General features: G+C 39.7%; 4 protein-coding genes and 1 long non-coding RNA gene across 6 annotated transcripts; 2 read left to right on the top strand and 3 right to left on the bottom strand.

The window, feature by feature from the left end:
• Positions 1–34,090: 34,090 nt before the first annotated feature.
• Positions 34,091–37,148, bottom strand: LOC134291434 (uncharacterized). The gene is made up of 2 exons (XM_062859166.1): positions 36,815–37,148; positions 34,091–36,584 (listed from the first exon to the last, which is right to left on the bottom strand). The coding sequence occupies exons 1-2, from the start codon at positions 37,143–37,145 to the stop codon at positions 35,890–35,892; spliced, it is 1,026 nt and encodes a 341-aa protein (XP_062715150.1). The 5' UTR covers positions 37,146–37,148; the 3' UTR covers positions 34,091–35,889.
• A 5,337-nt stretch (positions 37,149–42,485) lies between these two features.
• LOC134289734 (uncharacterized) lies at positions 42,486–45,191 on the top strand. Its single transcript, XM_062856152.1, has 2 exons — positions 42,486–42,618; positions 42,675–45,191. Exons 1-2 carry the CDS (start codon positions 42,538–42,540, stop codon positions 45,189–45,191), a joined length of 2,598 nt encoding a protein of 865 aa, XP_062712136.1. The 5' UTR covers positions 42,486–42,537.
• LOC109397381 (uncharacterized) lies at positions 45,059–50,298 on the top strand. 2 transcript variants are annotated; one of them, XM_062856153.1, is made up of 8 exons: positions 45,059–45,197; positions 45,266–45,522; positions 46,217–46,362; positions 46,423–46,513; positions 48,109–48,300; positions 49,106–49,267; positions 49,337–49,582; positions 49,941–50,298. In XM_062856153.1, the coding sequence occupies exons 2-8, from the start codon at positions 45,286–45,288 to the stop codon at positions 50,211–50,213; spliced, it is 1,347 nt and encodes a 448-aa protein (XP_062712137.1). In that variant the 5' UTR covers positions 45,059–45,197; positions 45,266–45,285; the 3' UTR covers positions 50,214–50,298. The 2 variants fall into 2 exon arrangements, with proteins under 2 accessions (XP_062712137.1, XP_062712138.1); XM_062856154.1 differs by having other exon boundaries at positions 45,089–45,191.
• On the bottom strand, positions 45,996–47,760 carry LOC109401964 (uncharacterized). Its single transcript, XR_003892434.2, has 2 exons — positions 46,980–47,760; positions 45,996–46,895 (listed from the first exon to the last, which is right to left on the bottom strand). It is a non-coding gene; the product is annotated as an uncharacterized LOC109401964 (long non-coding RNA).
• Positions 50,299–62,565: 12,267 nt separating the features above from the next.
• LOC115259248 (uncharacterized protein K02A2.6-like) lies at positions 62,566–65,592 on the bottom strand. The gene is made up of 2 exons (XM_062859101.1): positions 63,738–65,592; positions 62,566–63,671 (listed from the first exon to the last, which is right to left on the bottom strand). The coding sequence occupies exons 1-2, from the start codon at positions 65,590–65,592 to the stop codon at positions 62,566–62,568; spliced, it is 2,961 nt and encodes a 986-aa protein (XP_062715085.1).
• Positions 65,593–72,089: the final 6,497 nt, after the last annotated feature.

Below are 72,089 nucleotides of genomic sequence, written 5' to 3'. Positions count from 1 at the left end.
TAAAGAGAATCTCCTTCCAACAGTATGATCCAACAGGGTGAATAATGAAATTTACATTACTTGTCAAGCTTTCTACGGGATGGTTTGTCACAAGAAGGGCGCGTCATATCCATTGCAACTGTTGGGATAGAAGAACCCATCTACAAGGATGTTATAGTTACTTCTCACCACACTCCGGCTGGCAATCCACTCCGTCGTACAGTTACAACTTCAATGATACCCTGATGCTCCCTCCCGACCCCATACAGTCATAAAGTTACAAAGTTAATAGTTATACAGTATTAAAATTATATAGTTATATAGTCATATAGTTATATATTCATATAATAATATAGTTATGTAGTATAATTCAACATGATGAAATATAATGATGCAATGTTATTCACTCAATAAAAATAATAATGAAATATATTGTGTTGAAATGTAGATAATTTGGATGGGTACTACATATTTACTGACGATTCTTTCCATGACCTAGATGACAGGGTAGAGCTAATTTTATAATAATAAAATGTTATCGAGTTAGATGATATATAATTAATAAAAGAATATAATATAGTAGAATATAGTATAACGCATTAAAAGGCACTATAATATGCATAATGAAGTAAAATATAGTGTAGTAGAATGTAAAGGTAGGTGATTATAAGAAATATTATTTACCAACGAATAGTATTACTGCGTTTGACCTTCAAGAAATGTAGTCAGTAGTCGCCATTAGGAGTGCAAAATAAAATAGATATGAAATGACAGCCAACAGATCTATCTACAAGGATATTATAGTGTTCTCTCCCATTCCTCTGGCTGGCAATCCCTCCATCGTCCAAATGTTTCTTCAGTGAGCCCTGTTGTCCTCTCCCAACTCCATATAGTAATCTAGTTAATCATTTAATTTTATATGACGAAATACAATGCAAAATAATTGAATGGCATTTTTAATGTATTATATTTTAACTGCTCTACGTTTGTAGATAGCAGCCCTAGGATGGTGAGTCTTGTTCTGCATGCAGTTCCACTAAACAGTAAAGATTATTTGTATTACAACTCTGAATTTAACATACCGCTGTATGAAGGGCCACATGGGAGTGTGGTGGGCCCGTAAGTAGAGACACTTACGCGATATCCGCGGTATTTAGAAAATTTTTCGAAAGTATAATCCAACAAGGTGAATAATGAAATTTAATTACTTATCAAGCTTGCTACGAGATGGTTTTTTACAAGAAGGACGCGTCAAATCCATTGCAACTGTTGGGATAGAAGAGCCCATCTACAAGAATGTTACAGTTACTTCTCACCTCACTTCGGCTGACGACCACTCCGTTGTACAGTTACAACTTCAATGCTGCCCTGATGCATCCTCCCAACTCCATAGTTATTTTGTCAGTAATGTAACTTATGATGAAATATAATATATGGTACAATCAATACCAAATGAAAAATGAAATATATTATAATTTAATGTAAATGTGGTAACCTAAACTAAAATATCAAATGAGAGATAATTTAGCTGAGAATTATTTGTTGATGAGCAATTTCACAAGGTTGAACATTATTATAATAATGAAATATCAAAGTGATAGATGATGGACAATAAATCACAAGTGTGATGTAGTAAGGCATGTAACACAATGGAAGAAGTAATAATATATTAAATGATAATTAACACATTTCTCCACATTTTTGTTTGTATCCTTGCTGTAAAATACAATAGCCAAGATGCTAAACCAGTATCATTAATAGAGTTTGCTACCAGTAATATCCATCAGGACAAATAGTAAAATCCAGCACTCGATATGATTGAAGAAATTGTCATTGGCATAATAATCACTGTTAAAAACTTGAAAGCAGCTTTGTCATTCAAGGCTGAAAACTCCACAGCAAAAATTGACTCTCTCGTGCAGATGTAGCTTCTATGATGCCCTGATGCATCATTCCAGCCCTGTTTAGCTAAAACGCCCATAATATAAATGTTCATGATGAAATATAATATTCAATAATGTAATAGAATATGATGTAGCGGAATAAAAAATTAAAATAAAATAAATTAAAACATAAATCTCAATTTTTCCATATTTTTGTTTCATGAATCTGTTTGGTTTAAAATTGATGAAACAAATCAAAGACGAAATAAATAGGTTCTTCCCCTGTATAGATTTGAATGAGTATGAAGTTAAAACAAACTTATAATAATAATATGTCCAGCCATCAATGTTTCGGCCATTGCTTCAATGTACCTGCGATAAGAATATAATAATGTTGTTAAAAAAAGTTCTGCAACATCTCATTTCCTACGTTTTAATTTCGATTTTGAATCATGTCATGAAGACTTTTGTGCCATTATTTGCTTCTCGCGGAAAGCAAACAATGGATCATCCACGTCAGATGATTGGTCATTTTTTTTTTTCCAAAACGTAATCTAGACTGCACAAAAAAAAGTCAGCGCCCGTTACTTGAAGTGACGGAATACACAAAGCGTGCTTTAGAGAATACAAAAAAGAGTCTACGACTGTCTTAGTCATGTTATTTTACAACGAACATTCACAATAAAATAATAGCATGAAACGAGCTCACCCATTTATGTGTCTCCATCGCTGGTTGTCTGTGTATCTCGACGTCGAACAAAGCACAAAAACAAGCACGCATTAATTTAGATCATTGGCTGCAAAGCTACCGCACGAATCCGATCTTTGGCTTCCACCACCCCAACGGAACGGAACGAAAAGCAACACTGAAATCGCACTGAACTGACCCGGCATTAACGGGGAACGACGACGCACATAACACAGACCGACGACACGATGCCGAACCGAAAGAAGCGACATTTTTCTGCTGACTGGAATCGCCACCTCGAACGCACTGAAATGACCCGCCGTACACGAGGAACGATGACGCACATAACACAGACCGACAACACGATGCCGAACCGAAAGAAGCGGCATTTTTCTGCTGACTGGAATCGCCACCTCAAACGCACTGAACTTATCCCGGCGCACACGAGGAACGATGACGCACATAACACAGACCGACAACACGATGCCGAACCGAAAGAAGCGGCATTTTTCTGCTGACTGGAATCGCCACCTCAAACGCACTGAACTTATCCCGGCGCACACGATGAACGATGACGCACATAACACAGACCGACGACACGATGCCGAACCGAAAGAAGCGGCATTTTTCTGCTGACTGGAATCGCCACCTCGAACGCACTGAACTTATCCCGGCGCACACGAGGAACGATGACGCACATAACACAGACCGACGACACGATGCCGAACCGAAAGAAGCGGCATTTTTCTGGGTTACTATGATGGTCCCTCCAAAATGCTTACCAAAGGATTCCTATTCCACTACTCGATATTTCCATGAGTCGATGGTCCCTTCAATATCGGCTCATGGAGGTTTTACTGTAACATGATAAACGGTTAGCCAGCAAATAATCACAGAACATATTTGGGAGAACTGGTAGTGTTCCAGAACTGGTGATGGGACGAGTAACTCGCCGGAAGTGGTAAAATATAGAGGGAAACCAAACCAGAGCGACGTTTTTGATAATCTGATGAACGGTCAACAGGAAAATAGTCTCAGGTCACATCTAGAACTAGTAATAGTATTTCGAAATTGGTTACGGATGTTCAATTGGAAGTGATCAAATAGAAGTGAACTAAAATCATGCATGCAACACATCAAATCGTGTTTTTTTTCAAAAATTTGCCAAACGGTTAGCAAGAAAATTGTCTCGGATAACTTTAATACAGTCGAGACTCTTATAAGATCACTGGTCGGGGGGCGCAATAGGAATCCGCTTAATAGGAAACTAAGAGCTTATGGGATTTCGGCATTTTGGGGGTGTGGCCTATTATCTCGGGTGTGTTAAGAGTTAACGCAATACTTTCTTCGGCAAAGTTTTAGGGCTTGATAAGATCAACCATTTAGAACTTTGGTTCATATGATTAGTTGGCAATTTGGCCGCTAGAGGGACCATCAACAATTTGATGCTAAATTGCACTACAGGAACCATATCAGGTTGTCAAGCAAACGTTACGATATGCGACAGCTCAAGACCCTGATAATTTGGAAGGATAGTGTCTTCGGGAAAGTTGTTGGGTACGCCAATAACTTACTGACGATGAGTTGCGAAGTTCGAAATTCCTCCACTGGGCGGCGCTAGTGAGCAAGTAAATTTTCAAAACCTCATATCTCAGAATCCCGATAACTTAGGAAGTTGGTGTCTTCGGCATAGTTGATCAGTATGGCATAAACTTACATAAAAATAAACACTTGTTTCGCAATTCTGCCACTAGGCGGCGCTAGTGAACATGCAAATTTTAGAAATCTCATAGCTCAGAATTCTGATAACTTAGGAAGTTGGTGTCTTCGGCAAAGTTGATCAGTATGACATAAACTTACATAAAAATAAACATTTGTTTCGCAGTTCTGCCACTAGGCGGCGTTTACCGGGTTTTTTCGTCTTTTTTCGACTTTTTTGGTGGTATTTCGGCTTGGCAAAACTAGTGTTGCTCCCCCCGATAACTTAGAAAGTTGGTGTCTTTGGAAAAGTTGATCGGAGTGACATAAACTTACATAAAAATAAACACTTGTTTCGCAATTCTGCCACTAGGCGGCGCTAGTGAACATGCAAATTTTAGAAATCTCATAGCTCAGAATCCTGATAACTTAGAAAGTTGTTGTCTTCGGCAAAGTTGACCAGTATGACATAGACTTGCACAAAATGGGACACTTGTGTCATAATCCTGCCTCTAGGTGACACCAGTAATCACGCAAATTTTGAAAATCTCATGGCTCAGAATTCTGCATTCTTGGAGAGACTGTATTCTTCATTGATGAGATACTTGGTTTGAAATTCTGCCCCGGGGCAGCATGCATATTTTATTAGTTGTATAACTTGATCTCAGTCGGACTCGAAAGGAATCCTCCGTGGAATTTTTAAGAGTATGCTTGTAGTTTCACTAGACGAATTATAAGAATTAAAAAATTAAAGAATTACGAAACAATTGTTTATTTTTATGTAAGTTTATGTCATTCTGATCAACTTTGCCAAAGACACCATCTTTCTAAGTTATCGGGGAGAGCGACACTAGTTTTGCTGAGCCGAAAACCCCCCAAAAAAGTCGAAAAAATACGAAAAATAACAGTAAACGCCGCATAGTGGCAGAATTTTGAAACAAATGTTTATTTTTATGTAAGTTTATGTCATACTGATCAACTATGCCGAAAACACCAACTTCCTAAGTTATCAGGATTCTGAGCTATGAGATTTCTAAAATTTTCAAGTTCACTAGCGCCTCCTGGTGGCAGAATTTTGAACCAAGTGTTTATTTTTATGAAAGTTTATGTCATACTGATCAACTTTGCCGAAAACACCAACTTCCTAAGTTATCAGGATTCTGAGCTATGAGATTTCTAAAATTTGCAAGTTTACTAGCGCCTCCTAGTGGCAAAATTTTGAAACAAGTGTTTATTTTTATTTAAGTTCATGTCGTTCTGATCAACTTCGCCGAAGACACCAACTTTCTAAGTTATCAGGATTCTGAGCTATGAGATTTCTAAAATTTGCATGTTCACTAGCACCGCCTAGTGGCAGAATTGCGAAACAAGTGTTTATTTTTATGTAAGTTTATGTCCCTCTGATCAACTTTTCCAAAGACTCCAACTTTCTAAGTTATCGGGGGGAGCGACACTAGTTTTGCCAAGCCGAAAAACCGCCAAAGAAGTCGAAAAAAGACGAAAAAATCCGGTAAACGCCACCTAGTGGCAGAATTGCGAAACAAATGTTTATTTTTATGTAAGTCTATGTCATACTGATCAACTTTGCTGAAGACACCAACTTTCAAAGTTATCAGGATTCTGAGCTATGAGATTTCTAAAATTTGCATGTTCACTAGCGCCGCCTAGTGGCAGAATTGCGAAACAAGTGTTTATTTTTATGTAAGTTTATGTCACTCCGATCAACTTTTCCAAAGACACCAACTTTCTAAGTTATCGGGGGGAGCGACACTAGTTTTGCCAAGCCGAAATACCACCAAAAAAGTCGAAAAAAGACGAAAAAACCCGGTAAACGCCGCCTAGTGGCAGAATTGCGAAACAAATGTTTATTTTTATGTAAGTTCATGTCATACTGATCAACTTTGCCGAAGACACCAACTTCCAAAGTTATCAGAATTCTGAGCTATGAGATTTCTAAAATTTGCATGTTCACTAGCGCCTCCTAGTGGCAGAATTTTTATGTAAGTTTATGTCATACTGATCAACCTTGCCGAAGACACGAACTTTCTAAGTTATCAGGATTCTGAGCTATGAGATTTCTAAAATTTGCATGTGCACTAGCGCCGCCTAGTGGCAGAATTGCGAAACAAGTGTTAATTTTTATGTAAGTTTATGTCATACTGATCAACTTTGCCGAAGACACCAACTTCCTAAGTTATCGGGATTCTGAGATATGAGGTTTTGAAAATTTACTTGCTCACTAGCGCCGCCCAGTGGAGGAATTTCGAACTTCGTAACTCATCGTCAGTAAGTTATTGGCGTACCCAACAACTTTCCCGAAGACACTATCCTTCCAAATGATCAGGGTCTTGAGCTGTCGCATATCGTAACGTTTGCTTGACAACCTGATATGGTTCCTGTAGTGCAATTTAGCATCAAATTGTTGATGGTCCCTCTAGCGGCCAAATTGCCAACTAATCATATGAACCAAAGTTCTAAATGGTAGATCTTATCAAGCCCTAAAACTTTGCCGAAGAAAGTATTGCGTTAACTCTTAACACACCCGAGATAATAGGCCACACCCCCAAAATGCCGAAATCCCATAAGCTCTTAGTCTCCTATAACGCTCACCCCTGTCTAGTAGGAGTTCGTTTAATAGGAGTCCGTTTAATAGGAATTCGTTTAATAAGAGACTCGACTGTATTCGGCTTTTTAGGTAACTCGATGAACAGTTGACAAGAACATAGTCTCAGACCATATTTGAGATAACCGGAATCGGACCCGCCAATGATAATACATAAAATATAGCCTAAAGTGTGCTAAAATAAACTTTGTCGAAGATCACAAAGTGATCTGTGATTGTAAATGAAGTCAACCTTCTTCATGCATTAGCTGACGCTCACCCCGCTGCCGTAGTGAATAGTATGGGGTCGCAATGATCCCAATCAAGATCCCAATGCATTTTGCAATATTTTTTAGCTCTGTTTTGCTGTTGAACATAACATCGGAATATGTACCAACAATAAGTTTTCCAAATCGATGTTGGCTTTGTTAAAATTGTTGCTTTTCTATATGAAGGACTCAGGAACATTTTGGCTAACGTCGACGGAAAGATCATGAGTATTTATTCGACGAGAAAGGCACTATCACCACAAGGTGGATTAATCCGGGTTTTTGTTTTCATACGTGCTCACTTCTACCTAAAATAAAATAAATAAGAAAAAATACAAACAGCGCTTTACTTCTTCCTTCAATGAAATCGGTGCGTTATGTTAAATAAGGAAACCGATTCCCCACATAATTTTTGTTCCCTCAGCATCTGATTGTTTTCATGCCCCAACCAGAAACCCAAAACCATACATAATATAAATTTTCAAACAGCAACATCTGAGCATGATAATCTAAGTGCTCCGTAGCAATCCATGAAAATTTTGGTTTGTTTTTCTTTTGTTTTGAATGGTTCTGTTTCTAAAAGTGTTTTACAGTTCTTTTTGCGAACTGAGCGATATTTTCTGTTTACAACGATGGAAGCTTTAGTAAAGGCATATATGAAGTAATAAATGCTTGCATTATTGATTGCTATAAAGCTTTTAACATGGTAATGCAATGAAGTATTTAACAGCGGCTCTATAGAACTATACAGAACTGTAAAATCTCGTAATGCTTCAATGCTTTCATAATGTAGATTAAACGCTTCATTACTTGACAGATGTAAAATAAAAGTAATGTTGCATTAGCTAACCTATAATACGATTGAATTAATGTTATGATATAATGCTTGTGGTTACTTGGGTAGTGTCGCTCCCCCCGCATTTACTTGACATCTTAGAGCATTAAACAATTTTAGACAATATTTCAATCATTCAAACTTGGACCGTGCATCGATTTATTGGTTGATTCGAATATATTATGGGCAGTAGTATGGGTTTGTCATGATAATTCTCAAAACTGAAGAAGTCTTTTTGACAACAAGCCATTAGTTAGAAAAAATGATGAATTGATCTTACAATTCAGCGTTTTTTTATTAATTAATGTCAAAACTTACTTTAACGGTAATGATCGATCCTCGAGCGTACCGCGCTGTCTCATAACGAGCTCGGTATCAATCTTTGCTAACCATTGCTAAACATTATTATCGTTGGAATTGTGTTGCTTCTTAGAACAGGAAGAGCTTGGTTTGAAGCAACAATGTTTTATCAGCGCGTTAAGAAGTTGTAAGCATGGTAAACTCATGGTTTTAATTTGCTACCCGTACTAGTTAGTACATGTGTGTTCCTCTCATCTATGGTATATATCGTTTAAAGTTCTAAAGTTTTAAATAAGTTACGGGTATTTTCGGCTTTCAGTCTTCGCGTAATCATAAACGAATTTATGCTCTACACCTGACGTTTCGGCTACATGTATTGAGCCTTTTTCGAAGGATAGATAATCACTCCGTTCAATCGTGAGTTATAATGTGTTGAACATAGTCGCGCGTCATCCATTCAGTGGTTGAATTCGATCATTGGCGCACTTTTCAAATCTACCGGTTCACTTATATTGGGTTTTGTTTTACCTCCTACACTTGTCGGTCACTTTCGCGCCAATTTCGGATTCCCAATATAAGTGAACCGGTAGATTTGAAAAGTGCGCCAACGATCGAACTCAACCACTGAATGGATGACGTGCGACTATGTTCAACACATTATAACTCACGATTGAACGGAGTGATTATCTATCCCTTGAAAAAGACTCAATACATGTAGCCGAAACGTCAGGTGTAGAGCATAAATCCGTTTATGATTACGCGAAGACTGAAAGCCGAAAATACCCGTAACATAACCACAATCACAGTCGATCCCCATACATCGTTTTAAATAAGTTTTAAATAAGTGTTTCCTCTGAAGCACATTATATAAACACATTATGCACAGACCATGCTATTTACTAAATATTGAGTGGAAAATGGTCTCTTTATGGTGTATAGGGTAGAAGCTGCAGTGTTGGCCAGCCCGGAGTTTTGGCCATAGTGCGGTATTCAGCCTGTTACGATCTAAATCAGCATACATTTATTTTTCACTAGCAGATTCTAATATAATATGATGATTACAGCTGTGAAAACCATACATTTTGATTAAAAACTGGAAGAAAAAAATATATTTCCTTAAAAAATCAGCTCCCACATATCCATTTTGGCCAGGGTGCTTCTAATTTGGCCACTTCCATAAGAAATACACGTGATTGGCCAAAATAGAAACCAAACTTGAGAATATGGCCAAAACTGCGGCAGGGCTTCTATTTTGGCCATTGCCACTTTTAATTCAAAAATCAAGTATTGGTTTGATTTCTGCATTTTTCCTTCAAAATATAGATTGAAACCTTTCATTTGACACATTGGTTGTTTTCATGGGATTATTGGTTATTTTTTTAAAAATGATTTCCCTTAGACTGGCCAAAACTGGTGCCCTAGAAAAATCTACATACCATTGAAATTTTAAGCAACAATAACACTTTAAGAACAAAACAAAGCCTTACATGTGTAAAGAGACCTACACACTAAGATTTTTTCGCCGAATCTCGGCAAACCGATTGCCGAGATTGGCACCGCCGAGTGCTCGGCAACCAGCTCAGCAAAAAATCACTTTACTGAGATCTCGGCAATCACAAATATGACAGCTCTCCATACTTTTGCCGAGCATATCAGTAAATCAAATTGCTGAATGCTCAGTAAAACCACTCACAGCACAAATGAGTTTGCTGAATCTCGGCATTTTCTTTTGTTTATAGTTGCCACAAGAAAGGAAAAAAAGTAAAAAAGATGAGCTGAAACTTCGGACCCACATAAAACGCACTGTATAATCATTTTCAGTTGATTTATTGGCTTGAATATGACCAAATTAGTACACGTTATGGAATTTGACGCCGGTTGGGATGAAACTGAGTTTGAGTGTTCTTTTTTCAACACCCTGCAAAGTGGACTCAGGCTCATACTGAAGGAATTTGGACGTGCCGCTATGGACACAAATCTCCACTGGAATTTCTAAAATGAATGAGGAAATTTATTAACACAGTTTACTTACAAAATTAGCCACACATTCTTACACACTCACGTTATTTTGCGGTTGAATTATTAACTTTTACAGCCAGTTAAACGAAAAAGTAAAAAGAACTGTTTTTCCACTACCAAGGAATAGCGAATACTAAAGTGACAGCTGTGTTTTGCAAATTTCGGCAATACATAATACAAATGCTGACATCTCGGCAATCTTTTATGCTGACTTCGGCTTAATTTGTGTTTGCAGATGTGCTCAGCAAATAATGCTGTCAAATTTCAGAACTTTAAAACGATTTGCTGATATTTCGGCAATTGATTGTGGTAAAACTCAGCAAACGCATTTTGTTTGCTGAAATATCGGCAAATTTTGAAGTTGCCGATGGAAATCAGCATTTTATTCTGCCGAGCTCGAGAATCTGTTTTAAGTGTGTAATAGTTACCTGATATCCACTCATCTCTAACGGTTTGCATATGATTGATTTGATTGAAAAAAATATGTTGATATATGCGTTTGCTTGTTGTAAACATGTTATTTGCAATTAATTTCAAAATTTGAAAAGTTGTTGCATTTCAAGGGCACTCAACTGCCACATACAGGGGATAGACAAAATGATCGGGACAGGCAAAATTTTCACTTTTCAAAAAATGTTCAACTAGCTGTAACTTTTCGATATGTGCATCACATATTCTCAAATTTTCACTGTAAGTTCATCAACTAATTGTGTATCAGTGGTCTAAATTTGGAAAAGATTGGGCCATTCTCCACGAAGTTATAAATATTCTTGAAAAAGGTAAAATTATTCGATAGCCAACTTTGAGCTGTTATATCTCCGGATTCAATGAAGCAAATGCAATGAAATTTTGACCATTTATGACTTATATAATGAGCTATGAAAAACCGTTGACTTAACTTTAAATTCTTAACACGGAAGAAAATTATAACGATTAGATTAGTTTTCTAATAAAACTCCAAATTATCCAAAACTTCAACATCGATTCAAAATTCAAGATGCAAATTATAGTTCAATTAATTTCCCTCTAAATGACTAATATATAAATATGTTTTGAAGGAAAGTAACAACATAGCCGCCAACAAATTGAAAAAGTAATGGAATACATATTAAAAATAGTCCAATTTGCTAAAAAATCGTGAAAAAAATAAATCGCTATAAGTTTTTCTCATGTTGAAAAGTTCAAGTGAAGTCAAACGTTTTCTAGAGTTCATAATATAAGTCATGAATGGTCAAAATTTCATTGGAATCGGTTCATTAAATCCGGAGATATTACAGCTCAAAGTTGGCTATCGGATAATTTTACCTTTTACAAGAATCCTTATAACTTCGTGGAAAATGGCCCAATCTTTCCAAAATTTGGACCACTGGTACATAAGTAGTTGATGAACTTACGGTAAAAATTTGAGAATATTCGATGCACTTTTTGAAAAGTTACAGCTAGTTAAACATTTTATGAGAAGCGAAAATTTTGCCTGTCCCGATCATTTTGTCTATCCCCTGTATGTGCTGTCAGTGCACTCCGCTGCACGTTAGTGCCACAGTTACGTTACAAATAGCGTATGTCATTTGCTCGTTGCAAAGCAAATATGTTGCAACAGGTGAACGGCCGCTGTTGTAGACGGCTTCCTATGAAAACATCGCAACTTGCCGTTGGTTTTTCAGCTATATCTCTAAAACGATAAGAGATTCCATTTTGGCGTCAAAGAACGAAAGGAAGAACATTAGTTTTTGCGCTAGGAATTTTTTTGTTAAAAATAATCTATGATACAGACGGTACTTTTATCAGCATTTTTAGACGTTTTTTTCTCTATGGTGAAAAATTTTCTGAGAAACTTTTTTCTCATTGTATTTTTATTTGGTTGCTGAGGTAATTTGGCGTCGTATTTCACTAAAAAAAAGTTTGTTCTACGATGTATAGTTTTTGAGATATGATTTTTTGAAATTTTGGGTATTTTAGAAAATTTTGGAAAATTGTGAAATTTTATCTAGCGTTTTTCGGGAAAATAGTCCACTATGATTTTTTTTGAACTCCATATATGATCATATATCCACGACCTTTAGCTCTGGTGAAGTTTTCATTGAAATCGAAGACCCTTCGGTCCAAATCTGTTCGGTAATAAAACAAATCCCCCAAAATCTTATATAATATTGAAAAATGGGGGGGGGGGGGGCAGGCTTGCTTAGAAGGGAGGGGAGTGTTACTTCTACCTCCACCTCTCCTATTTTATCTTATGCATGACAATCTTAATCTAGTTTTGATTTGCATTTGAACTGCTCCAAAAATTAAAAACAAACGTTTAAGTTTATTATTCAGGAATAAGTAGCTCCCAACTGGGTTACCCAAGTAACCAAGGCGCTGAAGCCTTATTGCATGCAGATATACGGTGTATTTAGAGCAATCAATACTTTACATGCAAACTTAAGGTTAAAGTGGAAATGGGCAATAGAATCAAATTAAGATTATACTGGTATAATCTTAATTCAGTCGCATAATTGCCATTTCCACTTTAAATAAACCTTAAGTGTTCATGTAAAGTAATGATTGCTCTAAATACACATTATATCTGCATGCAATCAAAGACCGCCAGCTAAGAGTTGTGTGCTTAGCTGGTAGTGCAGCCTGAGCACTGTTGTCCTTCTGACTTCAGCTAGATTGAGGAGGTACGATCCGAGTGTCTGTTCACCAAGGAGGTGCGGCTCAAACAGCGTCTGTTCTGGCATCCAGCGGCTGAGTAAGAAACGCTGCACCACGCCCAGCTAGATCCAAGGTGGTAGCCCCATCAGCGTGGTCGTCCCAGTGTTGGTTGGGACGTTAAACAGAACTGGCACGATGGCCCTCCGACGAGACAGGAGTGTTGGCGTAGGCCGAATAAGCCACCCGTAAAAATCCCCATTGCGAATAACATAGGAGAAAATACGACTCGATACAATCGGCAAAGACCCACGCGACGAAATAAGGACTACGATTGGAAACTTGGAACATGGAATTGCAAGTCACTAGGTTTCGCAGGATGTGGCAGGATAATCTACGACGAACTACATCCCCGCAACTTCGACATCGTGGCAACTTTGTTGGACTGGACAGAAAGTGTGGAAAAGCGGGCATCGAGCGGCTACCTTCTACCAAAGCTGTGGCACCACCAATGAACTGGGAACAGGATTTATAGTGTTGGGCAAGATGCGACAACGTGTGATCGGGTGGCAGCCGATCAACGCAAGGATGTGCATGTTGAGAGTTAAGGGCCGTTTCTTCAACTACAGCATCATCAACGTCCACTGCCCACACGAAGGGAACCCGATGACGAGAAAGAAGCGTTCTACGCGCAGTTAGAGCAAACATACGATGGTTGCTCGCCGCGTGACGTGAAAATCGTTGTCGGCGACATGAACGCGCAAGTAGGAAGGGAGGAAATGTACAGACCGGTAATCGGGCGAAACAGCCTGCACGCCGTATCGAATGATAACGGCCAGCGATGCGTAAACTTTGCAGCCTCCCGTGGTATGGTAATCCGAAGCACCTTCTTCCCCCGCAAAGATATCCACAAAGCCACCTGGAGATCACCCGACCATCAAACAGAAAACCAAATCGACCACGTTCTAATCGACGGTAAATTCTTCTCAGATATAACCAACGTCCGCACATACCGCAGTGCGAATATAGATTCGGATCACTACTTAGTCGCTGTATGCATGCGCTCAAAACTTTCGACAGTTATCACCACGCGTCGAAGTCGAACGCCGCGGCTCAACATCGAGCAACTTCGTAACGTAGAAGTGGCTCAAGACTACGCGCAGCAGTTAGCAGTGGCCCTACCAACGGGAGAGCAGCTTGGCGCAGCTACACTTGAAGATGGCTGGAGGGACATCCGATCCGCCATAGGTAGTACCTCGGCTACAGCACTAGGCTTCGCGACTCCGAATCACAGAAACGACTGGTACGACGGCGAATGTGAACAGTTGAAAAACGAGAAGAATGCAGCATGGGCGAGAATGCTGCAACACCGTACGAGAGCGAATGAGGCACGTTACAAACAGGCGCGGAACAGGCAGAACTCAGTCTTCCGGATGAAGAAGCGCCAGCAGGAAGAACGAGATCGCGAAGCGATGGAAGAGCTGTACCGCGCTAAGGACACACGAAAGTTCTACGAGAAGCTGAACCGCTCGCGCAGAGACTTTGTGCCACAAGCCGACATGTGCCGAGATAATCACGGGAATATTCTCACGAGCGAGCGTGAGGTGGTCGAGAGGTGGCGGCAGCATTACAATGAGCACCTCAATGGCGACGTTGCAAGTACCGAAGGTGGCGTGGTAACTGATCTAGGAGTATGTGCACAGGACGAAAGACTTCCGGCCCCTGACCTTCAAGAGATTGAGGAGGAGGTTGGCCGGTTGAAAAACAACAAAGCCGCTGGAGCAGATCAACTACCAAGCGAGCTTCTAAAATACGGTGGAGAAGCACTGGTGAGAGCACTACACTGGGTCATTACCAAGATTTGGGAGAAGGAAGTATTACCGGAGGAATGGATGGAAGGTATCGTGTGTCCCATCTATAAAAAGGGCGACAAGTTGGATTGCGGGAACTACCGCGCGATCACACTACTGAGCGCTGCCTACAAGATACTCTCTCAAATTTTATGCCGCCGTCTATCACCGATTGCAAGAGAGTTCGTGGGGCAATATCAGGCTGGATTTATGGGTGAACGCGCTACAACGGACCAGATGTTCGCCATCCGCCAGGTGTTGCAGAAATGCCGCAAATACAACGTGCCCACACATCACTTGTTCATCGATTTCAAATCGGCGTATGATACAATCGATCGAGAAGAGCTATGGCAGATTATGCACGAATACGGATTCCCGGATAAACTGATACGGTTGATCAAGGCGACGATGGATCGAGTGATGTGCGTAGTGCGAGTATCAGGGACACTCTCGAGTCCCTTCGAATCTCGCAGAGGGTTACGGCAAGGTGATGGTCTTTCGTGCTTGCTATTCAACATTGCTTTGGAGGGTGTAATAAGAAGAGCGGGGATAAACACGAGTGGGACGATTTTCACGAAGTCCGTTCAGCTGCTTGGTTTCGCCGATGATATTGATATTATTGCTCGTAAATTTGAGACGATGGCGGAAACGTACATCCGACTAAAGAGTGAAGCCAGGCGAATCGGATTAGTCATTAATGTGTCGAAGACAAAGTACATGATGGCAAAGGGCTCCAGGGAGGAATAACCGCGCCCGCCACCCCGAATTTATATCGACGGTGATGAAATCGAGGCGGTTGAAGAATTCGTGTACTTGGGCTCACTGGTGACCGACGACAACGACACCAGCAGAGAAATTCAGAGGCGCATTGTGGCAGGAAATCGTGCCTACTTTGGACTCCGCAGAACTCTACGATCGAATAAAGTTCGCCGTAACACGAAGTTAACCATCTACAAAACGTTGATTAGACCGGTCGTCCTCTATGGGCACGAAACATGGACCCTACGTGCAGAGGACCAACGCGCCCTTGGAGTTTTCGAACGGAAGGTGTTGCGTACTATCTACGGCGGAGTGCAGATGGAAGACGGGACTTGGAGAAGGCGAATGAACCACGAGCTGCATCAGCTGCTGAGAGAACCAACCATCGTCCATACCGCGAAAATCGGGAGGCTACGGTGGGCGGGTCACGTCATCAGGATGTCGGATAGCAACCCGATCAAAATGGTTCTCGAGAGTCATCCGACCGGAACAAGAAGACGTGGAGCGCAGCGAGCTAGGTCAGTCGACCAAGTGGAGGACGATCTGCGGACCCTACGCAGAGTGCGAAACTGGAGGCAAACAGCCATGGACCGAGTGGAATGGAGGCGGCTACTACAGGGGATGGCCAAAATGTTTGGGATAGGCAACTTTTTTTCTCCCACAAAAAAACTCAACATGCTGTAACTTTTCATAGAGTGCATCAAAAAATCTTAAATTTGACTGTTTGTCACCCTATTATATGTGCATCATTGGTAAAAATTTGGGCTCGATTGATTAATTTTTCACGAAGTTAGAACCGTTCGGATAAAACACTATTTTTTAGACAACTAATTTTTGAACTGTCATATCTCGGAAACCAGTGAACCAAATTGAATGATTTTTTTAACGTTTATCAACAATATATTGATACTTGATACGACGTTATAAGATGTAATGTTTTCTCACGACGAATTAAGTGATACCGGGTTTAAATTTTTACCCACATAGAGGAAAATAAGTCAAATTTATAATACCACACAAAAATTATTAAATGTGTTCTTCCTTCAATCTAAATAGCCTCTGATATATCTGATTAGAGATAATTACATAACAGAAGTGGAAAATCTTTGGATATCAGCACGAAAACTTATTGACATTGATGTAAAAAAATACTTTTTTTCGAGAAAAATCCAAAAAGTGTCAATCCATGATAAGTTTGTTCAACGTTTGAAAAGTACCTATGTTTTAAAAGTTTGTGAAGCATTTACATATTGTTAGTGTACGTTCAAAATTTCATTCAATTCGATTTACTGGTTTCCGAGATATGGCAGCTCAAAAATGAGTTGCCTTAAAAATAGTGTTTTACCCGAACGGTTCTAACTTTGCGAAATATTAATCAATCGAGCCCAAATTTGTACCAACGATGCACATATAGTAGGTTGACAAACAGTCAAAATTTGAGATTTTTTGATGCACTCTATGAAAAGTTATAGCATGTTGAACTTTTTTGTGAGAGAAACATTGGCGTATCTAGGATTTTTTCCTAGGGGGTGCCTGGGGGGTGCCAGTTTAAGTGGCTTCCAGGTTGTTTTGCTTTTTTTTTGTAAAAAGAAACACCGATCCACCCTCAATTTCTTAGTTCAATGATAAAATGCGTCGCGGGACAAATTAGCCCGAAAATTTAAACGCGATGTTTTGTTAATGCGTTTTAAAATTCTCCAACTACTCTTTAGGCAGTTCCTTTGGGAGCTCTTTTAGTGAAGCATTTGGTAATTCATTCGACATTGACTCTGGGAAATTCTTCACATTTTTTTGGAAATGTCTTCCGCAAACCATTATACTTTTTCCGGATTTTCGTCGGTTTTTGGGCTTCCATTATCTATGCTATTAAGTATTTCTTCATAAATTCCTTCGGAAGTTCTTTTATAAATCGCTTCCCTAATTTAAATAGAATTTCTTCAGATAATTTCTTTTAGACTTCTTCAGTAATTATGTAGGGAATCTCTGCAGTAGATGATTTTGGAACACTTTCGGCACTTCCGATGTTAATTGCATTGAACATTTATTTGGGAGTTTTATCAGCAAATCCTTTGGAAATCTTGGAAACTTCTATTATTATTTTAGGAACTTCTTCGGTAATTCCTGTGGAAATTTATTCGGAAATTTTCTTAGAGGTTTCCTTTGGCAATTTCTTTGAAAAAATCTCTGGTGGTTCTTTAAAAATTCTGTTACTGCAATTACTTTTGGATTTTTTTCTCAATTTTCTTCAGAAATTCCTTTGATGATTTCAGAAAATTCTTTGAGAATTTCTTCGAAACTTTTTTGTGAATGTTTGTGGAAATTTTTATAGAATATATTTTGGCAATTTATTGTGAGATTGGATTCGGCCAATTGCTTAAAAAAGCCTTACTATTTTCATTAGGAATTCCTCTGGTAGTTCTTATATGAACTCTTTTGGCAACTACTTTGAAAGCTCTAAGGTAATTTTGATGGAATTTTTCCAGCAATTTATTTGGGAATTTGTCAGGAAATTTTTCGTGAATTTCATAGAATTTTCTTTGAGCAAATCCATTTGAGAATTTTTGAATTACCAGTTCAGCAATTTTTCGGAAGCAATGAATTTGAATACAATAAAATCATTAAGAAGTACAAAGGTTATCACGATAAAATTGCCTGAGAAATTTGCAAAATAACTGAAAAAGAAATTGCTTAAATAATTACGGATTCATAGCCATTGAAATATGAAAAAAAAATCAAAGAAATTGTTGATTGCATTCCCAAGAAACGTAACTAGCTGAATATCAGTTACTTAAACTAAAGGTTGCTTAATAGTGGTTTGTTCCTCTCCTATAATGCTAAAATGTTTGTTGGGTTCCAATGAAACCACCGTAGAAGTTTTCAAAAAAAAAAAATCATGCCTAAGGGACCCTCAAAAAAATATCTATAACTGCGGTTTTGCAAATACGGAGCCGTGTGTTCTCGAATCCCAACAGAACGCGATTTTTTCCACAAATTCATCTCTCATTTTGTCAATTAGCAGCATTCTGTGCCTTCTAATTAGTTACAAGTTTATCCCGTACATTCCACTAGAGATTTCTCTAGTAATACCCCCTAGGATTTCTCTGGAAATTCCAACTTTTCCCGAAATTTGTTTAGGGATTTCTCTACAGATTTATAATGGGATTCCTTCAGCTAGAATTCCTTGAAGAAGGCCAATAGGAGCTGCAGGTGTAATACCATGATTAGTTTCTAGAGTAATCCATGAATTCCTGGATGAGTCTTTAGAAAAATCCCTGGAAGAATCAATGGCATTTTCAAGTAGGCCGCCATGTGTTTAGTAATTGAGTTATGGCAGAATAAAGAAAGTTGGAGTCTGCACCGAACGCATTTCAATTATGCTCCCTACAATTTATGGAAGTATCCTTGGTTAACTACCTAGAAGAATCGCGGCAAAAATTCCAGGAGAAATCTCTAGAGGGATATTTTCCTCCGGAAAATGCCAGGACACCAACATATGAAATGTTTTTCAATACTGCAGAAAATATTATTAGTGGCTTACCCCCCGGAAGTAAAAGTACACATTTATGGCGATTTTAATCAGCGTAACATTGACTTTATTGCAGATATTGACAATGAGAGCATTTTGCTCCCAATTGTTGGTGAAAACGAAACGCTGCAGCTCATTTGTGATAAATCAGCAAGCCTTGGACTTAATCATATAAATCATGTGAGAAATCAGCAAGATTGTTTTTTAGATTTATTAATGACAAATATTGATGAAGATTTTTGTGTGGCAGAATCACTGACCCTATTATGGAAAAATGAAGTTTTCCACACAGCTCTTGAATTTTCTATATTCGTATATGCCAACAACAGACCTGATGATTGTGAATTTGAAGAAGTTTTTGACTATCGTTCTGTTAACTATGAATGCTTGAGGAAAAAACTTACAGATATTGATTGGCAAACGCTATTAAGAAATGAAGAAAATATCGATGTTGCAGTTGACATATTCTACGAGAAAATGTTTGAGATAATACAGACTGAAGTACCATTCATAAATAGAGACGAACCAGCCAAGGGCTGAAAGTCTCTCAAATAAAGCCAAATCAATCAATCAACCATTCATAAAAAAAGACGTCATGGCAACTCAAAACATCCTGTATGGATCAATAAATAAATAAAAAATTTAAAAAATCGTAAGCAGAAAGCTCACAAAATTTATAAGAAAAATAGCAACAATGAAAATTTATCAAACTACTTAAATATATGCGATCAATTAAATCTGGCCATTAATTTTGCGTTCGAAGAATACAATACAAAAACGGAGCTCGAAATAAAGTCATGTCCAAAAAAATTTTATCATCTCGTGAATACCAAACTAAAATCAGACAACTTGACGAAAAAACAGATGACAACTCGGAAAAAATCTGCAAACTTTTGCAACTTTTTTCCAAGAAGTTTATACTACTTTTTCGGAAGAAGATCGAGAGCGTGAATACTTTTAAATTCATTCCAGAATATTCAAGAGACATACGCGTTGATCAAGTTAAAGTACATGAAATTACAGATGCTCTCAACAATTTAGATGCCTCTAAAGGACCTGGACCTGACGGGATCCCACCTTTATTTTTGAAATCTCTATCAATGGAAATGACGGCGCCATTGTTTTGGCTTTTCAACACTTCAATTAAAACAGGTAATTTTCCATCAACATGGAAAAAATCTTTCTTAAGGCGAAACTGGATCCATTTCCTCCCTTTTTGGTTATTGATTTTTAATAAAATAACGAAGCAATATTTTCAAAAGAGGTTTTCGTACACATGTAGAGTATGGATCAGGTATCTCCTGAATTTTTCCCTGGTGGAAAAAGTTTTTCTTTTTTGCAGAAACCATTTTTGAATGAAATTGCACAAAAAATGGTTTCTGCAAAAACGAAAAACTTTTTCCACCAGGGAAAAATTCAGGAGATACATTGACCCATACTCTACATGTGTACGAATACCTATTTTGAAAATATTGCTTCGTTATTATATAAAAAATCAAAAACCAAAAAAATGTGGAAATGCTTCCAGTTTCGCCTTAATACCCATATTCAAAAGCGGCAAGAAATCTGACGTGCGTAACTACCGAGGTATTGCTATTATTTCATGCATTCCCAAATTGTTCGAAGCAATAATTAATGGAAATTTATTTCAGCAAGTCAAAAACAGGATAACTCATAAACAACATGGCTTCTTTAAAGGGCGTTCCACCAGTATAAATCTGGTGGAATTCAACTACTTATTGAATGCCAGGATAATGGGAACTACGTAGAGGCTATCTATACAGATTTCAGTAAAGCTTTTGACCGTATCGATATACCCATGCTACTCTTTAAATTGAAAAAAAAAATAGGGTTCGAACCAGGTCTTCTTAAATGGGTTGAATCATACCTCACGAATCGTCAACAAATAGTTAAATTCAAAAGTGCTAAATCAAGTTCAATACATGTAACTTCAGGAGTTCCTCAAGGATCTCATTTAGGCCCACTTTTGTTTATCTTGTATGTCAATAATGTTTCTTTTATACTTAGTAAGACTAATATTCTCATATATGCTGACGACATGAAACTGTACTTCGAAATAAGAAACAATGAAGATTTTATGTTATTCCAAAATGAAATAAATGAATTTTACACATGGTGTCAGAAAAGCCCATTGAAACTTAATGTAAAAAAATGTAACTCCATTTCTATTAGCAGGAAGTTAAACATGCCAAACACAACAGTTTTGTTGGGAGGTCAACCAGTACAAAAATGTGAAAGAATAAGAGACCTTGGTGTATTAGTAGATTCTAAAGTGACATTTATAGATCATTATAATACAATCATTAACAAGGCCAATAAGATGCTTGGGTTCATAAAACGTTTTAGTTACAATTTCCACGACCCATACACAATAAAAACATTATATATTTCCTATGTTCGTTCAATACTAGAATATTGTTGTATAGTATGGTCGCCATTTTCAGATAATCACGTCAGCCGAATAGAATCTGTTCAAAAACAGTTTTTATTTCAACACGAATGTTGTTTTTCGGATAACCAACCGAAATGGTATGTTAGACATACGTAATGCCTGAAGTTCATAGGCACAATATGTGTTGAAAAATGGACAAATTGAGTGGAAAAATTGCGAAAAAATCCACATAGTTCTGGTGGGATTTGAACCCACGTCTCCCCAAGTTCGCTAGACAGGGCGCGTTAACCAACTCCGCCACAGAACAAGGTAACGATTCTGTGAAGTAGAAAGCCAACCTGAACCCAAAGCCCACCTCACCCCACGTTCTTTCCTCGCAATTCACCATCTCCTTCGGTTCTTAGATGTCCACTTCCAACACTCTCTGAGCGTGCCTACGAACAACAGTGAGAGCAAGTTATTTTTAGTGTCGAGACTTTTGCCTATCCACAGCACATGCTCATCCACAACTTGCGAATGAGACCGTCAGTGTGTGTCGGGCGTTCGACTCGGGTCGGGCGTTTTTATTATTCGCTCTTCGCAAACTGGGTTGGAGAAGCGGGCAGCCTCTGCCACCTTATGAAGCACGGTGCAAGCTGTTAGATATCCAAACATTAAATGAACGTCGAAAATTCGCCATGATTTCATTTATAAATAACATCGTATCCAACCGAGTTGATTCACAGGAAATTTTATCAATATTGAATTTTTATGCACGTACTCGTCAATTACGAAATCGCAGCATTTTTTCTACTAATCACTATCGTACTAATTATGCCATGTTTGGACCTATAAATCAAATGATGAGGATATATAATGAACAATGTGAGTCCATTGACTTCGGTATGTCGAAAGCTAAGCTTAAGAGACAACTGAATGTAATTCGTTACCAAAAAAATAATGTGTGTAATATTGGGTTTCTTATTAATGTTTAGACTACTGTGATAATTTGAGAATCCACTGAATCATCATTTCCCAGCGAAATTTCACATTAATCAAGCTTATTTTGTTTACCTGTTGGGCATCCGACGCCCCTATCTTGAACTCAACCGAACTTGTGCATGCCAGCCGCTGCGAAGTCGTGTGCGAAATTCGACTGTGATGATAATGAATTTCGGCCGAGTCTAAATGGGTGCAAATGTCGCAATAACATAAATGTAACAAATGGTCTACATATGATTGACGACGAATAAATAAATTCCTGCAGGTATCACAGTAAAAATTTCTGGAGGAGACCTAGGATGTATTCCTGAAACATTAGAAGCAGCAGGCATCGCTTATGGAATTCTAGGAGGAGCTCCTGGATGAAAATCATGCGGAGCTCCTGAAGAAGTCCAACAAGAAATATTTGGAGAAATCCCAATTATTTTTAGGATTTCCAGGAGGACACACCGAAGGTACTTCTGCAAGATTCCTAAGAGATCCCAACAAGTTTATGAAGGAATCTCTGCTCTGCAGAAATTCTTAGAAGAATCCCTAGAGGAATTCTGGAAGCCCTAGGGAGGACTCCTAGGAGGAATTTCTGGAAGAACCACAGCAGGAATAGCTTGAGAAATCCAGCTGAAATTCCTGGATGAATTCCGAGAAGAATCATAGTAAGAATAGTAAGGATATCACTAGCAGAATTTGCTGGATCAATCTCTGCAGAAATTTCTAGTATTTTCAACACCATCAGGACTGCCTGGAGTATCCTAAAGGAAGTTTATTGAAAAAAAATCGGGAGGAATCCATAAAGGAAACCTAGAGAAATCACTGTACGAATAGATAGAGGTATTTCTGGAGGAATCTATGGAGAAGTCTGTTGATTGTTCGTACCAATATCCAAAACGCCAAAACGTACAACAGTTATATAAGTAATTCCGGGTGTGCATAAGTTTTGTTCAAATGTGCCATTAATAAATATTGGCATTATTGTGTGAAGTTTTGAATTTTAGGTGACTTTCAAGGAAAAATTCTAGGGGGTGCCAAATTTGTTCTAGGGGGTGCCAGGCACCCCTGGAACCCCCTCTAGCTACGCCAATCAAAAGTTGCCTATCCCAAACATTTTGGCCATCCCCTGTATGTACAGCAGAGGCCACCCCGGCCTTAGCCTGACCGGTAAGGTAAGTATCTGCATGCAATAAAGCTTCAGCACCGTGGTTACTTGGGTAAATACAAGTTACACCTTCTAGATGTGATGAAAATACATGATTTTGACTAATGTTATGCAAATCTTACTAGAATACTATAAAAAATGCTGAAAAACCAAGAGCATATTTTTGGCCACCACTTTGTATGGAGCCACCCCATAGTGAACTCGTGGTGTACGATGTTTATCCTATTATTTTCAAGTTGGGACAAACTTATGTCGCATTAAGTGGATTGTCGCAACAAACAGGTTGCGACATTGCCATTATTGTTGCGGCTGTCCCTTTTCGTAGTTGAGGAGGACCTAAGGACTCTAAACGTCCAATTGCAATCGATTGGCCCAGTACGGAGCCCAGTGCAATGGAGGCAATTGCTTCATTCGGCGTAGACTCACCGCTACGAGTTGTAGCCCACCCAGTATCAAGCAAATAACTGGCGTTGAATCAACGCATCTTTGGTTGCCGTACTAAATATTTGAAACATTTCACGTCATAGTCATAAATAGTTTTTTTTTTCCAAGAACGGCTCTTGACTTGACACGTAACCAGCGTACAGAGAAGCAAGTAGAATGAATTTCCCACAACAAAGGCCAGCTAGAAAGTTCACTGCTCAAAGAGAATATCACCATGCAACAGTGTTGGGAATACTCACTTGCTAATGTTATACTCACTTGCTTCTATCTCAGCTCAGAAGCATGCTATCAAAAAACGGTGTATGAAGGACATATAGAAGTTTCATCTAAAAATTTGCCGAATAAAGTAAGTGCCGCACACGCATATCAAAGTCGTGGGATAAAACTACAATGTACATGTCCTTCAAACACCGTTTTTTGTTAGCATGCATCTGGACTGAGATAGTAACAAGTGTGTATAACTTTATGCCAGTGAGTATTTCCAACACTGCCATGCAACACTACCAGGAGGCTAAGGAACTGTCGAAAGCACTTTTCCTACTCATGAGAAAAAGCTATGCACGAGGGGCGGATCGCTAGCGCTTTTTCGATTCAGTCTTGTGTTTTGACCATTGGCGTAACTAGGATTTTTCCCTGGAGGGGGCCCAGGGGGGGCCTGACTTGAGATGAATTTTAAGCGGGATGGGCGCCTGATATGTGAATATGCAAATCGGTATTGTAGTTTTGAGTAATCAAAATGACTGTTTTAGATTTGTTCATAGTTTCGTAAACTATATGAGTACAAACAATTCCTCCAAGATTTTTTTCCATAGCTTGCTTCAGTGATTCCATCATGGCTTCTTCCAGAAATTCAATCAAAAATTCATCTAGGGATTCCACTAGACATTTTTTCAGGGATTTGTCCTGGGACATCTTTAGAGGTTCCTCCAGTAATTGTTCCAGTGCTTTTTTCGAGGTTTCCTTTAGGAATTTCTCCAGAGATCCTTTAAGGTATTTCTGCAGGTATTCAGAGATTTTTACAGAGATTTCTCCATATATGCTTCCAGAATTCCACTAGAGATTTCTCCAATAATTACATCTGGAATGATTCGAAGTATTTCTGCAGAAATGTATCCCAGAAAATCTTTTAGAAAATTTTACTTAGTGATTATTAAAAAATACTCCAAGAATTGTTTGAAAAAATTGTACAAAAAACCTTTAGGGATCCTAGTATTTCTTCAACAATTACTGCAGACATTGATTTCTTCAATTTTTTTATCCAGGAATATTCCTACCAAAATTCTTGCAGGTATTCGCTAAGAAAGCTCTCCTGAGATTCCATAGAGTTCCTCATGGAATTGCTTCCGCGATTGCTCATCGGGTTTCTTCAGAAATTACTACGACTTCCTCCAGGGAATTACCGGAAATTTCTTCTGTTATTCTTTTAAAAACGAATTCCGGGATTATTTCAAAAATGCCTGCAAGAACTCTTGTTGGGATTCCTTCAGAAACTCCCCCAGGAATTAATCCAGGATTTCAGGATTTCCTCAAGAATTTTAGTGGTTTCTTCAGTATTTCCTCTAAGAATTCATCAGAAACTCCTCCTGGAATTCTCTCAGAAATTGAACTTTGTATTTCATCATAAATCTTGAGATTCCTCCAGAAACTCCTCAAGGGATTCCTTCGGAAATTCCTCCCGGATTTTTTTTTCAAGAACTATTCCAGGTATTCCTCCTGCCAATCCTCTAGGATTTTATTCAGGCATTTCTCCAGGGACTTCTGCAAGATTCGGACTGTTGCCCATTGGTCGGACATCGTCCTGTTGATGGGCAACAACGAGCCCGAAACCGGTCGACTCAAAAAGGTAATTATATCTCCTTTTTAACGTTTTGTAAGAATAATAAGTGTTGTGTCTGTCTCGCGTTGCGTGTTATAAGTGTCTTCTGCAAGAGTTCTGCCAAGAATTTCTACGGGAATTACCCCAGGTATTTCCTCAGGAATTCCTCCGGGAATTTATTCTAGAATGGATCCAGGAGATCTTCCAGGGTTTCCTCCAAGAATTAATCCAGGAATTTGTTCTCTAGGGTTTTTTCTACACATCCCTCCAGAAATTCCACCGATGATTCCTGCAGTTTTTCCTCCTGAAAATCCTTCTGGAATTCCTCCTGGAATTCCTCCAGAAATTCCTCTCGGCACTCCACCAGGAATTCCTTTCAGAAATCCTCTAAAAATTTCTCCAGGAATTCCTTCAGAAATTTCTCCATGGATTTCTACCAGAATTACTCTAGAGATTCTTCAAGGAATTCATTTAGGGATTCCTCAAGGTATTCGTTTAGGGATTCCTCCTGGAGTTCTTCCAGTAATAGTTCTACGGAATTTCCCCTTTAAGGATGTCTCCAGGAATTCTTCAAGAGGTTTCTTACGAATTACCCCAAGAATCTCTTCAGAAAGTCCTCCAGGAATTGATCCAGGAACTCCCATAGGAATTCATTCATAAATTACTACCGCAATTCCTCCAGGAATTCCTCCTGGAATTCATCCAAAATCGCTCTGGAAATTACTCTACAAATTTCTATTGGAATTTATTCAGAAATTTCTCTTGCAATTTCTTTAGAAATTTATCTTGGAATTTCTTCAGAAATTTATCTTGGAATTTCTTCTGAAATTCCTCCAGTAATTGCTTCCAGAATTTCTCTCAAGATTCTTCCAGGAATTCATTCCAGGAAAAGTTCCTCGGAATTTCCCCGAAAATTCCTTTACAAATTCATCCAGGAATTCGTCCTAGGATTCCGCAAGCAATTTGTCCAGGCATTCCTCTTGAGGTTCCTCCAGAAATTGCTTCAGGGATTCCTCCAGCGATCTTTTTCAAGAATTTTCCCAGGAATCTTCCAAGAATTTCTCTAGAAATTTCTCTAAGGATTCCTCTAGGAATTTTTCAAGAGGTTTCTTTAGAAATTTCTCCTGGGAGTTTCTCCATGGCTCATCCCAGGATTTCTCTAGCAATTCATCTAGAGATTGCTCCGGGAGTTCTTCTAGAGGTCCCTCCCAGAATTTTTCTGAAAACTCCACCAGGAATTCATCTAGGAATTTATCCAGAGATTGCTCCAGGCATTAGTCCAGGAATTTCTTCAGGGATTCTTGAAGGAAATTCTCCAGGGTTTCATCAAAGGATTTCTTAATGAATTTCTCGAGATACTCCTCCAGCAATTGATACAGGAATGTCTCCAGAAATTTATCCAGGGGATCCTCCAGGCATTCCTTCAGAAGTTCCTCCAGAGATTTCTATAGGGATTCCTCCAGGCATTAAAAGATTCCTTCAGAAATTACTACCGTAATTTCTCCGAGAATTTATCTATAAAACCCTCCAGGGATTCATTAAGAAATTTCCTCAAGACTTCCTCCCTAAGTTTATCCAAGAATTATTCCAATAATTTCTCCTGGGATTCCTGCATGAATTCTTCCTGAAATTTCTCTAGGAATTCTTTCAAATATTTTTTTCAGGAATCCTCCAGGAAATCTTCAAGGGATTCTTTTAAAAATTTCCCCAATATTTCTTTCCGGAATTCATTCAAGAATTATTCCAGGTATTGCCCTGGCATTCTTCCAGGAATTCATCCAGGCATTTCTACCACGAATTTCACCGAAATTACCCCAGGTATTTTTTCAGGAATACCTCCGGGAATTTATTCAGGAATGGATCCAGGAATTCGTACAGCAATTGCTTCAGGAATTCTTCCAGGAATTCCTCCAGAAATCCTTCCAGGGTTTCCTCCAAGAATTAATCCAGGAATTTCTTCTCCTCGGTTTCCTCTACACATTCCTCCAGGAATTATTTCATGGATTCCTCCAGAAATTCCACCGATACTTCCTCCAGTAATTCTTCCAGAAATTCCTTCTGAAATTGCTCCTGGAATTCCTCCAGAAATGCCTTTTCAAATTTCTCCTGGAACTCCACCAGAAGTTTCTCTCAGAATTCCTCTAGGAATTTATTCAGAAATTCCTCCATGGATTCCTTCCAGAATTCCTCTACAGATTCTTCCAGGAATTCATTGAAGGATTTTTCAAAGAATTGATTTAGGGATTCCTCCTGGAATTCTTCCATGAATAGAGTCATGGAATTTCCCCAAGATTTCCTATAAAGATTTCTCCGGGGATTCCTCCTGGGATTCCGCATGGAAGTTGTCCGGAAGTTCCTCCAGGAATGCCCTCTGAGGTTCCTCCAGAAATTTGTTTCAGGGATTCCTTCAGGGTTCTATCCAAGAATTCCCCCAGGGATTCTTCCAAGAATTTCTATAGAAATTTCTCTAAGAATTTTTCCAGGAATTCCTTAAGAGGTTTCTTCAGAAATGCCCAAGGAATTCCTTCAGAAAGTCCTCCTGAAGGAATGCCTTCAGAAATTACTATCGCAATTTCTCCAGGAATTTCTCCAGGGGTTCCTTAAGAAATTCCCCCAGAAATTCCTACCAGAGTTTTTTCAGGAATTATTCCAAGAATTCCTCCAGGGGTTCCTGCATGAATTCCTCCTGAGATTCCTCTAGGAATTCTTTCAAGGATTTCTTCGGGAATTATCTAGGAAATCATCCAATGATTCCTTCAGATATTCCCAGATATTGCAGATATTTCTTCAGAAATTCCTACAGGAATTTCTTCAGAAATTGATCCAGGAATCATTCCAGGAATTTCTTCGGAAACTCCTACAGCATCCCTTCAAGAATTTCTGCAGGAAATACTTCAGAGATTACTTCAGATATTCTTTCAGGAGATTCTTTAGGAAATTTTATGGGAATTTTTCCAAGGGATTCCTTCGGAAATTCTTGCAGGTTTCCTCCAAGAATTAATCCATGAATTTCAACTCCAGAGATTCCTCTAGAAAGGGCCCATATAGCCGAGGCGGTAAACGCACGGGTATTCAGCATGACCATGCTGAGGGTGACGGGTTCGATTCGCGGTCGGTCCAGGATCTTTTCGTGAAGGAAATTTCCTTTACTTCCTTGGACATAAAGTATCTTCGTGCCTGTCACACGATATACGCATGCAAAATGGTCATTGGCAGAGGAAGCTCTCAGTTAATAACTGTTGAAGTACTCATAGAACACTAAGCTGAGATGCAGGCTTTGTCCCAATGAGGACGTTACGCCAAGAAGAGAGAGAGATTCCTCTAGAAATCCGTCCGGGAGTTATTTCACGGATTCCTCCAGAAATTCCACCAGGAATTACTCCAGGAATATATCAGAAATTCCTTCAGGGATTCCTCTAAGGATTCTACCGTGAAATTCCTCCAATAATTCTTCCAGAAATTCCTCCAAGAATTCCTCCAAGAATTCCTCATGGAATTCCTCCTGGAATTCCTCCAGAAATTCCTCTGGGAATTAATTTAGAAATTTATCTTGGAATTTCATCAAAAATTTCTCTAATGCTCTAGGCATTACTCCAGGAACTTCTCCAGGGATGCCTCCCTTCAGAAATTTCTCCAGGGATTCCGCCAGGAATTTGTCTAGAAGATTCTCCAGGATTTCGTACCAATTTGTACGATAATAAAAAAATCCCCTATTGCTCCAGGCATTAGTCCAGGAACTTCTTCAGGGATTCCGCATGGAATTTGTCCAGAAGGTTGTCCAGGATTTCCTTCAGAAATACATCTAGGAATTGCTCCTGTGATTTCTCGAAGAATTCCTCCAGGAATGCATCCAGAAATGCCTCCAAGGATTCATCAAAATTTTTTCTAGTAATTTCTACAGGGATTTTTGATGCTGGTTCTTCAGATTTTTTTTTCCTGAAATTCTCGCATAATTGCTCTTTGGATTCCTCCAGGAATTCATCCAGGAATTCCTCCAGGTATACTTTCAGAAATTTCTCCAGGGATTCCTGCAGGTTTTGCTCCGAGAATTCCTGTAATGATTTCTTCCGAAATTTCTCTCTGGATTTTTACAAAAATTTATTCAATTTATTCAAAGTTCAAACATTTCAGTCATCCGTTCAAAATCTTTATCATGGATTCACTCCAGGGTTTTTTTAGAATTACTTGTAGATTTTTTGAATAATTTGAAGGATTTCTAGAGGAATTCCTCCAGCGATTTGTATTGGAATTCTTTTAGATAATTTTAGAGGGACACAGAATCTAAGAAAATCTCCAAGTAGTCATCCAGGAATTCTTTCACAATTAGGCCGGAACAAATCTCATGTTCCTCCTCTGTCACTTTACTCGTTGACTCGTTAAGGGGGAGGATGATAAATAATAAGTGCATTTGATGCAAAATTACCCAAACAATTAGGCAAAATCGTCAAACTCATCGGATTTGTTAAGAAATTTTCTCGACAACTCTAATTTCATTTTAAAAAGTTTAAATTTCTTGAATAATTTATTTGTGTCCCCCCTCAAAATGTCGGATTCCGACCAAAATTTTCCGAGGGGGCGGTGACATTAGAGAAAATCGAAATTTGTGTCAGCCTTATCTCCGAGAAATCTTTAAGGAATCCAATCATGAATACCTTCAAGATTACCCCTTCCAGCAAAAGCTTTTAAATATATTAAAATTTCAACAATGGCCTTTTGAATGTGTGCATTGTTTGATAGACGCACAAATAGATATTAGTGACCGACTAGAAACCACCTCCAGCATGGTTTTAAAGAATACACTCGCGTTTACGCTTGAGCTACATGGATCATCTCTTATTATGTAGCATCTATTCTCACTAGGAATTCAAAAACTTTTGCTGGAATTCCATTGCAAATTCAACCAGATTTTTTCCCACATGATACTTGAATTCCACAAAGAAGCACTTAACCATATTTTGCAGTAATGCTGCTAGAAAATTGAAAGATTTTTAAAGATTCTCATCAAAGAATTCCTGGAAATTACCAATTAGATTTAATTTCTCAGCGATTCAAAAAAGAACAAAGCATTGATATTTATATAATTCTGGTTATATAATGTTTGGAAATCAAAAATAACTAATTACATAGACCATTTTGAACAATAATCTTGTAAAGAGTGACAAATTGAGAATAGTCTCCAATAACTGTCAATTTCAACACATAATATGCCATATAAATGTCTATTATAGATCTATGTTTGTCACCACGACACGGTTTTCAGATTTTTTTCTAATTTCCATATATAAAGTCATGAAAAAATTCTGGGGGGGGGGGGCTGGCCCCCCAGGCCCCCCCCCCTCTAGTTACGCCAATGGTTTTGACACTACGCATTGCCAGTGATCCGCCCCTCAGCTATGCATAAATGATTGTGAAATGGTGAATGGAACTTGCATGTATCGTTCTGGCGCCGTATGGAGAACGGATTTGGATCTTCCAGTGGAAAAACGATATCAAGTGGATAAAGTGGAAATGGTTCCGGGAACATTTCGAAAATAACTAATAGACTGAAATAAGCATGTAAATAAGTACTGGAAAAGGAATAATTTCCATAAATTCTCAAAATCTAAACTTGTATACAATCGCAACTTCTCAGTAAAGACAAACGTGGTGTGAGGTGCTCAAATCAGTGAGGTGGATTCAAAATCTTGAAAACTCCTTCATCCCAGTAGCGCCTTTCTCACCCTTCCGCCCGTCGTCGTCGGCTCAGTTACGCTTTGAACCCGTCCGCCGGAAACAGCGACGAAGAAAATTTGTTTCATGTTTCGTCCTCTGTGCCGTTGTTGGCGGCAGCGATGAAGCCGTATGGTGTGGCTGGCTAGCGGTGTGCGGTTGAAAGGAGAAGTGGAAACTTTTCCGAGTTTTCCCAACTTTGACTGTGCTACCGTGTTGCTGCTGCTGCTCTGAGTTGGGTTCGCTTTCAGATTCAGGTGTGGAAATTACGACGATATGGCCGAGCAATGGACCGAGAGGGAGAGAGAGTAGAAGGATGGAACGGTGGTGTGGTGGTTGGTCGGTTTTGAATACATAAGCCGGTGCCAACCGCAACGAGATTGCAAGCTTGTTCTGTTAAAATCACTGTCCCGTAGTCATCGTCGGCAGTGGAAACGGAGCTGAGCTGATTCACTAAATGGTATGGAAGCAAATTGGGATGCAGGTTGGAACAGTGAATGTTTTGATGATAATACTGTTACTTGTCGTGATGTCGGAAGGACGGGAACGAGTTAGAGGTTATAAGAGTTGCAGTCCAGGAATTTGCAACATATTAACTATACGTCGACATGTAAATCGGGCCCGATTTGCACAATATCTCACAGAGAGACAGAGCCTAAATTAGCATTTACGAAGAGCTTCAACATGATGGCTCAGGAAGTAAAGTAGGAAACTTTTCTTATTTAGATCGGAACTATTTGTCTTGTTGGGCATTGTTTAGGAAAATCGCTATAATCAGACACTAGTTGTGGTCTAATAAAGTGAGAGATATATTTATTACCATGGCACGTAATACGCATGGATGTGCACAAATCGTTGCAGTTCAGCTATTTGGAATGGATGCATGAACAAACTTCATTTACATTTGTGTAAAAATGAAGTTTGTTTATGCATTCATTCCAAAATGGCAAGGCTGCAAAATATCCCAAGTAACATTTTAAGTTTTGTTCGGCTCTACAAGAGATCTTCATGACCAATTTTATAAAACTTGCAATAAAACTGAATCATACATCAAAACCTGTTGATAACCTCTTTAAGAGCATCTTCCGGCTAAGTGGACCACTCTCGGAGAGGTTTTGCAAACCGCATTAAGAGTAGCAATAAACCCGTTTTAAAACCTCTCGATTGTTGTTGTTTTTTTTTTCAACAACAACTATGACAGCTCAAAATGCAGAGAAGCTTCTTCGATGGCACGTAATGTTCAGGACGATACATCATTCGTAAGTAGAAAGCGATTATTTCAAAGTAGTATTTTAGTAGTTATTGAGGTGGTAGGCTAATGCGCATTCGAATTTACCGTGAATATTGGGGTTGCAGAATCATAAAATTAATGCGCTTCGAAAATAGTGAATATTATCATCTTGGAATGAAATAAATCAATTTGTGAATTTAGTAAAACTATCCCGAATCACAAGAAAACTCAGCAGAGAGAGTTTATTTATGTGAGCATGTTATGAAAATGGTTGCAAACTATCAATTCATTGCTAATTTAATCAAAATTAACAATTTTTCATTCACGTAAGCTAATTCTTCAATATGGCGACGACCATAATCAGCGAAAATAAAACAAAAGCAAGTTTACTTTTATGATGACCGCAATAAACCTAGCAGTGTCATAGTTTCTGCTCTTCCACCAACAGATGTCGTTACTAATCGAACGGATCGCCATCTGTTAAAAGTTTTAACAGTTTTATTATGGTAATAATGATTACCAGAAGGTTTACAAATCGGAAAGTTTTGTTTACTCTTAAAATCTGTCTTTATGGATATCTTCAAGTATACTATAAAACATTTTATCAATGGCTTTCATAAAAGCAGTCATAAAACTGCGAGTTTTAATTATTGCTGTAATAAAACTCTAATAAAAATCAAACAAAACTAATCAGCAATGAAATTGTTACTTGGGATAGACACTTGATACATTAACAAACAAATAAGGTCGTAATCTGTAGTAATTGTTCTTTTTGACTCGTTGCTTCTGTAGAGTATTTCTTAGTGTTGTGGCTTAACCCATATCCGCCCAGCGTCCTATTTATAGGACAGTCCTTTTGATGTGAATATCTCCAGAATAATGCAAAATTTTAGAATACTTTCTTCAGAGAAGATGTTCTCCACACCCATACCTTGTTCATAGTGGGCAATATAGTATGTGACTGGTTCACTAGGTGGCGTAAACGATGCTGCAAAGAATGCATATTGTCACGATCTGTGAGCATCATTTCCAATGGGAGAAAAAGTTATTTCCCTGGAATCAATGGTTAATAATTTACAGTTTATTTCTTCGGCAGAGTTGTTAATCAATACATACAAAAGTCGATGTATGTATGATTGTATGTTTATATGCTTGTATGTTTATATGCTTGCATGTTTGTCTATTTGTATGTTTATATTATTATTATTATTATTATTATTATTATTATTATTATTATTTATTAGTGACACTTTACCTTTAGGAGGCATTCGTGTCATATGTTTATATGTATGTGACGGATTTCGCGCCAACTCGGACAAATGTTGGCAGCACCCTCTCAGATTACAACGAAACTTTCTTGGTGTGTAGACCTTGCCCAGATAAGCCACTTTGCATACTCATTTTTCTAATTTTTTTCTCGACTGACTTTTGAAAAGGGCTAAACTTTTTTTATGGATTTTTTAAAAATGTTTTTAATCAAAAAATGACTACTCCTACAAAAAAGTGTTGTATGGGTGATTATCACAAAATAAGTCAAATTTTAAGAAAAAAATACTAAAAAAATCCAAAATGAGCCCTACACTGAAAAAAATCATTTCTAAAAATTCAAAGTTGATTTAAAAAAAACACCATTTTTGATTTTGATGAAATTTTGTCTCAAGACAGGTAATTATGTTCCCTACCAACCGTCCATACATCACAAGATGGGCACTTTTAAGAAAAAAAAAGTTTTTCTAACAAAAACGTTTTCTTGTTCGAATGATTTTTTTTCAGTGTATTTTGTTATTAACAATAAACCCAATGAAGGCCATAACAATCCCAGAATGCAATGAAACTCAATTTTCTAGGAGATTTTGTGTTATTTATTCAATCATTTGGAAGGGTTTTCCTATACATAAAAAACTTCAAAATATTACAAATGTATTTTCTTAGGAAATGTAATGTTTGATCGCAATATGTATTGAAGTGCACTTTTAAATATACAACTATTTATAATTATGATTTTTTCAAATATATATATATATATGTGTCTTAGAGCCAATTTCAAACATGTTCTTTTCTATTTTTTTCCGATCATACTAAATATTTTTGGTTCATCTTCTGAATTAGAATACCTGTTTGCCTTTACTTTGTCGCCAGGAATAGGCAAAAAACTATGGAATTTCTGAGTGCCTGGTATTGTTTTGGCGTTATTATATATTTCTTCGAGATCTTCTGACATTTTAATGTACTGTTCAGTGGATACGTAACAGAAATTTAATTTAGTTATATTTTTATCTGTCTTTACAACTGCCCAGTTATATAACTCTCTTGGAGTTGTTATGGTATTTCCATAATCTCGAGCAAGACTTGCTCTCTTTGCCATTCGCTTGAGAGTGCCACCAATAGCATCACATGGACCTTTACCGTGGGACGTTGCAAAAGAATGCCATTCTGCTCTTAATGCATGCTTTGACTGGAATCTACATAGACTAGCAAAGTTCTTCTTATTTTTGTATTGTGATGCTGCCCCATCAGACATAAAATAAATTTTAGAAAAAATCGTTAATTGTTTCATAAAATCTATCATTTTTGAGATGAACAACTGGACCGCAACTGTATCGTGAGCCATTACTTTCGATATGATAATGAAGCTAACATTTACAAGTTTATTATCTTTCAAATCAAATCACAAATCGCAAGAATTTCATCATCCTTTAATGTATCTTTTTTTTATTTCTGAGAAATGATGATTGTTGTTTATGAATAAAGTCGTGTGTTATAAGTTTGTCAATTTTATCAACAAGATACGGAACAAATTCATCAACAGGTTTAATAATCGTTTCTAAATTACAGCGATCAGTATTCAACCACTGCTGAAATATAATCTCTTCTTTGTCATTTGATTCTAATATCAATGTAAGTTCCTCTTCAATGTGTTCATTACAAGCACACTTTTCACAAGCACGGAAAAAGCAATTATCTGTTCTGGTGGAAATATCGCAAAGCATTTTTTGTATTATTTCATCTTGTGACACAATTCTTATACTGTGGAACATTAAATTTACATTTTCATGAATAGTACATATGCATTATGCATACATTATGTATACCAGTAGAATCAAGTAAAATACAATGCTTTGGTCGCAACTGTGTAAATACTGTGAAACCAATATTCACAGTTTTGTACATATCTACAAAAATCATATAAGCCTCTTTGAGCGACATCATCAAAAGTCGTTTTTGAACTTGTTGTTTTTTTTCCATTTCGAACCTCAGAAACAAAATCATTTGTTCCTGGCATTGGCCTGCTGATATCATTATCATCAAAAAATTCTCTTACTATTTCTTTTGTATCGTCATCAATACCATGCCCCCTTCTTTTTTCGGTGGTACAAAGAATACCCTGTTCATAAACAAGATCCTTCACCTGCCTCGCCATATACATTGGTGCGTTAAACTCTCTTGTGATTTTATTTACCGACCAAGACTTAGGAAGTACAGATAGTATTTTAATCTGTTCGCTTCTGTCAGTTGTAGGGTGATTGAACTTATCCTTTAACAGCATAATTATCTCGTCATACGCCTCCACTTTGCCAACATCCGTTGAATCTATTCCGAAGATATTTTTTCGAACTGCTTTCGTAATCTGCAATGATTTGTTTATGCGATATTCCATACTTCTCATGTTTCTAGATGAGATTGGCGATAAACTCAATGTTTCAGCAATGGTATTAAACTTCTCAATATTATGGGGACCCTGTAGTTGATCTGTTGACGGAATTGACTCCAATGATGAAATAGATGGTACCATATCTGTAAGATAAAAGTTAAGGTTAACAATATAATAATGAATGCAGTGGAAAGTTAATGATAGTTATTTATGCAATGAGTTGCAAAAATGATTTTTTTTCGCACAAGTAGTACATTTATCCAACGAGGCTTGCCGGGTTGGATAAATGCGAAGAATACTGAAAAATATAGTTTTGCAACGAGCTGCAAAATGAGTTATATAAAAGAAGCTAACACGTTGAAGGCTTACTTACCCAGCTCATGTTCGATTTGTTGACCACTCGTTGACGGTTCTGGTTCTGGAACATCATGATGTTGCTGCCCACTAAATGATGGTTGCATAGTTTCGTCGTTTCCATCCGATCGGCGTTTTTTCGTATTCGGGCTTCTGTTGTGACTTATCAATCCACGACATGACTCACAAATACTCATCGATTCGTCGATTTCATGTGTATATCCCATGGAATGAATTTTATCTATCAATCTTAATGACATGCCCCGTAGATTATGACGGTTGCACTTTGGATTGTTTATTTTTGCACTGCACTTGAATTTGTTGAATTTTGATTTATACGATTGATCCATTACTTTTCAGAACTCGTGCACATGTAGAGTATGGATCAAGGTATCTTCTGATTTTTTTTGTAGTGGAAAATGTTTTTCGTTTTTGCAGAAACCATTTTTGAACAAAATTTCACAAAAAATGGTTTCTGCAAAAATGGAAAACATTTTCCACCTCAAAAAAATTCAGAAGATACCTTGATCCATACTCTACATGTGCACGAAAACCGATTTTGAAAATATTGCTTCGTTATTTAATAAAAAATCAAAAACCTTAAAAATGAGAAAATGCTTCCAGTTTCGCCTTAAATTACATAACTCTATTCTGTTTTATTTTATGTGATTCGTTTAAAATAGTGGTTCTTTAATAACTTGGTTGTCTTAACAGTTTTAGCCATGATTTATCCCATAATCCGAACAAAGTTCCGAGTAAAACTATGACGGACTGCAGGCGTTTGTTTGACAAGTGAAAAGCACATTGTTCAGGAGCATATGCTTATCGATACATCAGCTTAATAAGATGCAGACAAATGTTTTTGTTAAACTCTTTTGTTAAGGAATCAATGCTTGTCGAATAAATTTCTTGTTAAACTTTTGAAAAGTGTTTTAATGTATCATTGTTGATACCGATGAGGAAAGTCGAATATTGACTACTTTCTCAATTGAAAAGTCATTTAAACAGTAATATTCATTTATTTAGTTAACATCAAATTCATGATAATACTGAATCAACAATTTTCCGCCATAATTCTCGATTTGCAGTTGCAGCTGTCCAACGTCGGTCACGACCAAAACTCGCCAGATCACGCTCCACCTGGTCCGCCCATCGTGCTCTCTGCGCTCCACGCCTTCTTGTACCAACCGGATGGTTAGCAAACACCAACTTTGCAGGGTTGTTGTCCGGCATTCTTGCAACATGCCCTGCCCATCGTATCCTTCCGGCTTTGGCCACTTTCTGGATGCTGGGTTCGCCGTAAAGTGCAGCGAGCTCGTGGTTCATCCTTCTCCGCCACACACCGTTCTCCTGCACGCCGCCGAAGATCGTCCTTAGCACCCGTCGCTCGAAAACTCCGAGTGCTTGCAGGTCCTCCTCGAGCATCGTCCATGTCTCGTGTCCGTAGAGAACCACCGGTCTTATTAACGTCTTGTACATGGTACATTTGGTGCGGGGGTGAATCTTTTTTGACCGCAGTTTCTTCTGGAGTCCATAGTAGGCACGACTTCCACTGATGATGCGCCTTCGTATTTCACGGCTCACGTTAGGGGAGACTGAGGAGACTTGATCCCTGGGGAGACTTGTTCCCCCCATATTTTCTCGGAATCAAAAACAGTTTTCTTCTAGCATATTTTTTACAAAACTACATCTTGACAGACGACAATGTTTTGATTACAATTGATTTTGATTGTGCATTGCATTATTTTTTAATGGCTGATGGTTTGTTTTCAGTCCTTCAGAAATCTTTTGGGCGATTCCGAAAAATCTCAATAACTTTGTAAAAATTGAACCAAATCGTGTCAAAATTTTACAGCACATAGTGTAAATAAGATACTATCAAACGTATTTATTCAAATAAGGCTGTTATATAAATATTTTAATTAATGCAGCTTGGTATACACAACAGTGACATGGGGAGACTTGATCCCTTGAGGATTACACACACATTAAACATGTGAAAAATAAAATTCTATTTGGAAGCCTCTATTTACTCGGAATTCTAGTATATTCATTGATAAATCATGTTTGATAATTATTATTTTATTACATACCATAAAAAGAGGGATCAAGTCTCCCCATTTTCAAAATACAGCATAACCTTAACAATTTAAGGAAATATTATAATTTCAAATTCACCATATTCATCAAAATCATAAGACAACTTTAAATGAAAATGAATAGGAAGCTTCTCTGGTTATTTTCCCTTTAAACTAACCATGTGCTCAAAAGGGGATCAATTGTGGCCCATTTTTTAAAAAATCATCATAAGGCATGCTTCCATAAAAACACAGTTTTGAAAACTTTAACAGTAATTCAAAGTCCTTCTGTTGTGCATAAACTTGCAATAGATGTTTACCTTCCATTCTGTACGAAAAACGGATCAAGTTTTGTGTTTTTCTTGAAATTACAGGCAAATTAAGAAAAAGGGATCAAGTCTCCCCAGTCTCCCCTATTGTCAGCCGTTAGCAAGGAACCGAGGTAGACGAATTCTTCTACCACCTCGAAAGTATCCCCGTCTATCGTAACATTGCTGCCAAGGCTTGTCCTGTCTCGGTCAGTCCCACCAACCAGCATGTACTTTGTCTTAGCCGCATTCACCACCAGTCCGACCTTTGCTGCTTCACGTTTCAGGCGGGTGTACAGTTCTGCCACCGTTCCAAATGTTCTAGCAATAATATCCATGTCATCCGCAAAACAGACAAATTGGCTGGATTTCGTGAAGATCGTACCCCGGCTGTTGAGCCCGGCTCGCCGCATAACACCTTCAAGGGCGATGTTGAATAGTAGGCAGGAAAGTCCATCACCTTGTCGTAGTCCTCGTCGAGATTCAAATGAACTGGATAGTTCACCCGAAATCCTTACGCTGTTCTGCACACCGTCCATCGTTGCTCTTATCAGTCTAGTCAGCTTCCCGGGAAAGCTGTTCTCGTCCATAATTTTCCATAGCTCTGTGCGGTCGATACTGTCGTATGCCACCTTGAAGTCGATGAACAAGTGATGCGTTGGGACCTGGTATTCACGGCATTTCTGGAGGATTTGCCGTACGGTGAAGATCTGGTCCGTTGTTGACCGGCCGTCGATGAAACCGGCTTGGTAACTTCCCACGAACTCATTTACTTTAGGTGAAAGACGACAGAAGATGATCTGGGATAGCACTTTGTAGGCGGCATTCAAAATGGTGATCGCTCGAAAGTTCTCACACATTAACTTGTCGCCTTTCTTGTGGATGGGACAGATTATCCCTTCCTTCCACTCCTCCGGTAGCTGTTCGGTTTCCCAGATCTTGACTACTAACTGATGCAGACAGGTGGCCAACTTTTCCGGGCCCATCTTGATGAGTTCTGCTGCGATACCGTCCTTACCAGCCGCTTTGTTGTTTTTGAGCTGGTGGATGGCATCCTTAACTTCCCTCAGCGTGGGAGTTGGTTCGTTCCCGTCCTCTACTGCACCAACATAGTCATTTCCTCCGCTGCCTTGGCCCTCCATGCCTACATTCTCTTCGCCATTCAAGTGCTCGTCGAAGTGCTGCTTCCACCTTTCGATCACCTCACGTTTGTCCGTCAGGAGGCTCCCGTCCTTATCCCTGCAGATTTCGGCTTGCGGCACGTAGCCTTTGCGGGATGCGTTGAGCTTCTGGTAGAACTTGCGTGTTTCCTGTGAACGGCACAGCAGTTCCATTTCCTCGCACTCCGCTTCTTCCAGGCGGCGCTTTTTCTCCCGGAAGAGACGGGTCTGCTGCTTCCGCTTCTGTCTGTATCGCTCCACATTCTGTCGGGTTCCATACTGCAGCATTACCGCCCGCGCTGCATCCTTCTCCTCCAGAACCGCTCTGCACTCCTCGTCGAACCAATCGTTTCGTCGACTCCGTTCTACGTACCCGATAGTGCTCTCGGCTGCGTTGTTGATGGCTGCTTTGACTGTACTCCAGCAGTCCTCTAGAGGGGCCACATCGAGCACACCCTCGTCCGGCAACGCTGCCTCGAGATTCTGCGCGTATGCGGTGGCGACATCCGGTTGCTTCAGTCGCTCTAGATCGTACCGGGGCGGCCGCCGGTACTGTACATTGTTAATAACGGAGAGTTTTGGGCGCAGTTTAACCATCACCAGGTAGTGATCAGAGTCGATATTAGCGCCACGATAGGTCCTGACGCCGATAATGTCGGAGAAGTGCCGTCCATCAATCAGAACGTGGTCGATTTGCGATTCCGTTTGTTGTGGTGATCTCCAGGTGTAACGATACGGGAGGTTGTGCTGGAAGAAGGTGCTACGAATGGCCATGTTCTTGGAGGCGGCGAATTCGATGAGGCGTAGGCCATTTTCGTTCGTCAGCTGGTGGGCGCTGAACTTTCCAATCGTCCTTGATCCTCAACCTGCACATTCTTTCGTCGATCGGCCACCAACCGATCACGCGCCTCTGCATGTTGCCCATCACTATAAAAGCTGTTCCCAGCTCACGTGTGTTGCCGCAACTCTGGTAGATGGTATGATTACCTCTAAACGTTCGCACCATAGATCCTGTCCAACACACCTCCTGCAGCGCTACGATTCCGAACCCGCGGTTCTTCAGTATATCGGCGAGTATGCGGGTGCTCCCGATGAAGTTGAGAGATCTGCAGTTCCACGTACCGAGCTTCCAATCGCAAGTCCCTTTTCGTCGCTGTGGTCGTCGCCATTGGTATCGGTTCGCATTCTTCTCTTGTTGATTTTCCGGTGCTAGTCTTTTTTACGGCTGGCTCGCAGGGCTTGACACCAACCCACTAACCCAGGGAGCTGGGCTTACCTTCCCGGAAGCTACGGGTTCTGCATTGGCATTTCCTTCAATTACAGTGCTAAATAGCTAGGCTCGAGCGCCAGTCTTCGCCGGGGGTGGTGTTTTTAATGGGCGCTCAGGAGATAATATTTTACCTGAGCTTCCACCCCCTTAAACAGTAATGTGTAGAGCATAATTTTAGTTCAGCTATCATTACCATTATTAAGCAACAATTCAGCAAGCTTGCTTGTTTGTGACTTGCAATTGTTAGTTGGGACGTGTTTTGGGCTGAACAGCTGTTGAAGTATAAGGCGATGTTCAGTTGATTGCCGCGTGCTGTGCTAATTCACCACTGACTGCTGAACACAAGTTCAGGAGTGATCATTATTGAGTCATGGGGGAAGATTATGTTAGCGAGGATAGGCTTCAAGTGATCGGACTAAAGTAAGGAATGACAAAAAACACCGATCGGTTCAGTAGCTTCCGAATGCATAGCGGCCAGACAGACAGACAGACAGACAGACGGACAGACAGACAGACAGACGGACAGACAGACAGACAGACAGAAATTCATTTTTATATATACACACTTAAAACCAATTCTCGAGCTCGGCAAAAAAAAATGCCGAGTGAGAACGGCAAAATAGAAAATTGCCGATATTTCAGCAATAAAAACATTAATTACCGAGATTCAGTAAAAATGTTTACTAAAAAACCGTAAAAGTATCTCAACATGCCGAATTTCGTCAAACGAAATTGCTGATCTGTTCGGTATTCGGCGATTGTACCGATATCAGCAATCGCGTTTGCCGGGATTTCGGTATATGCGTTACATATTGCCGATAATCAGTAACGCAGCTGTCACTCGGAGTCTCACGCGTGCCGGTCGCCAGCGCCATTTTTATTCCAAGTGTTGCAGCCAGTAAAAGTGTAAAAGTAATTTCCTGGATATGGAGCAAGTTTCTGAGGACGTAAAGCGAAGTTTCGGCCCCGTAATGGACCACGCCCTAGAAGTCATCAGGACAGAAGACGTAAGACTCTACGATCTTCTCCGTAAGTATTATATTTAATTGTTATTTGTTTGTAGATGCCTCGTTTGACGTGCTTTTTTTGCCGCGAAGTTATTGTTGGATATGTCGACGAACTTCAGCGGCATGTTAACCAACATATCCGGAACAATGACTTCAACCCATCCAGTATATTCTACGACTGCATGATTCCCAAATGCAAGTCCCGATATGACCATTTTAAATCATTAAAGCGACATATAGTTCTGCAACATCCTGTACACAGCACTAACCCTGCCGATTCCACCGAGCACAACGTTAATGTTGACTTGGGATCCGATGATGAGCCTTGTATTAAAAAACCCAGGATCCAGATTCCTGCGTCTTCCTCCGATGACCAGGCAGGCTATACCACTGGGAAAACTAGTACTTCATCTCTTTCTCGGATTAAAGAATGTTTATCACTTGGTATTTGTCGCCTTGCGAAGGACGTTTCCCTGCCACAGTCCAAAATTACGGAAATGATTACAGTATGTGAAACACTCGTTCGCATGCTTTCCGAATATTTCCAGGAAAATACCCAGTCATTTCTGGAAAAAAATGAAATCGATCAAACATCACAGGAGGCGGTGTTATTTTTAAACTGTTTCCATTTGCCTGATTTATTCTCCGACGTCTCGACATCTGCTAAACAAACTCAATTTCTGAACAAACTTGCTGTCTCTATTCCAAATCCTGTGGAAAAAATGTTACAGACGCGTGAAGACATCCGACACGTTAACGGAATCTCAAAGCGAGTTCGAATTAATGAAACATTTACTTATATACCTGTCATTGAAACCCTCAAACTCATATTTCGGAACCCTCAAACGCGAAAACTGTTAGATGATAGTCAAGAAAATGATCAGTTTGTTAAGGAGTACCACACATTTCGAACAGGAGAAACTTTCAAGAAAAGCCAGTTTTTCAAAGACTTCCCAAATGCCATAAGATTGGATTTATACCAAGATGATGTTGAGCTTGGCAACCCATTAAGCTCAAGAGCTGGCATCAATAAGATTTCAGTATTTAACTTTAAAATCCAAAACATGCCTGATAAATGGAACAGCTCGCCCCGTTCGATTTTTCCTTTATTATACGTAACTGCTGTAGACGCCAAAAAGCACGGATACAACAAAATTCTTCAACCCATGATAAAAGATCTACAGAAACTTGAAAACGGCGTTACGGTTTATTACGGTTCTGAAAAGTTCGAGTTACGAGCAATTGTGACCATTTTTTGCGGGGACACATTAGCACTTCACGAGATTTTCGGTCTTCTTGGCCCAAGTGCGAAGTATTTTTGTAGAATATGCACGATTCCAAGACCAATATTCCACGAAAATCCATTCCAAACATTTCCGTTGCGGACCAAAGAGTGGTATCAAACTAATTTGGCTAAACTTGAGTCTGGCGAGATTACTAGATCGGAATGCGGATTAAAACAAGGAGGATGTATCCTAAACGAGCTCGAAAACTTCCACGTAACTGAGAACTTTGCCCTTGATGCAATGCACGATATCGCCGAAGGACTTATTCCATTAACTATCCAGTTAGTGTTGAGCCATTACTACAAAACAAAGGAGCTAGGAATGACTATCGACTACATAAACCAGCGTATTCACATGTTCTCATACGGTTACATCGACAAGAAAAATCGACCTTCGGCTAATTATACGGATGAAATGCTCTCCAGACCATCTACGTACAGATTAAAGCAAACCGCTTCTCAAAATTTGCTTTTGTTGAGGGCATTTCCCTTTCTCTTTGGTCATAAGGTTACCGAAGATTGCCCATATATGATGATGATCGGACATTTAATAAATATAACCCGGATATTGATGTCTTTAATAATTTCGGACCACATGTTGGCGTCCTTAGAAGAGCACATCAGGTTGTATGAGGAGCTCTTCTACGCAAAATTCAAAAAAAGAATCAATAAAAATCACCATCTGGACCACTATATTCTCTGCATAAAACGAAGTGGCAACATGAAACAATTCAACTGTCTTGTGTTTGAGCAGAAGAACAAAGCTCTAAAAAACCAAGCAACCACATGCAGAAATTTTAAAAATATCTGCAAAAGTTTAGCCAAGCGACAGACTTTCAGAATGGTAACGGACATTCTGGACAACCCGTTTGCTGATAGTATAACCTACGGACCGGGAACCATCGTAGCACGAGAATCTTGTCTGAGTAAAGCCTTTCTGCAACCTTCCATAGCTGTAGTCTTTATACCGAAAAAGGTAACGATAAATGGTATTGATTTCCGTTCAAACTTGATTGTCTGCCTCAAAAATGCCAAGGATAAGAACTATCCATCGTACGGGATCATCAGGGAGATCGTTGTGATCGACAGCAGAATTTACTTCCTTGTAAAACTATGTATCACCAAGTTATATAACGATTTTCTGCAAGCATACGAAGTGGAGGTGAATACAAATGAACAAATGCTCAATTTTGAAGATATTCATTTGCACACCACGTTTGCTTTTTGGACTCCGTATGGAAGCGACAAAAAATACATCTCTAGGAGAAATTATCACCGCGATTATTAAGTACACGTAATATCTAAAATATATTTTATATTTATATTTCATTAAATAACTTTCAATATGTATCAAACATTCAGTTCACGAAGAGGTCACGGACATGGAAACATTCATGATGCTGGACAAGGACGACTTTACCAGACTGGAATTATCGACGAAGAAAATCAAATTGATCCAAAAAATCCAAAGGCAATACACCGATCTAATCATTGAAGAAAGGCTTGATGAAACCGAAGACACCGGCGCGAACACTGGAAAAGAAGAAGACGATCCCACTGTTGAGGCTGATGTCAGCACAAATCCAGAAGACATCTACAAGTCTATTAATCTTGATCAGGTAAATGCAATTCTATGCTAATAGATAATACAGTAAATGTAACATATGAGGGAAAGTGGTTCATGATGAATACATAAGGTATTGCAGATTACACCCCAAATTGAACTATCACACCTTTAGGTACGCCTAAAAAATGTGATAAAAGGGCACATTTGCCTCGAATCGTCTCGACGTCTTCGGTGCACTTATTCCTCTATTTACAAGGAACAAGGGCCTCGAAGACCTCAACTCGATCTGGTCCTGTGCTGCAATCACACTTTGAGGGTGTATGGACAGTGTTCGGAAATTAACTATTATGTCAATCCAATTTGGGGTGCAGTCAGCAATAAGGTATGCCAAATTAAAACAAATATATGCCAAACCATTACTTTCTACTACATTTAAAGAACGAGCTTTGTATGTTCTTTTACATACAAATAAGGTTTGGTTTTGTTACGTGTTTCAGTTTGTTTGTTTTGGTTTCGTTTTTATCACATATAATCCTAAAGTAATAAACCGCCTATGAACTCATTTATTTATCCAATCACATTTGTTAATCACTTTTGTTTGTACTTTGAAAGATTAAAAAATATTATTGTGGCATTTTGAACCATTTCCCCCTGGCATCAAACTATCCCTTACAAAGATCTCTTGATTCATGGACGGCCCAAACACTCAAACTACACATTTCATTTATAAATCTCTATTTTTGCAGGAAATCAACATCGACACTATACTTTGCAAAACCGAAACAGGCAGGAATTTGATTGAACGCCTGAAGGAAGGTCAAAATTCAAACGAAAAAATGATAACGCAGATCTCCCACATCTTGTGTGACTGTTTGCGAGCAGTGTATGGCGAGTATGTTTTCATTCTTATGTAAGGCTAGGACGTGCTAGTATTTTATAAAACTCGTTGTAGGAGGCCATCCACATTCCATAAGGAAATGATAGCAAAATCGCTTGTAAAGACGTACCCCATCCTTGGATCTGCTGCCTCCGATGTACCACATGTAAGTAAATCATCCTTTTATAATCATTACAAGATTGTACCATACTGAAACACTTTGAGAAACATTTTGAGCTTGAGTCTAACAAAATAATTTCTTTGCGTAATTATGCGACTGTGTTGATTACGGATCCATTCACTATTTATTTTCTAGAAGTTCACCAGTATCTACAATTAGTTCACACCACAATTGATAATTACACAATTTCACGCCATTGTTCATTTTTTTTTTTCATTCAAAGTTCAATACTAAATAATCAAGAGATAGAATTCACCATCCGGTCCACAAACAGTAATTGCAATTGCATTTCTATCGGGTGACGTTCTTGGTAGTTCTAATTGGAAATCCACATTTACCGCTTTCCTGAATAGCTGATTCATTCAACCTGCAAAAAATAACCATCAAATTGGAAATGCTTCTAAATTACTATTTAGTCTGAGCAGAGCACACTGTACAGAATTAAACTTACCGTTTCGTCGATGTATTAATCAGTATTAGGTATTAGTTTTAGTTTTTCATATCACTAATAAATAAGAATAAACGGCAAGTTTGTTTTATGATTGCTTGTGATCATTTTGATTCCTTTCGTAGCATGTAAACAAACAGAGGTTGCTGATGATTGACACCTTTCTCTTTCCAGCTTACGCATGTTTTCATTGGGAAAACATTTGTGAGATGAAAAGAGAGAGATGTCAATCATCAGCAACCTCTACACACGGTTTCTATAATCGTTTTCAAAAAGAGCCTATTATTTAATTGTTTATTTTGCTCATCTCGCTTACCTTTTTTATACGGAGGAAAACACCCGATGTTTAGGTTAGCTTAACCCAAAATGATAGTTATATACTAATTAGATAGTAAAATTACAAAGTTTGCAAAATAAAATGAAAATTAACTTCCGATCATCCAAACCCAGTTTTTGTGTTACATTGATGAAAGTCGTGTTAATAACGATTTGATTGGATGAGCTTCTCATTTTTTTTTGCAAAATAAAAATAAATAGATAAAAGATTTAAATGTTAGCGAAACACAGTAAATATTTCAGCCAATACCATTATCAGAAAGAACATCACCAACACTCCTGGTTTACGTTGGCGCACTGCTTTTAAACCTCGAGTGCAGAGCATTTTTTTAGGTTCTTTTAAACTGTTGGTCTAGGAATGGTGATGATGATGATTAAAATAAAACATCGCAAGCATTGGTCTGCGAGATGCACCCGATGGGTGAGGGAGCATCCATTAAGTACGTCACGCTATGGACTTATCCACCGATGAACCGAATTCATCGCGGTCCGAGAATTTTGACACTAGAGCGGGGTCTGTTCCAATCAGAATCGTCCAATTCTGATTGGAACGGCCCCGCTCTAGTGTCAAAATTTTCGGACCGCGATGAATTCGGTTCATCGGTGGATAAGTCCATTGTACCTATGAATCATTGCACGCATGTTTATTTGTTTGAATTTTGAGCAAAGCCGAATGACATTCACTACTGACAATTTAAGAGATAAATAAAACCTCTGTATTCAAAAGTGAGAAAACATTATTTTAATCTGCTGTTAATACAATTGATCAACGAAATTATCTTGAAAATCATTTTAGGCTTTGTGGTTCCACAAGAACGGTCGCGGAGAAGGCCGGCATGCTGGGAAAATCCATTATCGAATGGAATATTTTGCTAAGAAGTCAGATAACAGAGTCATCCGTCGTCGTCAAAACCCACAACAATCTCAACCGGACGCTGAACCGGATCAAGCGGAACCATTGGAAACTGTTGAAGATTTTGAATGCTTGGTAAGAATGTACATATACCTAAATTACATATTCATGTGAATGGCTTAGTGACACCAGTAATATTTTAAGTAGCATTTCACTGCTGTCTGAAATGTATTATATTTATGTATAGGGATACAGAAACAGCCTAAACGGTTGGTCAAACCTTGTGGCACGACCGGTCATTTCGATTAGGAGCCGTTCATAAACTACGTAGACTTTGAGGGGGGGATGGGGTCGGACCAAAAACTACGCTACATACAAATTTCAAAATTTTAATATCGGACGAAAGACTATTTGGTATTAACATAAAATTTTGTCTACGTCGTTTATGAAAGGTCCCTAAGCGCTATGATTGCCAGGATTAGCACATATGAGCCATTTTGCGAGACGTTTCGGATCAGCTGATCGCTCATTATGAATGAATTGGCCACTCGTACCTCATGGTTTATCCAACCGTTTGAGTGGTGTACCTTTACGGTTTATCGTTGACTTAGAATAAGCATGTATCGGGATTCTAAAAAGACATTGTAAGAACATGGTGTCACAGACAAGCAGACGTAATATTCAGAATATTATGCGTTTCGAAACAGAAGATTGAAACATTTCAGGGCTATTCTCATTACACCGGACGTCGATTTATTTCCAATAATATGTTCGGGCGACAACTGACCGGTTTAGTGAAAAGTGCTTCATAATTTAATTGAAAATAAATCGATGTCCGGTATAATGAGATTAGACCTTGTAAGTTACAGCTCATAGTTTTAGTATTTTTGATTAAAACGATGCTAACAATGCTAATGTAAATTTTGTTCTCTAATAACAGGTTAACGAACTGAAATTTTCGGTCCCGTCGGAACAAACCAAAACGCACATCAAGAATCTCTGGAAAAGGACCATCAGGTTCCGGAATGACCACAGAGACGCCGGCTCATTTCTGACATTTCTAACGGATTTCCCGGTGGCCTCAGCGTTCGGCGGGTTATTGGTAAGATGAAAACTTCTCTGCATTGCCCTGTTTTTCAAAAGAAATAATTGTATGCACACATTTTTGTAGATAATGTCGGACTACGAAGCATTGCATCCCAAAGCACCGGATTTCAGAGCAGCATGGAACGAACTTCAAGAAAAAATTCTTGAACGGTATCGCGATAAGTATCGGTTCCTGAAAAATGATTTCATCCGAGCGTTAGCGATTGTTCGAGAGAAAAACCCGACTCGTGGGTCAAAACGCCCAAGGGAAAGGAATGAGCAGGATCTGCGGAAGAATAACCCTCTTCATGGAATAATCCTATGGATCAATGTAAGTTCCTAAGTGACTATATCATAATTTAATTATTTTCAAGAGTTTAGCAGCTTTAGGGTACGCAAATCAAAGAAATCCTTCTTCAGTCTGGGTCGAGCCTCAAAACTGCCGTAATTTGGCAAAGTGACGATACCGCTATTTAAATTTTCGATGTATTTTGGCATATATCTGGTTAAATAATAAGACTCTAGCAGGTATGGATTGCGATGCAAATTGTCGTTGTTTAGCAAGTTTTTAGCGAATGGCCAAGAGGTTAATATGTGAACACCAGAAATGTCAAAATGTTCAATGTCGTTTACGTAACTCTGCGAGATTACCTTTGGAACCGTTATAATATTGTGTTTCATATTTTCAGGCCGATGCTCCTATACCAGAACCAGATGTTCCGCAAATTGTGATAAGAGGAGAAGAGTTTGTAGAAGGTAATGGATCACTCGTTTGGAAGAACGTAGCGATCCCGCTCGAAACAGATATCTTATCAGCCTTTGCCTTGCTGTGTGCGACGTTCACCGTGTTTAACGTAAAATGTTCGCCGTCGGACAAGTTGTTCTACGGTTTTTTCAACGCAACGTGCTTCAAAGTAGATGCTTTAAGCACCACTGGTAACAAGTTTTTGAGCTTGCTCTGATCCAATTTGCAACCTTTGATTTTCTCTACATATACAAATGAAATGAATACCTATGAAGCAGACAAATAAAATGACCATTTTTTAATTTATTGTTTTAATTAATTCAAATTGATTGAAATTACCTAAAAATGCGCGTGAGTCTTCAAAAGTTACTGATTACTCGGCAAATTATTGCGTGTTACGATTTACTGATTGATCGGCAATTCACGATTTGTTATTGTTTTTTTTGCCGGGCAGTCAGTATTTTTTTTGCCGAGATGTCCAGCAAAATTTGACATTTAGTCGGATGCCTGTTTGCCGAAGTGCCCGGCAACTTGAACTTTTGCCGAGATGATTGCTGAGCACTCGGCTGTGCAAATCTCGGCAATTATTTTGCTGACATTCGGCAAAAAAATCTAAGTGTGTATAGATAGATAGATAGATATATATAGATTTTAGAGCTTTACCGCAACTGGCGCGCTGTCACTCTCCATTGGACCTTAACTAAGCATAACAATTACTGCGAGGATCAAACCGTGTCAGACAAATGCAGACAAATGTTTCAATTTCTCTTAGAAAATGGAATTTGAGAAAATTCAAATTCAATGGGAAGTGACGCTCCACCCATCCTGTGGCATCGGCGTCCATACGCTCAGGCCAGCTCACCTTTGAAGTCCCTCAGGGTCGGCATCAGTGGGGTAACACCAGCGGCGTCATGGTCGCGGTTTTTTCCACAGTCAAGTTCGCGGATTGTGAACAATCCTCGGTACCCATTACGTAATTTATTTTTGGTCCATTTAATGTCAGATCGGTGTAACACGCTAAAAATAATTTACACAAAATGCAATTTACACGAAAAAAAATACACGGTAATAATTATTAATGGGTACCAGACTGGACACCAGAAATTACTAATAGGGGTTCTCAAATTATTATTTATTTACTGTGATTACTAATATTACAAAGTTGTATGCAATTAACTGCATGGGAAACTAATTTAACAAACAAATTTTTTATTTATTTTAATTTCAACACAACAAAGCTAATAAAAAAACTAACAACAATGATAAACAAAACACATAACTCTCGCATTATAGTTGCCGATATTGTCGGTAACACTAGATATTTTCTACTAAGATGGATTATACACGGAAAAATAAATGAAAATGTAATTATATTATTCCAGTACTAACAGGTCAACAACGAATTAACTACATCGGCTGTTTTCCTACTCACCGCATCGACCAATGTGGCGCTAGCTTCTATGCGCGAAAAATCGCTAAAAGTAAATCGCAAAAATATTGTATGGCGAATACCATATAAAGGCAAATTCTTCAAAGTGGAACACATTACTCGAAAAAATATTTGGTAGTGGTTGTGCACAATGGTGACCACTATTAAGCCTACCAAATATTTTTTCGGGAAAAGCTTTGTATTTCAAGTAATTCAAGTTTAGATGCATTTCGCCATACAGAATTAAATTGATTTACTCCTGCTGATCAACTGTGGCTGCGCGCAAAGCGGGTAGTCCATTGGCGAATTACCCTTAGCGCATAAAAACAATCAAACTACAGCTTGACTTAAAAATATGCATTGATTTGCACTCAACCAAAGATTAGTTGAAGTTCGAAAAGAAACCAAAGTTGTGTATGTGCGTGTGTTTAAATCACACTTCAAATTCCATGATTACATCATTTTCGGTTTATTACAAAGCACATTATCCAGCCATGACACAATTCCTATCCGGTCATGTCGTACCCTCAGCGTTGGCTTCCTTTTCCGGCCCAACGTCAATCTCGCCACACAACAACGTTTCGACATTTTCCTGTTGACAGAAGCCAAAGAGAGTCAAGCTTCGTAATCCGCACTCCCAACCAACCAGCCGGAATAGGCAAAGTCAACAAACGACGCAAATCGGAATCACCTTCCGGTATAAATATGTACTTATGGCAAAGCACCTTACCCCGGTCTGACATCGTCAGAATGCTGCTGAGTGACTAGGAAGGGATGGAAAGCCAACAATTTTGACACATTTGCTCTCTCTCCAGCTCCAGCTCGAGCAAAAAAGGGAAGCAGGAAGCCATCGCTGCAAATTTCTTCTCCATGCTGCTGGCTTCGCTATAGCAGGTACATATAGATGTATAGGCATCTGACCTGAGAACACGTCGCGTCGTGGGAGTGAGTATTCAAGCATTGATCGACGACGACGGTGCGGTGGTCTTCATCCTTTTCGCCGCCCTGATGCTTGGCATGATGCTTCTTCGATAAAAGTGCCAGAGTACGTACAAGCGTAGGAAGTTTTCGCATCTCATTTTCCAGTCGTATGGTTTTTCTCCATCTGCTGGAAAGGAGGGTTTCATCGTCCTATAGTGGAATGCCCGTAGCGGTTTGAGAATCTTGGAAGCTTGAATGGTTTCTGTGCCGTCGGTTGACGACGAGAAGCACAAAGTAGGTTGAACTGAGCAAACACTGACTGTCTTGTCCATTTGCACACTTTCCCAGTAAGTTCACTCCGGAAAGAATTGGCTTGATTGTCCACGCCAATGTTTGATTTTTTTTTTCGATTTGATTTTCAAACTCTAACAGATGGTGCCACTACATTAGCAGTGAAATCTATTTCCAAGTACCTTTGGACAAATACATACATACCTAGCTGAATCATTGCTGTCCGTGTCATGGATAATTCGTTATGTGTATTCACATTGGATGTAATGACAAGATTTTGATCAACGACTTTGAAATATATTCGTCTTCAAATTTCAGCTTCTTTAACCAATGTGCTGTTAAATAACACACGAAAAAAAATCCATTCCCAAGACCATGAATATGACTCATAGTTTCCCGATATTTTTATGATTTTATGTTATAAATATAGGGTAATTCGCCAATTGTTGAACGGTTAGTATTGGCATTTTGGTTTTCGTTTGTTTTTCCGTGCATAATTCCACTTTAGTTGAAAAATATCCAGTGAACGATCTACTTGAATTTGTATTCCCTTAAATTCCATTTTCTAAGAGAAATTAGAACATTTGTATGGGAAGTCTGTAACCCAAATGTTGAACGCTTCCTCAAAGCTAGCTCATCCTAATGTTGGACGGTTCTCGCTAATTCTTCATTACACCAACAAAGCTAGCCATGAAACTTTCTGACACTTGTCAGGTCATTTTGACAGACCACACACATGCACGAAAAAGACGGATAATATATTCTACTTTATCGATCTTGTTGGCGTCCATTGCATGCTCATGTTACATCTGTCAAAATGACCTGAGAATTGTCAGTCATTTTGAGGTTAGGTTCGTTGGTGTAATAAAGAATTGTTGAACGGTTCAAGCTTTGTTCGTAAATTGATGACGGATAACCCGACATAAACCTAACATTCACCTGTTTTTATTTTGGGCACCAAACCTAACCTAGACCCAACAGTTATCCGATGTGGGTCCAACATTTGATTAAATTTAGTCCAACTTTGACCCGACATCCGATATTTTTTTACTCTGTCGGAATTTTTCCCGGGTTTTTCGTGTTTTGTGCCCAGCTAGTCCCAGCTAGTAACAATTCATTTAAATGACAAGGGATCGCTTTTTTTTTTGTTTTTATTTATGTGTATTTTAACAAGGGATCGCTCATTTGAGCTCTAGTGGAGTGAAATCGTTTTAACCCTTCCGTTACCAACCCCCCCCCCCCCCCCTAACGAGAGTGCGAAAAAATACTCTTTTCGTTATAACTTTTTTGTTTTTCAATATTTTTCGACCAAATTTTGACACAATAAGCGGATATCCTTCTATTTTAAGGATTTGCTAGGGATTGTTGGAATGGCCACCTGATTCCGGAGTTATTCCGGAATCAAAATGGGTCATTCGATTTGGTCATTTTGAAAAAAGTAAATTTTCGATATGAGAGCCGTCCAGTTTTCAGACCTAAGTGCACTAGAATGATAGAAAAAATTGTCTAGAAATCCATCCCGGTCACTACGTGCCTTGGAACCCGTTTTACGGATCAATTTTTGAATATGATTCAATCCCATCATGCGACACCTCAAACTTCATGATTTTTCAAGATGCATCATTCTGTGCTGTTTTGGCGTTGTCTGAAATACTGTTGGCCATTTTGAAACCGGTATTCGGATTTCCCGGGAATCGGTTCCGGTGGTTCCGGGGTCCAATTTTCGAAAATAAACAAACACCATTATGCGACATATCAAACTTCATGATTTTGAAAATTATGGCACTTTATCATAATGGTTGGTCAATTAGGATACATTTGGCCATTATGGAATCGGTATACGGATTCTCCGGAATCCAGTTCCGGGGACAAGTTTTGAAAATGGTTCAATACCGTCTTGCGGCATCTCAAACATCGTGATTTTCAAAATACATCATTCTGGGCTAATATTGCGTTATCTGAAATACTGTTGGTTATTGTAGAACCGGTATTCAGATTTCCCGGGAATCGGTTCCGGTCTAGGTTCCGGTGGTTCCGGGGTCAATTTTTCAAAAATAAACACCAGGAATTCCTACGGAAGCTCCTATAGGAATTCCTCTGAAAATTCTTCTAGGAATTCCTCCGGAAATTCATCCAGGAATTCCTCCGGAAATTCCTCCAGGAGTTCCTCCGGAAATTGGATTCCGGAAAATCCGTATATCGATTCCATAATGGCCAAATGTATCCTAAGTGGCCAACCGTTATGATAAAGTGCCATAATTTTCAAAATCGTGAAGTTTGATATGTCGCATGAGGGTGTTTGTTTATTTTCGAAAATTGGACCCCGGAACCACCGGAACCGATTCCTGGGAAATCCGAATACCGGTTCCAAAATGGCCAACAGTAGTATTTCAGACAACGCCAAAACAGCACAGAATGGTGCATCTTGAAAAATCATGAAGTTTGAGGTGTCGCATGATGGGATTGAATCATATTCAAAAATTGACCCCGGAACCGGTTCCCCGGAACATCCGTAAAACGGGTTCCAAGGCACGTAGTGGCTGGGAAGGACTTCTAGACAATTTTTTCTATCATTCTAGTGCACTTAGGTCTGAAAACTGAACGGCTCTCATATCGAAAATTTACTTTTTCCAAAATGGCCAAATCGAATGACCCATTTTGATTCCGGAATAACTCCGGAACCAGGTGGCCATTCCAACAATGCCTAGCAAATCCTTAAAATAGAAGGATATCTGCTTATTGTGTCAAAATTTGGTCGAAAAATATTGAAAAACAAAAAAGTTATAACGAAAAGAGTATTTTTTCGCACTCTCGTTAGGGGGGGGGGTTGGTAACGGAAGGGTTAAACATGACTAGATGCAAAAATGGCTGAAAAGATTTGATTGGAAGCGAAAATGACAGAGGAAAAGTGCGCCTTTAAAAGCCCCTGAAACACTCCTGGAAACCCATGGGACCCATTCAACCTCCAAGAACGCTCATGGAACGACCCTGAAATCCCTTGAAAACCCGCGTGGGTTGCCCCTGAACCTCCTGGAACACTTTGAAATACTCCTGGGACCCCCCATAACACTCTGAATCCCTCTTGAACACCTCTGGAACGCCCTTGAAACCCATTGAAAACCACTGGAACCTTCCTCAAGCCCGCTGGAACACCCCCGGAACATCCCTGGAACGCCCTTTTTTTTATCTAGTTCATTTATTTGGGGCTCAATCGCGTATAACGCTTTACGGAGCCGAGGATCTTTCTTTGTACTTAATAGTATACATTATACAGAGTAATAGCTTTTTAATGATATCTGTTAGTAAAGGGTGGAAGCCAGGGTACTAGTGGCAGCTCGAGGTTAGAAGGTCACATTTTGAGGGATGGACAGGGTAAAGATTGGGCCAAAGGTTTCACTGCCGCTCATCCGGGGGTGAATCGCATCTTGCTAGCGTATTCGGTGCCTTGTGGTGTTGGTATCAACTTGTTGTGGGACTTGGTCTTCCGGATGGCCAGGAGCAGCTTGGTAACACAAAGAGGACAAAACAGAGAAAAAAACTGGAGAAGAAAACACAAGCAAATTAAACTTTTATACCAGCAGAGCGAAGAAAGTCGAAAATACATCCCATGTATGTGACATCGCGGGTCCCCAACACATCTCTCACAAGAACAAAAGGTTATCTATCTCGGGTCTCAAGGGTATCCAATAGTAGCGCTCTGGAGGCGTCATTATCCGGGCATTGCCAAACTACGTGGTCGATGTCATCATAACCGGAACCACACTTAGTACAAACATTGCTCAACGCGAGGTTAATCCTGTGTAAATGCGCGTCTAGCGAGTAATGGTTGGACGGCTCCACCCCACTACTCCGAACGCCATTACCCCGAACGCCACTACCCCGAAAGCCACTACCCCGAATGGGTCATTACCCCGAAAGTCATTACCCCGAATGCCATTACCCCGAATAGGTCATTACCCCGAAAGCCACTACCCCGAATGGGTCATTACCCCGAAAGCCACAACCCCGAATGGGCCATTACCCCCAATCATCCAGGAGATCACTAAAAAAGTGATGACTGATTAGAAGTTGATGGTTATAAGTTAGAAAACGGTAATCAGTAACTAGTGTATGAATACTGATCTCCACCCTTCCCTATAGTGGTCAAACTGAACATATTCAAATATTTGCCTTCTTTAAAAAAATAGGCTGTTCTTTTGAGTGTTAACTGCTGCAGATTTGTTTGGCAGCCTGTTAATTTATCTATACCTAGACATTTTTCCTTCTTTCAATCAGAGACTGTTCTTTCGATTTTGAGTGTCATATAGTTTATTTACAGACGAACTACTAACTCCATAGTGGATTTGTTCTTCTTTGAATAATAGGCGGTTCTTTCAAATTAAGTTTTTGAAAATTAACTGGCGGCCAAATTGGTCCGATATTTTGCTCTTCAGTCGATCTATTATTTATTCGGCTTCAATGTTCATGACTATGCTGGAGTGTAGCGGTTCAGTTGGCATATAAACTCATTATCTCGATTGAGTCTATCAGTATGCATTGGCTGTGGCCCTACTATGATGAATTGATTTTATACTATTTTCCAAAATGCCCCATTTTTTCGAAAAAAATATTTCAAAGAAATTCTGAGATCATTAGGTATATTAACTAATTTTAGTACATTTAAACATGATCTGATATTTTGTTTCTTATTTTAATAAATTGTATCAGTTGATGATCAGTTTCGTCAGAACTTCAAGCCGTAAAATTGTTTTCAAATATTTTCAAGATTTTAGTACTTGCAGTACTTGCAAAGCAAAGCCAGCATCGTTGGACCAAATGGACTTTTTTTGACTGGCGCGATTAAACTGTAACTTTTCTTTTCGTCACAGGCTGTTTTTCAGTTTACAGGCAGTTGAACTGCTTACTGTATATGAGATTTGCCCTGCTTCAATTTATAGGTTGTTCTTTCTAGTTACATTGTTACCGGGTTGATTGACGACTAATTTATTAATTCTAGCTGGTGTTTTTCCTTCTTTGAAAATTGGGTTTTTAAATTTTGTAAAATGTATTGGTTTTTTATTATATACGAAAGAGGATCTTTTTCTGAGACACTATCATTTTTTTCAGATTTTTAGAACTTTATTTTGGCACATAAAATCAATTTCAAACAGATTTTTAGAAACCACTTTTTGACAGCGCGGGGATGAACCAGCCTCGGGCTGAAAATCCCCATAATAAAGAGCCAATAATAATAATAATTTTTGACAGCTGGGCCTACTACAAAATGCGACAAGGGGTGATTCAACAAATCGCTCCCATACAAACTTCAAATCGATTCTTAACCTCTATCTGGCCGACAGGGTACCCGGGTACCTAGCGCCCATTTAAATAGCACGGTGAAGAAAAAAAAAACAAAAAATTCGTCGGACACATAACGGTTAAATAGGTTCCCGGGCACCGAAAATCAAGATTTGGATGTCGGCTCAGTTTGGAATGCAGATTCAGATTTTGCAATTATCTCAACACCGTTTAAGAAGCCAATTGGATTATTTTTTCGACCTATATTGTTACAGAGTTGTTCGGTAGCCTGGTGGTTTATTGGTCCTTGCAGGTTTCTGTATAGAAGTCGTGCATAAACTAGGTAAAGTTTCAGAGGAAGGGGGTCTATCCATAGTCTACGCTTCATACAATTTTCCAAATTTTTGTATGGACAAAATTATATGACGAGGAGGAGAAGAGGTCTGAGGTGACCGAAATTTGGTCTACGTGGTTTATGAATGAACCCATAGTAGATTTACCCTTCTTTAATTTATAGGCTGTTCTTTCTAGTCATAACCTGGCAGACCTTGTGGGCGACCAACCTATTAACCACATTTTTCCTCTTGTTAAGAATGTGTTGCTTTTTTTTTAAGTTACATTGTTACAGAGTTTAATTACCAAACTGTCTATTCCTCCTTAAGAGATTTTCCCTTCTTCTAGGTATAGGCTGTTCTTTCGAAGCCAATTTTTTGATCGGTTTTATTTTGATCTAGCCTTATGATCATTTGGCATAGTGATAGTTTGTCCAAATGTCTTTACGGCCTTATGAGCCAGTATTGACAACCAGTATTTAACGGACCTTTGCTGACATTCATTTGCGTGCGCAGCTTTTTCTTTTTTCTCGCTCATTCTTCTCTATGATATACTCAAGAAAGAGCGAGATAGAAGTAACAAAAGGCCCCCTCTTTTATCTGTTTCTTTCTCGTGTTTGTTTACGAGAGTGAGTGAGAAAAAAAAGAAAAATCGATTGATTCATTGATTTATCTTTATTATAGAGACTTTCAGCTCAAAGAAAAGTTGCGCACACTAGTACGCATAACTCCTTTATGTTGTTTTAAGGTTATTCTTTCAAACAGTATCTTCTGGTATTGAAGCTGTCAGTAATGTTATTGAATTATTTCTTCTTTCAACAATGGCTTCTCTTTCAACATCCTTTACGAAAAACATATATAAACCATCATCAGAACAACCTATTTAAAAATATGCTTTCGGGGTAATGGCGTTCGGGGTAGTGGCCTATTCGGGGTAGTGGCATTCGGGGTAATGACCCATTCGGGGTAATGCCTTTCGGGGTAATGATCTATTCGGGGTAATGGCTTTCGGAGTAATGGCGTTCGGGGTAATGGCGTTCGGGGTAGTGGCATTCGGGGTAATGGGGTAGAATCGGTTGGACATAAGTCTTGACATCACGCGAATGAAATTGCGACTTACATCCAGACCATACCACCACACTCGCAAAGAAACATTAGGAATAATGGAATGTAACCACCGTCCCAGCTGGCCATCTCGCCAATCATTTTGCCAACTTTGAAGAGAACTCAGGCGATGGAACGCCCTTGAAATCCCATGAAATGCACGGTTAGGTAAAGTAAAAAAAAATCAAGCAGTCATGCTAACATCGTAGGTTATGCCAGTGCACAGTGGTGCGAGGGCGGTCGAAACCTAAAAAATGAAAATGCTTTTTACGTAGATATAATATTTTTGTCAGATTCCTAAATATTTCAACTGTAGAAATCCAAAATTTCAGATCGATTCATTGAAATTTGAATTTTTGACAGCCTCCTGAACGGACTGTGGTTTATGGCCTACAAAATCTATAATGTTTATTCACAGCTATGCCAGTGTCCCGTGCTTTAATAAACGCATGAACTATAATAGTTGCTTTGAAGGGTTTGTTCGTAGGTATGTGAAGATCATCTGTATGGCATTTAAGTTGTGAAAAAGCTGCCTAAAAATGAGTTATCCTTTGATATTCTTGAAAATTACCCATTTTTGAGTCAAAATTGATCTAAAACTATAGTAGGACGTGTGCGCCCGCGATGTGGTTGTGCGATTTTGTAAGCCTAAGACCAGTGCTTTCGATTGGTGTATGATTTATTTTGCAAAAACTTGCGATAGATTTCATGATTTTCATATGTTTTTGAGAGTTTTGGGTAAGAGGTTTTGGCTGGCTTTTGTTCAGCAACTCACCACTGTGCAGTGTTCAACAATTGGATCATAAATGCATAATGATAGTGTGATTAGAAAAATATGTTTTCAAATTTAATTACTTGATGAATCTTAGAAAGAATTCCTGTAGGAATTTCGGAATGAATATCTGGAGGAATCTTGGAATGAATTCATGGAGAAATCCCGGAACGAAATTCCTGCAGGTATTCTGGAAGAAATTCCTGAAAAAATACTGGAAGTCCTGAAGGTATTACAGAAGAAATTCTTGGTGAAGTTTCGGATGGAATCTCTGGAGAAATCTCTGAAAGAGACCCTGGAATCTTATTAGGAATAGTAAAAAAAAAAAACTCCTGGAAGAATCCCTAAGGAAACCCAGAAATAATTCCTGGAGAAATCTCGGAACCAACACCTAGAGGAACTGAAAGAAACTTGAAACTTGAAGAAATCACCCACAAACAATTGAATTAGTACAGCCTATACTGCCCATAACCGCATAACAGTAACATTCGACAACAGTAGGCATTGGAGAAAATGGAAACCAAAGTTGCAACTTTGAATAGTATAGACCACCTCACGGCGAAATTCTATCTCTTTCGCTCTTTCAGAGAGTTTGAAAACAACAGGACCAGTACCTGTCAAATTTGACAGGTGTTGGTCCTGTTGTTTTCTAATTTCCCGTAGAAGAGAAAGAGAGCGATTTCTTGATGACGTCACCGTGCAATGGAGTATAGGAATGAATTGAAATTTTAAAAATTTCTCATGAATTTTTCATCAGTCGTATAGCAATCAAATTTTCTACAGCAGTTCCTGTATGCTGGGGGAATTGTCAAAAAATAAATCAGACCTCAGTATGATTGATGTCACGCTTTAAAGTCAATCTATTTTCCTAGTGTGACTGTTATGCGGTCACATTGCTCAATGAGACAAAATGACTTGGTATTTTTTTCATAAATCCTAGAACAAACTTCATTTTTTAATTCAGGTGGTCGAAAGCACTTGTGATTTGATGCTGATCCCCGATATTAACTCAATACCAGCAAAATATGCAAATGTTACAAATATGCGGTTATGGGCAGTATAGGGCAATGCAAGCCGCGGTTGCTAAAATTTTTTTTTTCTAAGTTTTTGACGTTTTGTAACCTTTTTGTTTACGTTTCGGACTTCAAGAGATTTCTTCCAGAATTTCTCAAGGAGTCCCCGGAATCCTCAAGAAATTTCATCCGAGATTCTCCGAATCGTTTCTTTTAGGATGTCTTTGGATTTATTTTTTAGGGCTTCCAGATGGTAATCCTACAAATTCTATCAACTTTATCCAGAATTTCTTTAGGAGTTCTTTCGGAAATTGTATCAGAAATTCCTACCGAAATTCCTTCAAAAACTTCTTGCATAAATCTGTAAGGATTTATTCCTGGCATTTCATACGAGATTCTTCCCGGAGTATGTTCTGGGAATTATTCAGGAATTCCTTCTGAAACCCTTCCAGAAATCCTACAAGATCCCTGACAAGAACTTCATTCAGTATTCCTCTTAAAGCTTCTCCGAGATCCCTCCAGGAACTTCTTCCGGTTGTTTTTTCGGGAGCTACTTCTGATTCAAGTATTTTTTCTGGGGTTCCTACAATAACTTCACCAGGTAATCTTTCTGGGATTTTCCCAGCATTCTTTCAGAAATTTCTTCCGGGATTCCTCCGGGAATTTCTTCTAGGTGTCTGTCAGTAATTACTTTTCAGGAACTTCTTCCGGGATTCCTCTTAGAGCTTCTTCTAGGAATTCTTTCAGAACTGTTTCCGGGATTTCTTCGAGAACTTTTTCCAGGAATCATCTAGGGACTCTTTTTTGAATTCTACCAAGAGCTCCCCCAGGAATACCGACAGACCCTTCTGGAATTCTTCCAGATGTTTAATAATGTTTGTAATGGAAATCCTCCTAGAGTTTATTATCATTCTTTTAGAGTATTTTGTTTATGGAATTCCTCATGTAGTTCCTGTTTGTTTCCTTGAATAGCAACTTAGTTTTAGCTTCCTTAAGAACCACATAAATCCTAGAGGGGTTCTGGAATAAGTTTGTGAAGAAATCACGGAAGGAATACCTGGAAGAGTTTCAGTAAAAATGACTAAGGTAATCCTAGAAGGAGTAATGCTAAAGGAATCTCGGAATTAATTTCTACAGAAAGCCAACAATCTCTGGAAGAACCTCGAGGAATTCTTCATTACACCAACTAAGCTAGCTGTTAGACCTTAAGATTCGGATTCTTCGGAGATATTCATAAATAAATAACACTATTTTATTTACACAATACAATTCTATATTGATCTAATCTACACTCTCGACATTCTCCATTACACATAGTAAAACAACAACAACAACATATATCTCACTCTCGCATCCTGACAGCTGCTTCACAGGGTGTTCCATGCAGTATTTCAATGGCATGCACAGGGGGTGCCACATCTCGTTTTTTCTCAAGGATCAGAAGACTCATCATCGACGACGTAATCATCGAACTTCGTAGGACGTCGACTCATTCGTTTCGGTCGTTCAGAAGGCCCTGGTTGTTCCTTGTCTTGCCCGAGGCGCTTAGGTTCTTCAAAGGTCGTCGGTTGATCCTGCCTGCCAACCCCTTCCGATACATCATGGTCCTCTTGAAAGTCCTGTGAAGAAGAAGAATGCGTAGAAGGTTGGAGTTGTTCTTCACGGTCTAAAATCTTCTTTAAATGTGCCGAGCTGCGTTGATAAGTTCTTCCTGTCTGTTGGTTTTGCACGGTAACGCGTGTTCTTGCCTTCGATATTACTGTACATTCCGCTGGATCATACGTAGTTGCCAACTTGTTTCCTGGAGTAAGGTTTTGCATCACCACTCTATCTCCTTCCTTTAAATTAGATTCTTTTGCATGCCGTTTTTCGTTTTCCCGTTGTTGAGAATGGTACTTGCTACTCCAGTCGCGATCCTGGAATTCTTCAGTTGAAGGGTTTGTCTCTACATCCCTTAGAAAAGGAATTTTAGTTCGAATAGTACGACCTATCAACAGCTGAGTTGGAGTTTTTCCAGTTACAGAGTGCGGAGTTGAGTAGTACATGATAAGGTATTCATTTAGATCCTTTTGCCAATCACGTTTCAAGGCTGAACTAATTTGCAGTCGTTTTAATAGTGAACGATTCTGTCTTTCGACTTCTCCGTTTTGTTGTGGCCAATAAGGTATTGTGAAATTCAGAGAAATACCATTTGTTTTACAGTAGTCGCTCACTTCCGAACTGAGAAATTGTTTGGCGTTGTCTAAGGTAATTGTGCGAGGGAATCCCAAACGCCTGAATATGCTATGAAGTCTATTAACTGTCTCCTTGCCGGTTATTTTTGTCATAATTTCGACTTCCTTATATCGGCTATAGTAATCAACTATCACCAACAAATAATCCCCGGAAGGCAACGGACCAAGGAAATCGATCGCCACATCTATCCACGGTTCAGAAGGCAACGGTCTTCTATGCATCGGCTCTGGTTTCTGAGGTAATCCGACTAGTCGACATCCTTCACAAGTAGCAACCCATCTAGCAATCTCCTTGTCCATTCCTAATCACCATATATTTGAAATATTTATTAATGTGATCTCAAACTTAGGACTAATATTACACTCACCTGGCCACCAAACTCTATCGCGCATCCTTCGTTTCATCGCTGATTCACCTGGATGTCCTTCATGAGCTAACTCCATAAACCTTCTTCTTAAGCCTTGTGGAATAACCATTTTGTTATTGCGTACTACTATTTCACCAACAAGGCCCAGCTCATTTTGAAAAGGTTCATACGATTTTGTCTCAGGTCTGTACCATGAACCAGAACGTAAAGCATCTCTCACTAAAATCATCTCCGCGTCATTGATCGTCGCTTCTTCAATTTCGCTTACATCAATGGCAGATGATTCCAAAATAGCTAGTATTAGAAACTTTTCGTCTTGCTCCATGTCCTCATCATCCACAGGTCGATGCTCCGTTAGTCTTGAAAACGGATCAGCAATGTTTGTTGAGCCTTTCCGATACTTCACCGAGAATGTGAAAGACTGCAAACGTAGAACCCACCTTTCGATCCTTGGGCACGGCCGTGAACTTGGTTTGAATAACATTTCCAAAGGCTTATGGTCAGTCTCAAGTTCAAATACTCGTCCAAGCAAATATATAGAAAACCTTTCTACAGCCCACACTAATGCCAGAGCTTCCTTTTCCGTCTGACAATAACGTTGTTCTGTAGCTGTGAGGCTTTTGCTTGCATAGCAAATGATGTAAGGATCAGTATCATTGAACTTATGTGGAAACTGAACTAAAACTGCACCCAAAGCAACAGGTGAAGCATCAGCAATGACTCTGGTACGCAAGTTATTGTTGAAAAATTTTAGATGTTTGACATCTGCAATCATGTTTTTCAATTTTTGAAAAGCAGTTTCCTGGTCTTCATTCCAGACAAAAGGTGTTCCACTATGTGTTAACCCTCGAAGAGGTGCTGAAACTGTCGCAAAATCTGGCAAGAACCGGCTCACATACGTCGCTAGTCCAAGAAAACTTCTCAGCTCTTCAGCATCACGTGGCGGTCTGAAACTTTGTAGAGCTTCTACTTTACTTTCGGCAGGTCGAATACCTTCTCTCGAAACGTGATGACCCAGGAAGTCTAATTCGGTGACTTTGAACACACATTTCCTAGCATTCAGTAGAACATCATGCTTTCGTAACACATCCAAAACCTTTCGCAAACAACGATCATGATCTTCCTCATCAACACCAAATACAAAAATATCATCAATAAAATTGACACAGTTCTCACAGTCGGCCAAAAGTTGCTCAATTATCTTCTGAAACATTTCTGGAGCACATGACACTCCAAACATCAGCCGCTTGTATCTGTACATTCCACGATGAGTGATGAAAGTTGTGATACAACGGGATGATTCATCAAGTTCAATCTGATGGAAAGCGTCCTTAATATCCAGCCTTGAAAAGTACTTCGCCGACTTGAAACGTGGGAGAAAGTCTTCTATTGTAGGCATTAAGTGATGTTCTCGCTTGATTGCTCGATTAGCAACTCGCATGTCCACACAAATTCGCAGTTCTCCACTGTCTTTAACTATGACGACCAGAGGTGAAACCCAATCACTGTATTGATCCACCTTCTCTATTATATCGGTTGCCTCGAGTTGATCCAACTTCTCTTCTATTCGGCTCAGTAAGGCGATCGGAGGTCTCCTAGCATGCTGAACCACTGGTGTCACTGACTTGTCGATTGGTATGTGCAGTTTTAGGCCTTTCATCTTCGGAAAAGTCGATTTGACAACAATCTGCGCAATTTGATTTCGATCACTTGGAACTCCCAATCGCAGAACATCCAGTTCCTTTGCCGTATCCTTCCCCAGCAGTGGCTGATTTCCGTCACGTACCACGTAGAACCTTGCATCACACCGGGCCTGGTGATCTCCGTTAGGAATCTCGATAGTAGAATCAAACATCCCTATAGCATCTAACGAGTGTCTGTTCACCAAGGAGGTGCGGCTCAAACAGCGTCTGTTCTGGCATCCAACGGCTGAGTAAGAAACGCTGCACCACGCCCAGCTAGATCCAAGGTGGTAGCCCCATCAGCGTGGTCGTCCCAGTGTTGGTTGGGACGTTAAACAGAACTGGCACGATGGCCCTCCGGCGAGACAGGAGTGTTGGCGTAGGCCCAATAAGCCACCCGTAAAAATCCCCATTGCGAATAACATAGGAGAAAATACGACTCGATACAATCGGCAAAGACCCACGCGACGAAATAAGGACTACGATTGGAAACTTGGAACATGGAATTGCAAGTCACTAGGTTTCGCAGGATGTGACAGGATAATCTACGACGAACTACATCCCCGCAACTTCGACATCGTGGCGTTGCAGGAACTTTGTTGGACTGGACAGAAAGTGTGGAAAAGCGGGCATCGAGCGGCTACCTTCTACCAAAGCTGTGGCACCACCAATGAACTGGGAACAGGATTTATAGTGTTGGGCAAGATGCGACAACGTGTGATCGGGTGGCATCCGATCAACGCAAGGATGTGCATGTTGAGAGTTAAGGGCCGTTTCTTCAACTACAGCATCATCAACGTCCACTGCCCACACGAAGGGAGACCCGATGACGAGAAAGAAGCGTTCTACGCGCAGTTAGAGCAAACATACGATGGTTGCTCGCCGCGTGACGTGAAAATCGTTGTCGGCGACATGAACGCGCAAGTAGGAAGGGAGGAAATGTACAGACCGGTAATCGAGCGAAACAGCCTGCACGCCGTATCGAATGATAACGGCCAGCGATGCGTAAACTTTGCAGCCTCCCGTGGTATGGTAGTCCGAAGCACCTTCTTCCCCCGCAAAGATATCCACAAAGCCACCTGGAGATCACCCGACCATCAAACAGAGAACCAAATCGACCACGTTCTAATCGACGGTAAATTCTTCTCGGATATAACCAACGTCCGCACATACCGCAGTGCGAATATAGATTCAGATCACTACTTAGTCGCTGTATGCATGCGCTCAAAACTTTCGACAGTTATCACCACGCGTCGAAGTCGAACGCCGCGGCTCAACATCGAGCAACTTCGTAACGTAGAAGTGGCTCAAGACTACGCGCAGCAGTTAGCAGTGGCTCTACCAACGGAAGAGCAGCTTGGCGCAGCTACACTTGAAGATGGCTGGAGGGACATCCGATCCGCCATAGGTAGTACCTCGGCTACAGCACTAGGCTTCGCGACTCCGAATCACAGAAACGACTGGTACGACGGCGAATGTGAACAGTTGAAAAACGAGAAGAATGCAGCATGGGCGAGAATGCTGCAACATCGTACGAGAGCGAATGAGGTACGTTACAAACAGGCGCGGAACAGGCAGAACTCAGTCTTCCGGATGAAGAAGCGCCAGCAGGAAGAACGAGATCGCGAAGCGATGGAAGAGCTGTACCGCGCTAAGGACACACGAAAGTTCTACGAGAAGCTGAACCGCTCGCGCAGAGGCTTTGTGCCACAGGCCGACATGTGCCGAGATAACCACGGGAATATTCTCACGAGCGAGCGTGAGGTGGTCGAGAGGTGGCGGCAGCATTACGATGAGCACCTCAATGGCGACGTTGCAAGTACCGAAGGTGGCGTGGTAACAGATCTAGGAGTATGTGCACAGGACGAAAGACTTCCGGCCCCTGACCTTCAAGAGATTGAGGAGGAGGTTGGCCGGTTGAAAAACAACAAAGCCGCTGGAGCAGATCAACTACCAAGCGAGCTTCTAAAATACGGTGGAGAAGCACTGGTGAGAGCACTACACTGGGTCATTACCAAGATTTGGGAGGAGGAAGTATTACCGGAGGAATGGATGGAAGGTATCGTTTGTCCCATCTACAAAAAGGGCGACAAGTTGGATTGCGGGAACTACCGCGCGATCACACTACTGAGCGCTGCCTACAAGATACTCTCTCAAATTTTATGCCGCCGTCTATCACCGATTGCAAGGGGAAGATTCAAATATTACGTCCGTCATTTTTTGGGATTTCTAGACCCCCCCTCCCCCCTCTGTCACGCTATTTTCCTATACCTAATACACGTACTGTCACACTTTTCTAGACCCCCCCCCCCTCCCCCAAATCTTGGACGTAATTTTTGAACGTTCCCAAGAGAGTTCGTGGGGCAATATCAGGCTGGATTCATGGGTGAACGCGCTACAACGGACCAGATGTTCGCCATCCGCCAGGTGTTGCAGAAATGCCGCGAATACAACGTGCCCACACATCACTTGTTCATCGATTTCAAATCGGCGTATGATACAATCGATCGAGAAGAGCTATGGCAGATTATGCACGAATACGGATTCCCGCACGCAACTTGAGATTGGCAGATTCTAATACAATTGGGTATGAAACATATACAAATATTGTATTAGGGCCTTGCAAATACAAAAATTGGTAGGTGGCAGTATACCAAAAATTGTATTGGCTTCCTAGAATCTGGAAAAGGAAAATTTCGCATGTGTGCGTGTGTTCTGTCGCACTGGTTTCTCATTATTTGTTCTATTTTTAGACTGATCATGGCAGCAGCGGCGACATCAAATACCAATACATGTTTAAAAAGAAATACGGGCGACGGCGGGAATCGAACCGAGACACTATCATGGTGATATACAGTATCCTGTGCTCTAACCAGCACGGCTATAACTGCACATGGATAGACAAGAGGCTGAAAGCCATCATCATCAACACAAACGTATCTTGGTGATGGAAGTGATACAGCCGTCACACTGCACAATGGGTCCAGAGCCGTATTTGCGAAGACAAAACTGTTTAAGCTTCAGCTTTAAGTTTTTATACACATATTGTGTTTTAGAAAGTTTATTTTCAATTGTTGACCCTATTCCCTATTATTGTTATGTTAGGGTGGTTCGTCTGGTTAAACTGATTCAAAAATCTGCTTTCTAATATTTTTTTTGCCATGCCATGATGGATGGTGATGGATCGTTCAATTAGAAATTCCACCAATAAACGGCAAATTCTAAATTTCATATAACTCAGGACTCTCACCACTTAGAAAGTTGGTGTCTTCGACAACGTTGTTAAGTGAGTCAAGGGCTTACAGTTCATGGTCCACTAGGCGGCGCTAGTTACACATTTGCAAAATCATTCAAATGATAGATATTTTTTCGTGAAGTAATCAACAAGCTGTAAGTTTGTTTTCTTTGAACGTGTCTAAGTCAAGTCAAAGGTTTTTCAAAGAGCTATGTATTAGTCATAATTGTGCAATGTCGCATTTCATTCGGTTCGCTTGATCCAGAGATATAGCAATTAAACGAAGAACACTCAAATATGAACTACTTTATTAGAGTTGCACCAATTTTATGTAAAGTTATCCAATCGAGCCCAAATTTGTACCGTTTATAGCTCTTGAATAAAGACAAATCAATCAAATCAATCGAATGTTTTATTTTTGTAAATTTGCTACAACTTTGTAAAACATTCTGATATTGTATAGAGAATAATTAATCAGAATTTTGGATAAGCCACATTTGATTGACCGTAATCATTTCACAATAATGAAAAAAAAAAGAAATGACAGAACTTGGCAGAAACATTTTTGTCTTCGTAAATACGACTCTAGACCCATTGTGCACTGAAAAGCCCGCATCCAGCAGGTTGCTGTTTGCAAGTGGAAAATTCCATGTAGACAATAGGACGCGAAGCTCAGCAGCGAAGCGAAAGTTATTTTTAGACGCAACCCGGTTCAACTTCTCGGGTTTGAATGGAGGTGTTTGTGTGTAGTGGTATGGAAGCTATGGAACCGTGTAGCGCATCTTAATACAACGAATGGATTATGATTTAACACATTTTCTGTGCGTTTTTAATACATAAATTGGTAGAAAAGGCATATCTCAATTTTTGGTAGCTTTTCTTGTTTTGCGTGCGGATAAACTGATACGGTTGATCAAGGCGACGATGGATCGAGTGATGTGCGTAGTTCGAGTATCAGGGACACTCTCGAGTCCCTTCGAATCTCGCAGAGGGTTACGGCAAGGTGATGGTCTTTCGTGCTTGCTGTTCAACATTGCTTTGGAGGGTGTAATACGAAGAGCGGGGATAAACACGAGTGGGACGATTTTCACGAAGTCCGTTCAGCTGCTTGGTTTCGCCGATGATATTGATATTATTGCTCGTAAATTTGAGACGATGGCGGAAACGTACATTCGACTAAAGAGTGAAGCCAGGCGAATCGGATTAGTCATTAATGTGTCGAAGACAAAGTACATGATGGCAAAGGGCTCCAGGGAGGAATCACCGCGCCCGCCACCCCGAATTCATATCGACGGTGATGAAATCGAGGCGGTTGAAGAATTCGTGTACTTGGGCTCACTGGTGACCGACGACAACGACACCAGCAGAGAAATTCAGAGGCGCATTGTGGCAGGAAATCGTGCCTACTTTGGACTCCGCAGAACTCTACGATCGAATAAAGTTCGCCGTAACACGAAGTTAACCATCTACAAAACGTTGATTAGACCGGTCGTCCTCTATGGGCACGAAACATGGACCCTACGTGCAGAGGACCAACGCGCCCTTGGAGTTTTCGAACGGAAGGTGTTGCGTACCATCTACGGCGGAGTGCAGATGGAAGACGGGACGTGGAGAAGGCGAATGAACCACGAGCTGCATAAGCTGCTGGGAGAACCAACCATCGTCCATACCGCGAAAATCGGGAGGCTACGGTGGGCGGGTCACGTCATCAGGATGTCGGATAGCAACCCGACTAAAATGGTTCTCGAGAGTCATCCGACCGGTACAAGAAGACGTGGAGCGCAGCGAGCTAGGTGGGTCGACCAAGTAGAGGACGATCTGCGGACCCTACGCAGAGTGCGGAACTGGAGACAAACAGCCATGGACCGAGTGGAATGGAGGCGGCTACTATGTACAGCAGAGGCCACCCCGGCCTTAGCCTGACCGGTAAGGTAAGTAAGCATCTAACGACCTTGAATTCGTACCGTAGGCACGAAATTTCTGATCAACGCTCTTGGTAGCATTCCGAATAGCAATATTTTGCGATTTAAGCCAATCCCAGGTAGAACCGTCAATTATATTTTTGCGACTACCGGAATCAATTAACATTTGAGTCATTACACCTCCGAGCTTCAGCCAAATGAACTCATCGCCATCGCCAATGGAAAATATAAAACTCTGAGGATTTCCTTCATCGATCTCTTCTACTTCTTCCGACGGAACCACTCTAATACGCTGTGGACCTCGCTGGGGATTTTGTTGTGGACCGCTTTTCATTGGTTTGCTTCTTTGAGATTCAAACCTCGATGTTTTTGCACTAGCAGTTTTACATTTCTTGGCAAAATGCCCAATACGCTTGCAGTAACCGCATTCCTTGTCACGAGCAGGACACTTGAGGTCATTTCCAAGATGTCCTTTTCGACCACATCGAGAGCACTCTAATCCAACTCGCCCGGGTTGATCACCATACATACGGTTTACACTTCCTTCTGCATTGGAAAACGATGTCATGCTTGACGGGCCAGGTGTCACCATTTGGCTGGCTTGGTATTTAACCGACTGATGGGAAGACACTATTTTGAAAGCATCATCCAAAGACATGTTATCTTTTTGCAAAAGTTTTTCCTTCAGATCAGGTGGAGCCATAAGTATAATTTTATCAATGACGCATATGTCACGGCTGTTTTGCTGCGTTTCACCAAAATTGCATTTATATGCTTGCTCACGAGCTCGCAACATAAACTTTTCAAGATTCTCTCCGGTTTCAGGTTTCAGAGTCCAAAAAATATTTCGTTCCATCGAATCATGGTGTTTAGGAGCAAAATATTCATCTAATTTACCCAACGCGACTTCATAAGGGTTAATATTGTCCGATTCTACCACATCAGCATCGGGAATAGACTGGAAAACTTCTTGCACATCTGGCCCTGCTTTCGCTAGCAACAGAAATTTCAATTTCGTTTGGTCTTTTTCTCCACTAGCAGCAACTACATACTGAAAGTTGCGCTTCCAGCGGAGCCATTGACCTCGAATCTCATTCTGAGCTAGGACCTTAAAGGCAAATTGTTGCATCTCCCATTTATCCATTTTCCTATATACGAAATAATACGTTAATCAGAACAAATTTAAATAGTTTTACGGCATTTAAGCCCCACTGTAAAAGAACTTCTGCTTTTATCAGTTTCTCACTTATTTTGATCAACGGCATTAAAGCCAAGTTTTCCGGCATTTAAACCAAATTTTCCGGCATTTAAGCCAACGGGATCAAACCCTTCCTTATCGACATCGACACCAATCAGCCTTTATTTGGCAATCGGCATTTAAGCCATCTTCATTGAACAACGGCATCAAAGCCTAAATCTTTCGCATTGAAGCCTTTTTGCAGTGGAACTTTGCCGATTTTCTTCGTTTTCTTGGATTACATACCTTTAGAATATCAGACAAATAAACACAAAT

The sequence above is a fragment of the Aedes albopictus genome, chromosome 3, assembly GCF_035046485.1.
Source record: "Aedes albopictus strain Foshan chromosome 3, AalbF5, whole genome shotgun sequence".
In the NCBI taxonomy this organism is placed as follows: Eukaryota; Metazoa; Arthropoda; class Insecta; order Diptera; family Culicidae; genus Aedes; species Aedes albopictus.
The sequence above is the reverse complement of the archived record's forward strand: the minus strand, read 5'-3'. Positions and strand labels throughout refer to the sequence as shown.

Bases quoted from the DNA above. Each gene is read 5' to 3' on its own strand.
- LOC115259248 (XM_062859101.1), bottom strand. From the start codon at position 65,592: ATGTTTGATTCTACTATCGAGATTCCTAACGGAGATCACCAGGCCCGG. The intron at 63,672-63,737 runs GTGAGTGTAATA...TATGGTGATTAG, and splicing joins CGATAGAGTTTGGTGGCCAG to GAATGGACAAGGAGATTGCT.
- LOC109397381 (XM_062856153.1), top strand. From the start codon at position 45,286: ATGGAAACATTCATGATGCTGGACAAGGACGACTTTACCAGACTGGAA. The intron at 46,363-46,422 runs GTATGTTTTCAT...AACTCGTTGTAG, and splicing joins TTGCGAGCAGTGTATGGCGA to GAGGCCATCCACATTCCATA. The intron at 49,268-49,336 runs GTAAGATGAAAA...ACATTTTTGTAG, and splicing joins CAGCGTTCGGCGGGTTATTG to ATAATGTCGGACTACGAAGC.
- LOC134291434 (XM_062859166.1), bottom strand. From the start codon at position 37,145: ATGGATCAATCGTATAAATCAAAATTCAACAAATTCAAGTGCAGTGCA. The intron at 36,585-36,814 runs GTAAGTAAGCCT...TTTATCTTACAG, and splicing joins ACAAATCGAACATGAGCTGG to ATATGGTACCATCTATTTCA.
- LOC134289734 (XM_062856152.1), top strand. From the start codon at position 42,538: ATGGAGCAAGTTTCTGAGGACGTAAAGCGAAGTTTCGGCCCCGTAATG. The intron at 42,619-42,674 runs GTAAGACTCTAC...ATTTGTTTGTAG, and splicing joins AAGTCATCAGGACAGAAGAC to ATGCCTCGTTTGACGTGCTT.